At 37.9% G+C, this 72,089-nt stretch overlaps 3 protein-coding genes across 3 annotated transcripts; 1 reads left to right on the top strand and 2 right to left on the bottom strand.

Moving 5' to 3' along the window:
• Positions 1–35,988: 35,988 nt before the first annotated feature.
• Positions 35,989–36,375, bottom strand: LOC149374693 (uncharacterized). Its single transcript, XM_089592340.1, has one exon. It carries the CDS (start codon positions 36,373–36,375, stop codon positions 35,989–35,991), a length of 387 nt encoding a protein of 128 aa, XP_089448466.1.
• Positions 36,376–39,520: 3,145 nt separating this feature from the next.
• On the bottom strand, positions 39,521–40,774 carry LOC149374692 (uncharacterized). The gene is made up of 2 exons (XM_089592339.1): positions 40,511–40,774; positions 39,521–39,895 (listed from the first exon to the last, which is right to left on the bottom strand). The coding sequence occupies exons 1-2, from the start codon at positions 40,772–40,774 to the stop codon at positions 39,521–39,523; spliced, it is 639 nt and encodes a 212-aa protein (XP_089448465.1).
• A 9,788-nt stretch (positions 40,775–50,562) lies between these two features.
• Positions 50,563–51,711, top strand: LOC149374691 (uncharacterized). Its single transcript, XM_089592337.1, has one exon. It carries the CDS (start codon positions 50,563–50,565, stop codon positions 51,709–51,711), a length of 1,149 nt encoding a protein of 382 aa, XP_089448463.1.
• The last annotated feature ends 20,378 nt before the right edge of the window (positions 51,712–72,089 follow it).

Below are 72,089 nucleotides of genomic sequence, written 5' to 3'. Positions count from 1 at the left end.
TACGGAATCTCACGGGAATATTCGTCTGTTACTTTTCCTACGAAATTTTACGGGAATATTCGTCCGTTACTTTTTCTACAAAATCTTACGGGAATATTCGTCCGTTACTTTCCGTACGGAATCTTACGGAAATATCGCCCGTTTGTTTTTGTACGGATTCTTACGGGAATATTCGTCCGTTACTATCCGTACAGAATCTTACGGAAATATTCTTCCGTTACTTTCCGTTTTAAATCTTATGGAAATATTTTTCCGCTACTTTCCGTACGGAATCTTACGGAAATATTCTATCGTAACTTTCCTAACGGAATCTTACGGAAATATTTTTCCGTTACTTTCCGTACGAAATATTACGGAAATATTATTCCTTTACTTTCCATACGGAATCTTACTAGAATATTCGTCCGTTATTTTTCGTACGGAATCCTCCAGGAATATTCGTTCGTTACTTGCTGTACGGAATCTTTTGGAAATATTGCCCGTTTGTTTCCGTACGGAATCTTACGGAAATATTCATCCGTTACTTGCCGTACGGAATCTTTTGGAAATATTGCCCGTTTGTTTCCTTACGGAATCTTACAGGAATATTCGTCCGTTACTTTCCGTACGGAATCTTACGGAAATATTATTCCGTTACTTTTCGTTCGGAATCTTACGGAAATGTTCTTCCGTTACTTTCCGCACGGAATCTTACGGAAATATTCTACCGTTACTTTCCGTACGGAATCTTACAAAAATATTCTTTCGTTACTTCCCGTACGGAATCTTACGGAAATATTCTTCTGTTACTTTACGTACGGAATCTTACGGGAATATTGGTCCGTTACTTTTCGTACGGAATCTTACGGGAATAATCGTCCGTTACTTTCCCTATGGAGCCTTACGGGAATTCTCGTCCGTTACTTTCCGTACGGAATCTTACGGAAATATTGCCCGTTCGTTTTCGTACGGAATCTTACGGGGATATTTGTCCGTTACTTTTCGTTCCGAATTTTAGAGAAATATTCTTCCGTTACTTTCCATACGAAATCTAACGGTAATATTCTTCCGTAACTTTACGTACGAAATCTTACGGAAATATTCTTCCGTTACTTACCGTACGGAATCTTACGAAAATATTCGTCCGTTACTTTTCCTACGAAATCTTACGGGAATATTCGTCCGTTTTTTTTTCTACAAAATCTTACGGAAATATTCGTCCGTTACTTTCCGTACGGAATCTTACAGAAATATTGCCCGTTTGTTTTTGTACGGAATCTTACGGGAATATTCGTCAGTTACTTTCCGTACGGAATTTTTTGGAAATATTGCCCGTTTGTTTCCGTACGGAATCTTACAGGAATATTCGTCCGTTACTTTCCGTACGGAATCTTACGGGAATATTCTTCTGTTACTTTTCGTACGGAATCTTACGAAAATATTCTTCCGTTACTTTCCTTATGGAATCTTACGGATATATTCTTCTGTTACTTTCCTTAGGGAATCTTACGGGAATATTCGTCCGTTACTTTTCCTACGAAATCTTACGGGAATATTTGTCCGTTACTTTCCGTACGTAATCTTACGGAAATATTCTTTCGTTACTTTCCGTACGAAATCTTACGGAAATATTCTTCCGTTACTTTCCTTATGGAATCTTGCGGATATATTCTTCTGTTACTTTCCGTAAGGAATCTTACGGAATTATTCTTTCGTTACTTTCCGTACAAAATCTTACGCAAATATTCTTCCGTTACTTTTCGTACGGAATCTTACGGGAATATTTGTCCGTTACTTTCCGTACGGAATCTTACGGGAATATTCGTCTGTAACTTTTCCTACGAAATCTTACGGGAATATTCGTCCGTTACTTTTCCTACGAAATCTTACGGGAATATTTGGCCGTTACTTTTCGTACGGAATCTTACGGAAATATTGCCCGTTTGTTTGTGTACGGAATCTTACGGGAATATTCGTCCGTTACTTCACGTACGGAATCTTACGGGAATATTCGTCCGTTACTTTTCCTACGGAATCTTACGGAAATATTCTTCCGTTACTTTCCGTACGGAATTTTACGGAAATATTCTTCCGTTACTTTTCTTATGGAATCTTACGGAAATATTCTTCTGTTACTTTACGTACGGAATCTTACGGAAATATTCTTCCGTTACTTTCCGTACAAAATTTTACGCAAATATTCTTCTGTTACTTTCCGTACGGAATCTTACGGGAATATTCGTCCGTTACTTTCCGTACGGAATCTTACGGGAATATTATTACGTTACTCTCTGTACGGAATCTTACGGAAATATTGCTTGTTTTTTTCCGTACGGAATCTTACAGGAATATTCGTCAGTTACTTTCCGTACGGAATCTTTCGGTAATATTGCCCGTTTGTTTCCGTACGGAATCTCACAGGAATATTTGTCCGTTACTTTCCGTACGGAATCTTACAGAAATATTCTTTCGTCACTTTCTGTTCGAAATCTTACGGAAATATTCTTACGCTACTTTCCGTACGGAATCTTACGGAAATATTCTTCCGTTACTTTTCGTACGGAATCATACGAAAATATTCTTCCGTTACTTTCCGTACGGAATCTTACGGAAATATTCTTCCGTTACTTTACGTACGGAATCTTACGGAAATATTCTTCCGTTACTTTCCGTACGGGATCTTACGGAAATATTCTTCCGTTACTTTCCGTACGGAATCTTACGGGAATATTCGTCCGTTACTTTTTGTACGGAATCTTACGGGAATATTATTACGTTACTCTCTGTACGGAATCTTACGGAAATATTGCTTGTTTTCTTCCGTACGGAATCTTACGGAAAAATTCTTCTGTTACTTTCCGTACAAAATCTTACGGAAATATTCTTCCGTTACTTTCCGTATAGAATCTTACTGAAATATTCTTCCGTTACTTGCTGTACGGAATCTTACGGAAATATTCTTCCGTTACTTACCGTACGGAATCTTACGAAAATATTCGTCCGTTACTTTTTCTACGAAATCTTACGGGAATATTCGTCCGTTACTCTCCGTACGGAATCTTACGGAAATATTGCCCGTTTGTTTTTGTACGAAATCTTACGGGAATATTCGTCTGTTACTTCACGTACGGAATCTGACGGGAATATTCGTCCGTTACTTTTCCTACGAAATCTTACGGGAATATTCGTCCGTTACTTTCCGTACGGAATCTCACGGAAATATTCTTCCGTTACTTTTCGTACGGAATCTTATGGGAATATTTGTCCGTTACTTTCCGTACGAAATCTTACGGGAATATTCGTCTGTTACTTTTCCTACGAAATCTTACGGGAATATTCGTCCGTTACTTTTCCTACGGAATCTTACGGAAATATTCTTCCGTTACTTTCCGTACGGAATTTTACGGAAATATTCTTCCGTTACTTTTCTTATGGAATCTTACGGAAATATTCTTCTGTTACTTTACGTACGGAATCTTACGGAAATATTCTTCCGTTACTTTCCGTACAAAATTTTACGCAAATATTCTTCTGTTACTTTCCGTACGGAATCTTACGGGAATATTCGTCCGTTACTTTCCGTACGGAATCTTACGGGAATATTATTACGTTACTCTCTGTACGGAATCTTACGGAAATATTGCTTGTTTTTTTCCGTACGGAATCTTACGGGAATATTCGTCAGTTACTTTCCGTACGGAATCTTTCGGTAATATTGCCCGTTTGTTTCCGTACGGAATCTCACAGGAATATTTGTCCGTTACTTTCCGTACGGAATCTTACAGAAATATTCTTTCGTCACTTTCTGTTCGAAATCTTACGGAAATATTCTTACGCTACTTTCCGTACGGAATCTTACGGAAATATTCTTCCGTTACTTTCCGTACGGGATCTTACGGAAATATTCTTCCGTTACTTTCCGTACGGAATCTTACGGGAATATTCGTCCGTTACTTTTTGTACGGAATCTTACGGGAATATTATTACGTTACTCTCTGTACGGAATCTTACGGAAATATTGCTTGTTTTTTTCCGTACGGAATCTTACGGAAAAATTCTTCTGTTACTTTCCGTACAAAATCTTACGGAAATATTCTTCCGTTACTTTCCGTATAGAATCTTACTGAAATATTCTTCCGTTACTTGCTGTACGGAATCTTACGGAAATATTCTTCCGTTACTTACCGTACGGAATCTTACGAAAATATTCGTCCGTTACTTTTTCTACGAAATCTTACGGGAATATTCGTCCGTTACTCTCCGTACGGAATCTTACGGAAATATTGCCCGTTTGTTTTTGTACGAAATCTTACGGGAATATTCGTCTGTTACTTCACGTACGGAATCTGACGGGAATATTCGTCCGTTACTTTTCCTACGAAATCTTACGGGAATATTCGTCCGTTACTTTCCGTACGGAATCTCACGGAAATATTCTTCCGTTACTTTTCGTACGGAATCTTACGGGAATATTTGTCCGTTACTTTCCGTACGAAATCTTACGGGAATATTCGTCTGTTACTTTTCCTACGAAATCTTACGGGAATATTCGTCCGTTACTTTTCCTACAAAATCTTACGGGAATATTCGTCCGTTACTCTCCGTACGGAATCTTACGGAAATATTCTTCCGTTACTTTTCTTATGGAATCTTACGGATATATATTCGTCTGTTACTTTTCGTAAGGAATCTTACGGAAATATTCTTTCGTTACTTTCCGTACAAAATTTTACGCAAATATTCTTCCGTTACTTTCCGTACGGAATCTTACGGGAATATTCGTCCGTTACTTTCCGTACGGAATCTTACGGGAATATTATTACGTTACTCTCTGTTAGGAATCTTACGGAAATATTGCCCGTTTGTTTCTGTACGAAATCTCACAAGAATATTTGGTTGTTACTTTCCGTACGGAATCTTACAGAAATATTCTTCCATCACTTTCTGTTCGGAATCTTACGGAAATATTCTTACGCTACTTTCCGTACGGAATCTTACGGAAATATTCTTCCGTTACTTTTCGTACGGAATCATACGAAAATATTCTTCCGTTACTTTCCGTACGGAATCTTACTAGAATATTCGTCCGTTATTTTCCGTACGAAATCTTACGGAAATATTATTCCGTTACTTTCCATACGGAATCTTACTAGAATATTCGTTCGTTATTTTCCGTACGAAATCTTACGGAAATATTATTTTGTTACTTTCCATACGGAATCTTACTAGAATATTCGTCCGTTATTTTCCGTACGGAATCTTACGGAAATATTCGTCCGTTACATGCCGTACGGAATCTTTTAGAAATATTGCCCGTTTGTTTCCGTACGGAATCTTACAAGAATATTCGTCCGTCACTTTCCGTACGGAATCTTACGGAAATATTCTTCCGTTACTTTCCGTTCGGAATCTTACGGAAATGTTCTTTCGTTACTTTCCGCACGGAATCTTACGGAAATATTCTTCCGTTACTTTCCGTACGGAATCTTACAAAAATATTCTTTCGTTACTTTCCGTACGGAATCTTACGGAAATATTCTTCTGTTACTTTACGTACGGAATCTTACGGGAATATTGGTCCGTTACTTTTCGTACGGAATCTTACAGGAATAATCGTCCGTTACTTTCCCTACGGAGCCTTACGGGAATATTCGTCCGTTACTTTCCGTACGGAATCTTACGGAAATATTGCCCGTTTGTTTTCGTACGGAATCTTACAGTAATATTCTTCCGTTACTTTCCGTACAGAATCTTACGTAAATATTCTTCCGTTACTTTCCGTATAGAATCTTACTAAAATATTTTTTCGTTACTTGCCGTACGGAATCTTACGGATATATTCTTCTGTTACTTTCCGTACGGAATCTTACGGTAATATTCTTCTGTTAGTTTTCGTACAAAATCTCACGAAAATATTCTTCCGTTACTTTCTGTACAAAATCTTACGAAAATATTCTTCCGTTACTTTTCGTAAGGATTCTCACGGAAATATTTTTCCGTTACTTTCCGTACGGAATCTTACGGGAATATTCGTCCGTTACTTTCCGTACGGAATCTCACGGGAATATTCGTCCGTTACTTTTCCTACGAAATTTTACGGGAATATTCGTCCGTTACTTTTTCTACAAAATCTTACGGGAATATTCGTCCGTTACTTTCCCTACGGAGCCTTACGGGAATATTCGTCCGTTACTTTCCGTACGGAATCTTACGGAAATATTGCCCGTTCGTTTTCGTACGGAATCTTACGGTAATATTCTTCCGTTACTTTCCGTACAGAATCTTACGGAAATATTCTTCCGTTACTTTCCGTATAGAATCTTACTAAAATATTTTTTCGTTACTTGCCGTACGGAATCTTACGGATATATTCTTCTGTTACTTTCCGTACGGAATCTTACGGTAATATTCATCTGTTAGTTTTCGTACAAAATCTCACGAAAATATTCTTCCGTTACTTTCTGTACAAAATCTTACGAAAATATTCTTCCGTTACTTTTCGTAAGGATTCTCACGGAAATATTCTTCCGTTACTTTTCGTAAGGATTCTCACGGAAATATTCTTCCGTTACTTTCCGTACGGAATCTTACGGAAATATTCTATCGTAACTTTTCTAACGGAATCTTACGGAAATATTTTTCCGTTACTTTCCGTACAAAATCTTACGGAAATATTATTCCGTTACTTTCCATACGGAATCTTACTAGAATATTCGTCCGTTATTTTCCGTACGGAATCTTACAGAAATATTCGTTCGTTACTTGCCGTACGGAATCTTTTGGAAATATTGCCCGTTTGTTTCCGTACGAAATCTTACGGAAATATTCTTACGTTACTTTCCGTACAGAATCTTACGGAAATATTCTTCCGTTACTTTCCGTATAGAATCTTACTGAAATATTCTTCCGTTACTTGCCGTACGGAATCTTACGAATATATTCTTCTGTTATTTGCTGTACGGAATCTTACGGTAATATTCTTCTGTTAGTTTTCGTACAAAATCTCACGAAAATATTCTTCCGTTACTTTCTGTACAAAATCTTACGAAAATATTCTTCCGTTACTTTCCGTAAGGATTCTCACGGTAATATTCTTCCGTTTCTTTCCGTACGGAATCTTACGGAAATATTTTATCGTAACTTTCCTAACGGAATCTTACGAAAATATTCTTCCGTTACTTTTCGTATGGATTCTTACGGAAATATTCTTCCGTTACTTTCCGTACGGAATCTTACGGGAATATTCGTCCGTTACTTTCCGTACGGAATCTCACGGGAATATTTGTCCGTTACTTTTCCTACGAAATTTTACGGGAATATTCGTCCGTTACTTTTTCTACAAAATCTTACGGGAATATTCGTCCGTTACTTTCCGTACGGAATCTTACGGAAATATCGCCAGTTTGTTTTTGTACGGATTCTTAAGGGAATATTCGTCCGTTACTATCCGTACGGAATCTTACGGAAATATTCTTCCGTTACTTTCCGTTTTGAATCTTATAAAAATATTTTTTCGTTACTTTCCGTACGGAATCTTACGGAAATATTCTATCGTAACTTTTCTAACGGAATCTTACGGAAATATTTTTCCGTTACTTTCCGTACAAAATCTTACGGAAATATTATTCCGTTACTTTCCATACGGAATCTTACTCGAATATTCGTCCGTTATTTTCCGTACGGAATCTTACAGGAATATTCGTTCGTTACTTGCCGTACGGAATCTTTAGGAAATATTTCCCGTTTGTTTCCGTTCGGAATCTTACGGAAATGTTCTTACGTTACTTTCCGTACAGAATCTTACGGAAATATTCTTCCGTTACTTTCCGTATAGAATCTTACTAAAATATTCTTCCGTTACTTGCCGTACGGAATCTTACGGATATATTCTTCCGTTACTTTCCGTACGAAATCTTACGGAAATATTCTTCCGTTACTTTACGTACGGAATCTTACGGGAATATTGGTCCGTTACTTTTCGTACGGAATCTTACGGGAATAATCGTCCGTTACTTTCCCTACGGAGCCTTACAGGAATATTCGTCCGTTACTTTCCGTACGGAATCTTACGGAAATAATTGCCCGTTCGTTTTCGTTCGGAATCTTACGGTAATATTCTTCCGTTACTTTCCGTACAGAATCTTACGGAAATATTCTTCCGTTACTTTCCGTATAGAATCTTACTGAAATATTCTTCCGTGACTTGCCGTACGGAATCTTACGGATATATTTTTCTGTTACTTTCCGTACGGAATTATACGGTAATATTCTTCTGTTAGTTTTCGTACAAAATCTCACGAAAATATTCTTCCGTTACTTTCTGTACAAAATCTTACGAAAATATTCTTCCGTTACTTTCCGTAAGGATTCTCACGGAAATATTCTTTTGTTACTTTCTGTACGGAATCTTACGGGAATATTCGTCCGTTACTTTCCGTACGGAATCTCACGGGAATATTCGTCCGTTACTTTTCCTACGAAATTTTACGGGAATATTCGTCCGTTACTTTTTCTACAAAATCTTACGGGAACATTCGTCCGTTACTTTCCGTACGGAATCTTACGGAAATATCGCCCGTTTGTTTTTGTACGGATTCTTACGGGAATATTCGTCCGTTACTATCCGTACGGAATCTTACGGAAATATTTTACCGTTACTTTCCGTTTTGAATCTTATGGAAATATTTTATCGTTACTTTCCGTACGGAATCTTACGGAAATATTCTATCGTAACTTTCCTAACGGAATCTTACGGAAATATTTTTTTGTTACTTTCCGTACAAAATCTTACGGAAATATTATTCCGTTACTTTCCATACGGAATCTTACTAGAATATTCGTCCGTTATTTTCCGTACGGAATCTTACAGGAATATTCGTTCGTTACTTGCCGTACGGAATCTTTTGGAAATATTGCCCGTTTGTTTCCGTACGGAATCTTACGGAAATATTCTTACGTTACTTTCCGTACAGAATCTTACGGAAATATTCTTCCGTTACTTTCCGTATAGAATCTTACTGAAATATTCTTCCGTTACTTGCGGTACAGAATCTTACGGATATATTCTTCTGTTATTTTCCGTACGGAATCTTACGGTAATATTCTTCTGTTAGTTTTCGTACAAAATCTCACGAAAATATTCTTCCGTTACTTTCTGTACAAAATCTTACGAATCTATTCTTCCGTTACTTTCCGTAAGGATTCTCACGGAAATATTCTTCCGTTACTTTCCGTACGAAATCTTACGGAAATATTCTATCGTAACTTTCCTAACGGAATCTTACGGAAATATTTTTCCGTTACTTTCTGTACGAAATCTTACGGAAATATTATTCCGTTACTTTCCATACGGAATCTTACTAGAATATTCGTCCGTTATTTTCCGTACGGAATCTTACAGGAATATTCGTTCGTTACTTGCCGTACGGAATCTTTTGGAAATATTGCCCGTTTGTTTCCGTTCGGAATCTTACGGAAATGTTCTTACGTTACTTTCCGTACAGAATCTTACGGAAATATTCTTCCGTTACTTTCCGTAAAGAATCTTACTGAAATATTCTTTCGTTACTTGCCGTACGGAATCTTACGGATATATTCTTCTGTTACTTTCCGTACGGAATCTTACGGTAATATTCTTCTGTTAGTTTTCGTACAAAATCTCACGAAAATATTCTTCCGTTACTTTCTGTACAAAATCTTACGAAAATATTCTTCCGTTACTTTCCGTAAGGATTCTCACGGAAATATTCTTCCGTTACTTTCCGTACGGAATCTTACGGGAATATTCGTCCGTTACTTCCTGTACGGAATCTCACGGGAATATTCGTCCGTTACTTTTCCTACGAAATTTGACGGGAATATTCGTCCGTTACTTTTTCTACAAAATCTTACGGGAATATTCGTCCGTTACTTTTCGTACGGAATCTTACGGAAATATCGCCCGTTTGTTTTTGTACGGATTCTTACGGGAATATTTGTCCGTTACTATCCGTACGGAATCTTACGGAAATATTCTTCCGTTACTTTCCGTTTTAAATCTTATGGAAATATTTTTCCGTTACTTTTTGTACGGAATCTTACGGAAATATTCTATCGTAACTTTCCTAACGGAATCTTACGGAAATATTTTTCCGTTACTTACCGTACGAAATCTTACGGAAATATTATTCCTCTATTTTCCATACGGAATCTTACTAGAATATTCGTCCGTTATTTTCCGTACGGAATCTTACAGGAATATTCGTGCGTTACTTGCCGTACGGAATCTTTTGGAAATATTGCCCGTTTGTTTCCGTACGGAATCTTACGGAAATATTCGTCCGTTACTTGCCGTACGGAATCTTTTGGAAATATTGCCCGTTTGTTTCCGTACGGAATCTTACAGGATTATTCGTCCGTTACTTTCCGTACGGAATCTTACGGAAATATTCTTCCGTTACTTTCCGTTTTAAATCTTATGGAAATATTTTTCTGTTACTTTCCGTACGGAATCTTACGGAAATATTCCATCGTAACTTTCCTAACGGAATCTTACGGAAATATTTTTCCGTTACTTTCCGTACAAAATCTTACGGAAATATTATTAAGTTACTTTCCATACGGAATCTTACTAGAATATTCGTCCGTTATTTTCCGTACGGAATCTTACAGGAATATTCGTTCGTTACTTGCCGTACAGAATCTTTTGGAAATATTGCCCGTTTGTTTCCGTACGGAATCTTACGGAAATATTCTTACGTTACTTTACGTACAGAATCTTACGGAAATATTCTTCCGTTACTTTCCGTATAGAATCTTACTGAAATATTCTTTCGTTACTTGCCGTACGGAATCTTACGGATATATTCTTCTGTTATTTTCCGTACAAAATCTTACAAAAATATTCTTCCGTTACTTTCTGTACAAAATCTTACGAAAATATTCTTCCGTTACTTCCCGTGAGGATTCTCACGGAAATATTCTTTCGTTACTTTCCGTACGAAATCTTACGGAAATATTTTATCGTAACTTTCCTAACGGAATCTTACGGAAATATTTTTCCGTTACTTTCCGTACGAAATCTTACGGAAATATTATTCCGTTACTTTCCATACGGAATCTTACTAGAATATTCGTCCGTTATTTTCCGTACGAAATCTTACAGGAATATTCGTTCGTTACTTGCCGTACGGAATCTTTTGGAAGTATTGCCCGTTTGTTTTCGTTCGGAATCTTACGGAAATGTTCTTACGTTACTTTCCGTACAGAATCTCACGAAAATATTCTTCCGTTACTTTCCGTATAGAATCTTACTGAAATATTCTTCCGTTACTTGCCGTACGGAATCTTACGGATATATTTTTCTGTTACTTTCCGTACGAAATCTTACGGTAATATTCTTCTGTTAGTTTTCGTACAAAATCTTACAAAAATATTCTTCCGTTACTTTCTGTACAAAATCTTACGAAAATATTCTTCCGTTACTTTCCGTACGGAATCTTACAGAAATATTGCCCGTTTGTTTTTGTACGGAATCTTACGGGAATATTCGTCAGTTACTTTCCGTACGGAATTTTTTGGAAATATTGCCCGTTTGTTTCCGTACGGAATCTTACAGGAATATTCGTCCGTTACTTTCCGTACGGAATCTTACGGGAATATTCTTCTGTTACTTTTCGTACGGAATCTTACGGAAATATTCTTCCGTTACTTTCCTTATGGAATCTTACGGATATATTCTTCTGTTACTTTCCTTAGGGAATCTTACGGGAATATTCGTCCGTTACTTTTCCTACGAAATCTTACGGAAATATTCTTCCGTTACTTACAGTACGGAATCTTACGAAAATATTCGTCCGTTACTTTTCCAACGAAATCTTACGGGAATATTCGTCCGTTTTTTTTTCTACAAAATCTTACGGAAATATTCGTCCGTTACTTTCCGTACGGAATCTTACAGAAATATTGCCCGTTTGTTTTTGTACGGAATCTTACGGGAATATTCGTCAGTTACTTTCCGTACGGAATTTTTTGGAAATATTGCCCGTTTGTTTCCGTACGGAATCTTACAGGAATATTCGTCCGTTACTTTCCGTACGGAATCTTACGGGAATATTCTTCTGTTACTTTTCGTACGGAATCTTACGGAAATATTCTTCCGTTACTTTCCTTATGGAATCTTACGGATATATTCTTCTGTTACTTTCCTTAGGGAATCTTACGGGAATATTCGTCCGTTACTTTTCCTACGAAATCTTACAGGAATATTTGTCCGTTACTTTCCGTACGGAATCTTACGGAAATATTCTTTCGTTACTTTCCGTACGAAATCTTACGGAAATATTCTTCCGTTACTTTCCTTATGGAATCTTGCGGATATATTCTTCTGTTACTTTCCGTAAGGAATCTTACGGAAATATTCTTCCGTTACTTTCCGTACAAAATTTTACGCAAATATTCTTCTGTTACTTTCCGTACGGAATCTTACGGGAATATTCGTCCGTTACTTTCCGTACGGAATCTTACGGGAATATTATTACGTTACTCTCTGTACGGAATCTTACGGAAATATTGCTTGTTTTTTTCCGTACGGAATCTTACGGGAATATTCGTCAGTTACTTTCCGTACGGAATCTTTCGGTAATATTGCCCGTTTGTTTCCGTACGGAATCTCACAGGAATATTTGTCCGTTACTTTCCGTACGGAATCTTACAGAAATATTCTTTCGTCACTTTCTGTTCGGAATCTTACGGAAATATTCTTACGCTACTTTCCGTACGGAATCTTACGGAAATATTCTTCCGTTACTTTTCGTACGGAATCATACGAAAATATTCTTCCGTTACTTTCCGTACGGAATCTTACGGAAATATTCTTCCGTTACTTTACGTACGGAATCTTACGGAAATATTCTTCCGTTACTTTCCGTACGGGATCTTACGGAAATATTCTTCCGTTACTTTCCGTACGGAATCTTACGGGAATATTCGTCCGTTTATTTTTCGTACGGAATCTTACGGGAATATTATTACGTTACTTTCTGTACGGAATCTTACGGAAATATTGCTTGTTTTTTTCCGTACGGAATCTTACGGGAATATTCGTCAGTTACTTTCCGTACGAAATCTTTCGGTAATATTGCCCGTTTGTTTCCGTACGGAATCTCACAGGAATATTTGTCCGTTACTTTTCGTACGGAATCTTACAGAAATATTCTTCCGTCACTTTCTGTTCGGAATCTTACGGAAATATTCTTACGCTACTTTCTGTACGGAATCTTACGGAAATATTCTTCCGTTACTTTTCGTACGGAATCATACGAAAATATTCTTCCGTTACTTTACGTACGGAATCTTACGGGAATATTCGTCCGTTACTTTCCCTACGGAATCTTACGGGAATATTTGTCCGTTACTTTTCGTACGGAATCTTACGGAAATATTGCCCGTTCGTTTTCGTACGGAATCTTACGGGAATATTCGTCCATTACTTTCCGTACGGAATCTTACGGGAATATTCGTCCGTTACTTTCCCTACGGAATCTTACGGGAATATTTGTCCGTTACTTTCCGTACGGAATCTTTCGGAAATATTGCCCGTTTGTTTTCGTACGGAATATTACTTGAATATTTGTCCGTTACTTTCCGTACGGAATCTTACGGAAATATTCTTCCGTTACTTTCCGTACAAAATTTTACGCAAATATTCTTCTGTTACTTTCCGTACGGAATCTTACGGGAATATTCGTCCGTTACTTTCCGTGCGGAATCTTACGGGAATATTATTACGTTACTCTCTGTACGGAATCTTACGGAAATATTGCTTGTTTTTTTCCGTACGAAATCTTACGGGAATATTCGTCAGTTACTTTCCGTATGGAAACTTCGGAAATATTGCCATCGGAAATATTCGTATTATTGAAACATCTTTTAACCATTGAATATCAAAGATATTAAGTGCATAGTAATTAATTTTTTATTGGACACAGGTACGTACAAAGATGCAAAATTGAAATTGTCAATTATGAAACTGGGACAAAGAAAGATTCAACATAAAAAACAAGTTCCAAAACGAAATAGTACAAATCTGCTAACTGATAGAAATGTGATATTTTCTGTATCCAAAGAGCAGATCCAATCACAGTTAAGAGAAGTATCACCGATGGAAAAAATTGGTGCAAGTGACATTTTCAGTACTGCTATTTTATTTTGTATTAAAAAATATAATAAATATGCATTTATTTCACTAGTTCTCTATTATTTGATTCTTAGATGATCAAGATTCAACCAGAAAAACCAATGAGAAAGCAGAGCTGCTCAATATTGACAATGGTGACTTGCAGATTGATACTAAGTTTGAACTTACCCAGGGTCATAATTTACAGTAATCTATTCAAAGCAGCGATGATCCCTTGACAAACATCACCAATTTATTAAATCCGGAAGATCAAAGTAAGGAACAAGTTATCCAAATTTTGATTGTAAGAATTGCGATATAAAAAGTAAACAATAATAGTTTGTCTGCTTTTTTAGAGTCTTTGGGGAGCTTGGCAAAAAGTTACAAAAAATTATCTAAAAAAATTTATGTGCTTTAAAAAATGGTTGAGGTCCAATCGCAAAGTTTGGAAGAGCTAAAAACGTTCGTCATAGACCAAAGATCATTGAAAGAAAACACTGAGATAGTAACACTGTCACAATTACAAAATGTGCAATCAATATCTTTACCTTTAAAAACAATGGAAGAGTTTAATTTGTACAATGATAAGTTGAAATCAGATGAGAGTTTTAAGCTTGTTCTTGTAAGTATTTTTTACACACAGTAAAATTTTATCCAAGACTGGGCAATAAAAACATAAACAATTTAAATTTTCAGAAAAAATACTTTCACTCTACCATGAATTCAACCTTGGATATAAAAAAAACAGTAAGACAAGTGTTCCGAAATTTTTTTACCAAACAACTTGCTCTATTATTCACTGCTCAAAAGGCAATGAAAAAAAAAACAGTTTTTAATAACGTGGAATACGGTCAGATTATGAAAGGTTGGTATTGAAATTATTTTATTTTCACCGTGATGCAGTGTATGAATCAATTTTTTTTTTATTTTAGAGTGCACCCTTAATGTTTACAAATCAAACAATGTAACAGAGAATGACTTTCTACTCATTGTTGGTAGTGTCCTTAATAATGTGAAAGATTGGTTCAAACGTGACCGTTTAAGCACTGACAAAGAAGAATAATCAAAAATAAAGATGGTGAACTGATTTCATAAGTATTAAAATTGTGTTCTTATACTGTGTAATATTAGTTATTAAAACGATTTTATTGTATTTTTTATAAAAGTATGTGCATTACTATAAATAATTTTCCATGTGTAACAAAAAATGTACAAATACTTATATTTATAATAAAGATAATAAAATAAAAATCACACATTCAAATTAGATGGTTATAACTTAGATGACAAAGATTCATAGATCAAGCAATGCGCATGTGCGGTCAGAATAAGTAAGGATAAAATCATGCTGTCTGACCAGTACCTGGTCAGATAAGCGTTACAAGCGTGATCAGGACCTGATCACTAAAAAGGATAGCGTGATCAGGGACTGATCAGATCCCTAATTCATTTCCTGCTCGGGAATCGTTGAGGCTGTCGTAACCGTATCCGTTGCTGCACTGACTCCATCCCATATCGTAAGATGCAAAAATTCTCTCTAAACTATTCTCGCATTCATCAAGAGATTATTTTTGAACAATTAGGTAGCCCTTTTGCAAGTCTGTAGATCTAATAAAAATTGAATTATAAAATTTGGTATGAAAAGTGAAATAAAAAAAATAAAATAAAATCGTTAAATATACACGTAAAAATTTTTTTCTTTTTCTTTATTATAAAACCTTTTTTCAAAATGTATACATTTTCTTGTAACATTGAAGGTGCGACGTTACAGTAAGAATTTCAAATCAAAATAATTGGGTTTATAAAAAAATTAATATTACTTGTAAAAATCATATAAGAAAATCAATCACATTTTACGAATATCATCCGAATAATTTTTAAAATTTTCAATAAATCTTGTATATGTAAATATATATATATATATATATATATATATATATATATATATATATATATATATATATATAAGTAATTGAAACGAGTGGAGTAAATATTATGATACAATAACTAGACGTAGGTGTATATAAATATGTATATATATGGGGAAAATTTTTTCAACTGCCGGAGCGCCACCACAGACAGGGCACGAGAGTGCACGAGACGACTTTTTCATCTCGTCGTTTGGGTCTGAGAAAAATGTTTGAAAAATAACAAAAGTATGAATCCCTGTTCAGTTTTGTACCTGAATATTTGCCGACAAACCTTTTCTAAATTCAAATTGCGTCACGTTCGTTATTCTTATATTAAAGTTGAAGTAATTTTCCGATCATACGCCTTTATCATCGCGTACATTTGCAATGCCCAAGAGACCGTTTTACCTTTACTCTTGTACCTTTATTTATCAATGTACTAGAATTTCTACTTTAACTTTTGTCTCTATAAATATTGCTCTGCGAGCATAGTATGTTAGTTAGCGCGCCACGGCGGCAGAGAAAGCTTCTCTCCGCTTGCCTTTACTTGAGCACATTTTCATAATTCAAGCACTGTAAATATATTGTATAAATTTTTATTGCACATTTGCGTTACATTTATTTTGCCATAAACCACTTCCACCTCCACACGACCGAACTGGATTGGGAGCAGCATAAAACCCCTTCCCTCGTGAACAATCCCCATGCACTTTTTTCTCAGCTTTCTAATGGTGCTATCAGTTTTCATAAATTTTCACTTTATAACATATAAGAGTACAAATGTTGGTGAAAATGTGTTAAATCTCATGATGTAAAATTTTTAGGATTTTTTTGATTATCTTGATCGAAAAATGAGACAATTTTACTAAAGTATAGTTAATAAATAAAGAAATAGAAGGATTTGATATTTATTGAACCGATGAATGTATAGGTGCGAGTCACCGCGCGGCACGGGTGGCTGCTACACGCCTGACGCCACTCCTAACGCCGCGCCACCACACACCGCGAGGAATTATTTTTATTTATTTGGAGTGTAAACAAGTACGCCTAACCTAAATATTTTATAAAAAAAGTTTTGCCTTTGTATTGTTTTGATACTCTTTGATTATAATTATCAGGACATTTTTATTTTCTGCCATAAGTTGCTTTTTTCAATTCCTTCTTTTCAGAAAGTGATTTGCCTATGATACGTATTATTATTAGTATAGTAAGCTAAAACAGAGCTATGGTTAAGCATCCTTGAATGCCAGCTATTTAATTGTTGTATTTCATTTTTTACAATCAGTATTTAAGATGGCTGTCTACTGTAATCCCTTGAATAAAGAAAATCATTACGTTAACAAAAGTTTAGTTAAATTTTTGCAAAAAAGAAAAGAAAAATAAAGTAAATATGCTGAAGAGTACGGAAAAAATAGTTAAATCTTATTTTTATTAATGCAAACAAATCATAATGGATCTCTATTTTTAGTCTATCATTACTTATTGATTGTTAATATTAGAATATTATGTTGTTACTTACACGTCTACTAATTACTAAATTTCCATCTACATTTATTGATTGTTATTCATATCATCAAAAACTAAATAAATAAAAGTGTCTCGTGGTGTGTGGTAGCGTTAGGAGCGGCAACGGGCGCATAGCAGCCGCCCGTGCCGCGCGGTGACCCACACCTATACATTCATTGGTCCAATACATAAAAATATCAAAAAACCCCTCTTTTTTATTGTTTATGCAGTAAAATTGTCTCATCTTTCAATCTAGATGGTCAAAAAAATTCTAAAAATTGTACATCATGAGATTTAAAGCATTTTTACCAACACTTGCATTTTTATAGGTTATAAAGTGAAAATTTGTAAAAACTAATAGCACCATCAGAAAGTTGAGAAAAAAGTGTATGGAAGTTGATGCTTTTGTGATTTTTAAAAAATTTTTCTCAGGCCCAAACGATGAGATGAAAAATTCGTCTGTTGCGCTCACACGGCTTTTCTGTGGTGGAGCTGGGGCATGGCAGTTGAGAAAATTCTCTCCATATGTGTAAGTCCATTTACATATATGCATATATAAATACATGGAAAATGAAGTAATTCATTACAGGACTGACAATAATTTTTTAAAGATTCTACATTGTCGATAGTTAAAATTCCAGCATGTAAGACTTCTAAAAAAAGAATTATACAATTGAATTCAAAACATTCTCGACTTTTTGAAATAAATGTGAAAAATAAGTTTTTTTATTCAAGACAAATATTTAGTAATTGGATTTATCTTCACCTCACTACTTTTACAGCATTCGTAAGTAAACAATGTCAACAGCTGATGTAGAAAATTGAAGCCAGGCCTTTCATAGTTTTCTTAGTTACGTCTTGCAACAGCAGTTTTTTTTTACAAAAAAGGCAAAACATATATTTAGCCACGTATACGACATCGATTATTCGATTTCCCTAGACAGGGACAGCAGGAAAATCCACTTCGCTTCCTTTTACTTTGTCATCCACTACGTAGCTGTTTTTATTAACCTTTCCAGCCTCCGAGTGCTTCAACATCTAATTGTGATCTTTTTTGGAAATAAATTTTCCTTTCCAACGAGATCTTTATGGAGGCATCGTGTTGAGATTTTGTTTTGATTTTTGGTTAGATTACCAACGAACGACTGCCGACTGCAGAGTGTAGACGACAACAAACCAACAGTATATACTGTTATTTACTATCAATTTATAAATACACCAATGTATTGATTACAACGTTGCCACATTTACTTTACAATGTTATCGTTTTATTTTAGTAGTAATAACATGAGAAATAAGCAAAAATGATAATTTTTCAACTATAGACATTACCATAATTATACCTATTAATTATAGCTATAATTAGAGCTACAACTACCTATAAAACAGCTATAATAATGTATAAAATTCAGGTATAAATATAGCTATAAATTACAGCTGTAATCTTTTCACAAATTTTGAATAAAAATTAGTTTACAATCAGATTTTTTCAACACATATTGATCAGTGTTGACGGTATCATCCGTGTGATAACAGTAAAACTGAGGGCCTAAAGTATTTTTAAACAATTTGAAATTGTATATGATTTCTTGCTTTTTTTCTACTTATTCAAAAATACTTCAGGCCCCCAGTTTTACTGTTATCATACGGATGATACCTTCTTAACTGATCGATAAATGTTGAAAAAATCTGATTTTAAACTAATTTTTATTCATTATTTGTGAAAAATTTACAGCTGTAGTTTATAGCTATATTTATAGCTGAACTTTATACATTATTATAGCTGTTTTATAGGTAGTTATAGCTATAATTATAGCTATAAATTATAGGCATATTAATAGCTATAAGTTTTTCCGACGCAGTCCTACTGCTTGAAGGACGTTGAGGCTCAGGACTTGTTCGGTTCGGGGGGAAGCGCGCCCATTTTTTGTCACCCTCTCTGGCCTGCACCGCTTTACAACCTTCTGCTAAAGGCCTGATAGGCTCAGCGTCGCCTCAATTATCTACCTCTGGTGGTTCGCAATCTGCAGATCTTCATGCGTCCGAGTCACACGGTAGACCTTGTGCCCATTACATCGGAGGCGGACCTTGCTCGCCTGTCACCGCAGGCCCCTCAGGTGAGACAGTGACTAGCTCCCACACACTAGCCCGTCCTCAGTAGTCAAAACTCAAACTCCGTCCGCATCATCCATTTTAACATAAACCGGCTAAACCATGCTCACCACACACAACTAGAGCTTTTAGCCACAGACAGATCACCTGACGTTATAGCTACTACAGAAACCTCTCTTACATCAGATATCCCGGATGCGGTTGTTGGCCTTGAGGGCTATTCTTTGTTTCGCGTTGACAGGGAGGGGAGGGAGGGGGGAGGCGTTGGTGCCTACATTCGTGACGCATTCAAGACTACCGTCCTTGCAAGCTCAGATCCAGACCTTGACAATACACCAGAATTTCTCATACTCGAATAATCCATAGCTGCCCACAAAAATCTATTAGCCATAGTTCCCGTCACCCTTCAGCTGCTTTACCACACCAGTTCTTCAACACACTCTCTGATCATCTGCCTGCCTACACAAACATTGTCATCACAGGGGACTTCAATATTAACATGCTCACGTCATCCTTCTCATCCCAGTTTTTAACCACAAAGATCGCTGAAGCTCACTTTATCTCGTTCCATCCAATCCGACACACCACGCCTTTTATCGTAATAACGCATCTCATACCTGGATAGATCTCTTCATCATTAAAGACCCCTCTGCACTTATTCACCATCAACAGTCCACATCACCTTTCATCGCCAGTCATGACTGGATCGAAGTCGCCCTCCATTATATTCAGATCCCGCCCATCTCAAAAATCATTTCAGCGCATAATTTCAAACATGTTAATACCGAAGCACTCTCATCTCGTATCACCGCCTCCATACCCTCTCTGACCACACTTATAAGCTGCCTAAGTCCTGACTCGCTAGATGACATCACGGAGCGCTTTTAAGCGGCAGTTCTTGGAGCGTTTGACGGTCTTGCACCAATAAGGAGGATCACCCTCTCGTCGCGAAGAAAACCATGGGTTACTCCGCAGATAAAAAACATGATGTTGGCAAGAGATCGCGCCTACCGTAACGCCCGGCGCACGGGGTTGCCGTCCGAAATAGAGATTTATCGCCGTCTCCGCAGCGGGGTCTCAAACACCCTCTTCACAGCTAAAAACTCTTACTTTGCCCATCTCATCAACTCATCTTCAAATCCGAAAGAGAAATGGTCCGCTCTTCGTAAACTTAACTTCAATAGCCCTATCCTACCTACGCCTACCCAGATCTTTTCCCCAGACACACTCATCTCCACATACACTTCGGCAACAGCTTCAACAACACCGCTCACCCAAAATGATTTATATGATCTGCTTGCCGATGCCCTGTCATCAGAACCCGTTGCACCCCCTTTTAGTTTCAAGCCCACATCGTCAGAAGAAATTCATCAATCAATCACCTCATCCTCGTCAAAGGCAATAGGTCATGATGGTCTATCTAATAAAATGCTACGTCTCTCCTTCATAGTCATCCTACCATTTCTTACCCTTTTATTCAATAGTCTCATCCTGCTCTCGCATTTTCCCTCTCTGTGGAAGAGGGCCCTCCTCCTCCCTCTGGCTAAGACGCGTCAACTTATCTCTCCCTCAGACACCCACCCCATAGCTTCCCTCTGTGAAATCTCCAAGGCCTTCGAACGTATCTTATTTCGACAGCTTTCTGACCATATCTCGGAAACAAACGCATTAAACCCTCGTCAGTCCGGCTTCAGGAGGGGACATAGTACTCAGTTCGCCCTCCTTGGCGTGACTGAGGATATAAGAGAGGCGATAAATCGTCAGGAGATCACGATCTTGGTCCTACTTGATTTCTCAAAAGCCGTCGACACCGTTCCCCATCTGAAGCTTTTAAATAAACTTAAAAGTTACAACCTCTCCAGCAGGGCCTTAATACAAATTCATAGTTGCCTTCTTAACCTCACCAGGCCATTCAGGGGGGGGGGGAGGGGGGCGCTGTCTCTGGTGGGTGCTCTGCTCCTGTGGGCGTACCTCAGGGCAGCGTCCTTGACCCTCTCCTTTTTTCACTTTACATAAATGACCTCCCGGACTCCCTATCCTACACAAACCACATGATCTATGCCGATGACACCCAAATTTATCTTCACTGTCCATTCGCCTCCGTTAATCAGGGCATTGCTTGCCTGAATCGTGATCTTGAATCGGTAATATCTTGGGCCCACCAAAACGGCCTTCAACTCAACCCATTAAAATCTAGGGCCATGATTCTGGGCAGCTTTGCCTACATCACTCGTCTCGACCTATCATCTCTCATCCCCATCCACATCCATGGTGTACAGATCCCCGTTGTGGAGAGGGCTACGAATCTGGGGGTCGTTTTCACTCCAACACTACACTGGACTTCTCAAATAAAAAGGATCAATCAGAGAGTGCATCAAACACTGCGATCGCTCAGATTTTATAGACACGCCCTGTCACGTGGCCTCAGAGAGTCGCTCGTTGAGACCCTCGTCTTTCCCCATCTAGACTATGCCTCGTCTGTATTCTTGAACCTTGACACAACTCGGAATCTAAAAATGCAACGGGCTATTAACGCTTGTGTCTGCTTTGTTGAGGGCTCGTTACCGAGAATTGCACACGTCACACCTTGGAGACTACAGTTGGGCTGGCTCTCGGCGCGACGCAGACGGGATTATCATCTGGGGTGTCTGACCTTCAACATCATTCGTCATCAATGCCCCGCATACCTCGCAAATCGTTTTCGCCCTGCATCTCAAATAGCCTCATCTCAACGCAACCTACGTCGCCCTCATCCCATTTTTATAGTCCCATTGTTCCACACACCCGCACCAGAGCACGAGATGATGCCTTTTACATTCAAGCCTCAGACTTTTAAAGCTCACTTGCACCCATCAACCTTGATGACTACACCTACTAGACCTGCAAAGCCATGGTACAGGACACCCTTCTGCGGCGCAATCAGAACGAGTGGAACGAGCGCGTGGAGCGTGAGTGCATAGTCCTGCAAGCCCAGCCTGTCGGGTCTTCTGATAGTGCGGGCAGCCCGATGGTGTAGTCAGCCTTCCACTGCACTCATACATTTCACAAACAGATACCTCGAGCCCTACGTTACTCACCCGCTTTGTTACGCGCTATTATTATTTCAACACCCACTTGCACCTCACCAAACGTCATTTCAAGCAATTTGTTATTTCGTACCAACTCTGTCACACGACATTTTCATCCCATAAACATCCTCATTATACAATCGCCTTCCACACAATACGCACTCACCAGCCTTTCTCTCGCCACTACAAACTAATCATCCTGCCTTCTCCAGCCATCTCAATTAAACTTGCATTGCCCTCCATTCGAATCATTCCATCGCGCTAAAGACTTCTTTCATCACTTCTTTCGTCCTTCTTATCTGCCTCATTACCTTCCTAAGCTATCAAAATCATTCACCCAGCCTTACCTATGCCTGCTATTTTTTGAATTATGTAAATTAGCTTCAGTGTTACCATTAGTATTTAATCTTAAGTGAACATTTGCTATAAACCTTAGTCTTTAAGTTTTCCGTTATAATTTGCTTTACTTTGTAATTCAATTTGGCCAGATGGGGATCTTTCCCTAGGCGTAATAAACTTCTAAATACTCTAAACACTCTCCAGGTCAGTCAGCTGAGTACGACAGTCCTCAACAACCACAGTGATAACAGCAGATAACAGCCTCGGCAACGCTAACGCTCTAGGTACAGGTCGAAATTCAAAGCCGACTAGTTGCAACCCGCCAGCGCCAAAGGCCTCTGTTGGTTCCACCAAAGGTTCGGCACAGAAAGCCAGGAACTGTAAGCCACTCTGCACCTTCGTTGCGGCCCAGGGAAACTGAGCAGCCCACTTTTGAAGCAGACGGCAGAGGTGGTGCAATCTGCTCCAGACTCCAAGCGCCTGCACGTCTTCGACAGCCTTTCAAAGACACTCTTTCTCATCGACTCGGGATCCAAGGTGTCTATCATCCAGAAGATAGGCTTCAAGTAGCTCAGAACGTGGCATGACGCAGCGGACATTGCATGCAGAAAATCCATCACCTATTGCGACCTATGACACATACTCCCTAATGGTCAGTCTTGGCCTCCGCCAGGCCTTCAGCTGACTATTCATCGTGGCCAATGTTTCCACTGCATTCATAGGAGCGGGCTTCCTTCACGAGGCCAGCCTACTCGTCGACGTCAAGGGCAAGAAACTTCTTGACCATCTCACTGGCCTTCCCGCCCCGAGTCATCTACGCAAAGCCGATTTCCACAGCGTCCAAGCTGTGCTTAACGGAGTAGTTTCTGGCCCTCACAGTGGGGCCTACGACGCTCTTCTGCACGAGTTCAAAGACATCACAGTAAGCAAAAACACTGCTGTCTTTCTACCAGGTCTGCTATTAAAGCACTTCATCGTCACAACAGGCCCACCAGTCCACAAACAACTGAGGCGTCTCGTTGGCCCCCACCGTGAGGCAGTCAAACGAAAGCTCCGCGCACTTCTCAACCAAGGCGTCGTGAGGATCTCCCCCAGTCAGTGGGCCACCGGTGACTATCGCAAGCTGAACGCCACGACCTCGCTAGTCCGTTATCCTTTGCCAATCATGGAAGCCCTTCTCCAAGAAGTCTCTGGCCTGGTGTTTCCAGTGGTCGACTCTAAGGCATTCTACCCAATCCCGATCACAGAGGATAACATTCCAAAAACAGCTATCGCAACACTGTTTAGCCAGTTCGGATTTACCAGGTTGTCGCTGGGCAATGACGCCCAGTCGTTACAGCGCATTGTAGACTCACTGCTACGAGACCTACCCTTCGTGAAGGCCTACTTGGACGACTTATTGATATTCTCCCTGGATCATGAATAGCATCTGCAGCACCTTAGGATTCTGTTCACCACCCTGCGCAAGGCCAAAGTGCGCGTAAACCCCGAGAAATAGACTCTTGGGAAAGATAAGGTGATCTTTCTGGGCTACTCTGTCACGGGACAAGGTTTTACCCTTCCTCTGGCTAAAGTCCAAACAGTTCAGGGCTTTTCGAGGCCCGACCATCTATTATAACTTTGCAGCTTTCTGGGGATGTTGAACTGCTACCAGAGATGCATCTCCTGCGCTGCCAACATCCTCGCTTCGCTGAACAATCTGCTTAAGGGCCATCCAAAGAAGCAAAAAATATTCATTCTTCAGTAAGCATCGGAAGCCGAAGCCGTCTTGACAAAAGCCGTCTTCAGCGCTCGCTAACGCAGCCTCCACGGCTTTCCTCCGTTCCAACGCCACATTTGCTCTCAGAACCGACGGATACCATTTGGGTTCTTCTCGAGAAAACTATCACCAGCCAACAAGGCCTCGCCAAGGCAAGCACACCACCTTGATTATGTCTTGTAGCACAACACAAGACTCGTATACGTAAAGGGTGAGGAGAACATCGTTGTGGACGCGCTCACGAGGACAGAGGCCATCTGCATGTCCAGCTTCCTCGACCCAGCTTCTATTATAGGGGCCCAGAGTACTAACTAAGAACTCCAGCATATATCAGCAAACTCGTTTTCTACTCTATAGGTCCTGGACATCGAGGGACACAGAAAATACTTAGACGTTTTATTAGGTAACGTCTTGACCTTACGTTTCGTCTTCTCTCCACCACACTGCGTTCGAGATCGTCCACAATATGTGGCAACCCAACATCAGGACCACCAGAAAAGTAGTAGCTCAGAAATACTACTGACCATCAATGCCGAAGGATGTGGCCCGGTGGGCCTAATAATGTATACCATGTCAGAAGGCTAAGGTGTGCCTTCGCAACCAAGCAGCCCTTGGCACCTTCGACGCCTCGTTGGCCCGTTCCGACTACGTACACCTTGAACTTGTGAAGCTACCCATGTCACAAGACACATAATATTACTAACAGTCATCCCTGTGCCAGACCAGTAGGCCTCAACAGTACCCAAGGGCTTCATCGAGGGCTGGGGCTGGGCCGCCCACTACGACATCCCCCTCACTATCACTACAGACAAAGGCACTCGATTAGAGTCAGCCCCTATTACAGTCCTCAAACTACCTGGGCACGCATCACATATGCATTCCTGATTGTTTCATTTATTACTAAGTAACAGAATAAATTATGAGAGTGAGCGAACATTTACTTCTGCGCAGTTTATTCTCTTCTTCTTAGTGGTGCTACTTATTCTGGAAGTGGAAAAAAAGTACATCAAAATACTTCTTGATAAATGGTTTTTCCTTTTTATTCACTAAACTAGTGCCCTTTTCTGTAGGTTAAAAATAAGATAAATCAAAATAAATAGCACCATTGGAAAGAGGAGAAAAACTGCGCAGAAATAAGTGTTCACGCACTTTCATTTATCTATTGTTAATAAGTAATTAACTAGAAAATTAGGAATCTTTGGCAGCAGAGCGCACGCATACTTCGACGTTTCTCCTGCGGCTTTGAGTAGCTTCGAGCACCATCAGCGCGCTCGGATCATGGTGGGCTGCTGCACGCCAAAGTGCACTAACTTGATTATTGATTTGTGACGAGACGGTTGCTTTAATTGATTTGGTAAAAAAATTTAATGATTAATAAGCATTGAAGAAGACGCTGGGCGTGGTTTGAAGTCGAAAAAGTAAATATAAAAGCCACTTCAAGCAAAAAAGTAAAAATAGCGTATTTCGGCTTCCAGTAAAAATTAAATAATTTTTTTTTTTCAATTCATGAAAAAACTAGCGCAATCAAATGCAATTACTTTCAGAATACCAAAATAAATATTAATATAAGACGTCCAATTAGAGTTGGTTAATAATTAAAATAATGTCAAATGGTGGTACTGTCAAATTTTTTATTTATTTAAAAAACAAAACGACGTTTCGGCCGTTTGGACAATGTCCTGGCCCTCATCAGGTACAAAAATGTATAAGTAATAAAAAAAATTCTTTACAAATACAATTTTTGGTAAATACAATAAACGCAAATTAAGTAAAGTGTAGAATATACCTCTGACTCTTACGAAGGGGATGTAAAATCGTAATGTGGTTATAGTTTCAAGTTTCATTGCTTTTATATCCTGCACATATACAAATGACACAGTATACTTACATAATACAATTAAATAAGAATCGCAAGCAGTTCCTTGTGAGACACACGTAAACAGATCATGTTTTCCTCATACCATAAATGAAAGAAGCCCTCAAATCATGTATATTAAGCTAGCCTCCTTTCTTAATTGGCTTAACGAGAGACTTGTAACAATTTTTCAATTTTTCTGTATCTTGTTGTCTATTAATATTATTATTAAAATAATGTATATTTAACATTTCAAAAAACAGGTGCTTTTTATAATTTTGTTCTGTGTCTAAAATTTTTATTTTATCAAAATTGAAGTTGTGTGTAAATTCAATGCTATGTTGTGATAGTACAGATGTATCTTTTTTTTTCTCTATGTCTCTTTTATGTTCTGCCATTGCTAATTTTTTAGCTCTTTTGTTGAATGATAATTTTTAAATCTAAGAAACTACTGTTCTTGTTGTTGCGTGTCTCAACAGAGAATTGTAATTCTGGACAATAGCTATTAAAAATGTTTTTAGTTTAGTTGATATATTTAGTAAGCACACATACCGCACATACAATGGAACATCAAAACATAACTTCTCCAAGCATGAAATTTCAAGCAAATGCATTACAAGATCACACAGTACTGGACTCCAGGGACTGTCCATTGGAGAGCCAAAAACTTGTTCATAAAATTTGTTGTTGAAATGGAAAAAAGTTGAATTAAAAATAAAAGATACACCTGTGAAAAATTCATTTAGAGAAACATTGATTTTACCATTTAAGAATTTCCAAAAATATCTTATTGCATTCATGATTAAGGCTTCACTAGTATTAGTAAATAAACTAACAACATCTAGACTAATACGAGCGTAACCAGGTAAAATGATATCTTTTAATTTATTTTTAAAGTCATAACTATTTTTTACGTGTAGTTCTGCCAGCGGAATACTCTTTGTCAGAAAATCAGAAAAAAATAGAATTATTTATAGCATATAAAATAATGAAAAAAGAGCTAGTCCCCACACAACCCGGCATGATAACTAGTAGCTTCCATTATTGACGATGTAAATATAATAACGCAAAAGCCTAATTCTACATAATCCAGGACCCTTCCTAGTCACTTTAAATATATATATAATATATAAAATAATAAAACAAAAGCCAATACCTACAAAACCCGAGTTACTGACTGGTCGCTTTAATTATTTATAATCAATAAAACAATAGTTCAAGCGTGAGTCCCTGCACAACTTGGGGCGCTTACTGGTCTCTTTAAGTATTGATGGTAAATATTACAATAAATAAGCACCTATCACAACACATATCGGGGCGCTGACTGGTTGTTTCCATTATTTATAGTAAATAAAAAAAAAAAATAAGTTCTAGTTCCTATACAACCCGGATTGCTTACTGATCCCTTTATTTATTTACAATATATATAACAATGAAACAAGCTCCAGTTTCCACATAATCCAGGGCGCTTACTGTTTTTTTTAAATTATTTATAGTATATAAAATAAAAAAACAAGAGCCAATTTCCACACAATCTAGGACCTTTACTGACTTCTCTAAGTATGAATAATAAATAAAAAATCAACACAAGCGCCTATCCCCACACATCCTGGGTCACGTACTAGATGATTTTATTATTTATAAAATAAATACAATTACTTAAAAGCCTATCCTCACATAACCTTGGTTGTTTACTTGTTTTTAAAATTAAAAATATTACATATATCAATAAAACCAGAGCTGTAAGTATTTATGACAGATAAAATAATATGACAAGCGCCTACTTTAACACAATCCGCGGCACTTGCTGGTCGCATAAATTTTTTATGATAAATAAAATAACCAAATAAGCGCCTCTTCCCACACAACACAGGGCTCTTATTAGCTGCTTTAAGTATTTCCAATGAATCGAATAACAACACAAGCGCCTATCCCTGCAGAACCTAGGGCGTTTACGGGTCGCTCGTATTATTTATAATTTATAAAATTATAAAAAAAGAGCCTATTCCCACATGACCTGGTGTGCTTATACTGGCTGCTTTATTCATTTGTAATTAATGGAATAATATTACATGTGTTAATCTACGCACAACCCGGGGCGCTTACTAGTCTCTTTAAGAATTTATGAAAAATATTACAAAAAAAAGCAAATATCACAACACAACCTAGGGCGCTGACTGGTTGTTTCCATTATTTATAGTAAATAAAATAATAAAATAAGGCCTAATTCCCGTAAATCCCAGGTTGCTTACGGGTCTCTTTATTTACTTATGATATTTAAAACAATAAAACAAGCGTTAGTTTCCACAGAACCCAGGGAGCTTACTGTTTTTTTTAAATTATTTATAGTATATAGAATAAAAAAACAAGTGCCAATTTCCACGCATCCCGGGGCCCTTACTGGCTTCTATAAGTATGAATAATAAATAAAAAATCAACACAAGTGCCCCTCCCCACACAACCCAGGGCTCTTATTGGCTGCTTTAAGTATTTCCAATGAATAGAAAAACAACAGAAGCGGTTTCCTAAATAATTTATATTATATAACATAACAAAACAAGCACCAATGCCTACAGGACCCGGGCCTCTTACTAGCTACTTCAAGTTTTTATAATAAATACAATAATGAAACAAGAGCCAGTTTCCACTACTCGGAGTGCTTACTAGTCGCTTCAATTATTTATAATAAATAAAACTATAAATCAAGGGCGATACCAACACAAACTAAGGTGCTTATTAGCTGATTTCAGTATTTAAAATAAATAAAAAAATAACTCAAGTGCCTATCACAACGCAATCCAAGGAGCTTACTGATCGCTTTCATTGTTTATAATACGAGTATATAAATATAATAATGCAAAAGCTTATCTTAACATGATACAAAGCGCTTTTTGGGTGCTTTAGTCATTTGTTATGAGTAAAATGATGACACAAACACAAATTTCCCTACAATCAAGAACGCTTACTGGTCACTTTAAATATTTACAATAAATAAAATAATAGAACAAGCGCCAATTCTAACACAATCTGGGCCCCTTAATGCATGCTCTGAATGTTCATAATAAATAAATTAATAAAATATACGCCAATCCCCACACAACCCGGGGGTGCTTACTGGCTGCTTTAAGAATTATTAATACATAAAATAACAGTACTAGCGACTATCCCTGCTCAACATAGGGCGTGAACTGGTTGCTTTAATTATTTATAATGAGTACAGTTACGCAAGAGCGTGTCTTCATACAACCCAGGGCTCATACAGGTCCCTTTAATTATTTATGATATATTATACTATAAAACAAGCGCCAATCCCCACACAACCTGGGGCGCTTACTGGTCTCTTTAAATATTTATGATATTTATGAAATATCAAATGAATAGATTTTCGAGCGGTCTGCAACTTTACTTTTGACATTGTGATTTGTTGATCTATATTTTTGTTAGAAACTTTTTTACAATTGCTACATTTACTCTTTTATAAAAAACTTTTAGCCGTGTAACCACTTGAGTAGGTAATAGTATATCTCTCATGCAAGCCTTTGTTTTCAAAGTCTACTATTTCCACTGAATCTGTAGGTGAAAATGTTTCCATCTTTTCAGCTGCCTGTAAAAACTCTTCTATTTCTTGCATTTTCGCTGATTCAAATGCATCAGGTAAATTTTTTGCAGTGTTAGCCAATGAATCCGCAATTTCATTATGTGAGGCATTCTTATTCGAATTGACTAAGGAATGGGCTTTTTCTATTTTAACGTTACCTCTTGACGCGTATCAATAAAATCAGTAAAAATAATGTGTCTGAAAGTAAGACGGTACATTCAACAAGTTGGATTTGGATTCAAGCCACCCCTTCCTCGACATCTTGAATTAGTATGCTCGACACTATCTTCGTTGCAAAGACCAGTGGCTAATTCAAAGTCTGGATCATTCAATTCATTTTTAATGTCAGCTAACAGTTGTAATAAACAATTGGTAGTCAAAGACAAACCAATAAAACACGGTGGTCTAATCTCTCGCTCCAATTTTCCGCATTTACTCGCACGTACCATATGTACTGTCCATTTTCTAAACCATGCCACAAAATTTTCTAAGCTTTCTTGAATTTCTGGGTTACATCGTGACAGTGGCCGCTTTTGTTTCTCAACATTACGTAGTTTGTATGAATTACAAGCATCAATTACAGTGTCCATTTTTCGAAGAGACTCAGCTGATTGCTCCCACGTATCAGATATCAACCCATTTTTATCTCCTTTTTTAGCAGCTTCACCAGCCATTTTAATAGCCGCAGCCATTCGTCGAGTCAAAAGTTGGAAAGCTAAACTAACTTTCATACATTCAAAGTTATTCGGATTAAAGTAAGTATCACTTGAAAATGTTAATAAATTTTATGTATGATTAGTATTATCATACTTGATAGGTTTGTAATAAGTCACCGTAAGACATTATGACTTTGTTGTGTATGAAAATGTATCTATGCGTTCTCAACTGATAAAGCAATCGTTTGATGAGATGAGGCCAATTAAAGGCGGCAAATTTTTTTTTTTTTCCCTTATGCTCAAAAAATGGACTGTCGATGCTAACTTTTAAAAATTCATTAAACAATGTCTGATTATTAGAGTCTTGCTCACAAACAATAGTTTTAACAATTTCCCCTATTTTATATAAAGCAGCTAATATTTCAAGTAAAAGTTGATGCAATTGTTCTGCACTACGTCCATTTTCGTTATACCCAAAACAAAGAAGTTGACTCCAGGGATTTTTGGCATTACTGCTATCTACACAAAATAAAAGGGCATGTTTTGCAATGTTAGAATTTCTAAAACTAACACCCATATCTTTAAGACCTCCAATTTATTCAAATTTCATTGCACATATACGCTCATTCATAGGCAGTTTACTTAAATTTTGTCTGATTTTTTCAGGAACATTTTGATTTAATCCTGGCTTAACATATAAGTGGGCTATCCAACTTCTAACAGTCGATTCCCCAGCTAATCTAATCCCTAATTTTGTTAATTGATTGTACCCCGCAGTCAACTGATAATACATAATTTTACATAAATTTTGCTCTACGAGTGTGAACTTTTGTCGATTCTTTAGTTTGAATTGCATTAATACTCAAGTTTTCACCTTTTTCCACTCACCCTACAACTTCATAATTAAATGTTTGCAACCTACTTGAGTGTGTAATCCATACATCATGACGTTCTTTTCGTGTGTTTCTATTTGGAAATTGGAAAAGCTGAGCACCAGACAGCTTTGATTCTGTACAGCCTCGGTATTGACAGAAATCGTAAGTCCTAGTCGCCGCCATTTTTATTTATAAGCATACGAAAATTAAATACACGCATAGTATATTGGACGATGAAATTTGCATATCCTAACGAAAATAAGCGCAACTTGACAGGTTTTGTTGAATACGATTTAAATTGACCTCGTTCAGACCATTTTTTTTTTCGTAATGGAAATTACCCAGTACAAGTAATTAATAATCATGCCAATTTTTTTAATAACCACGATATTTTCTTAACACACTATTATTATTTTGAAAATAATCTTGTAACCATACAACCATGTAAGTTTTCATGTAACTTCGATAATAAGTAACCTCTTAAGTAATATTACATGCATTTTTCACCAACTAACCCATTTCACTTACTTTCCAATTTATTGATTATGAAAAAATAACAAAAAAAACATCGGATAAATTAATGTTGTTATTCACTACTTTGTTTATAAATAAAGCAATAATTAGTAACTTAAGCACCTTTCACTGTAACTCAGGACCATTACTTTTGCCTTGCGATACATATAAAAAGTAATAGATATGAACAAAAGTGCCTGAAACTAGGTAACTACTTGCACATACTTCACATATTATTGAGGTGGCTTGCGCAATTTTTATTATCTTGATTAAAACCTCTGAATTGGCGCTTGTTATATTATTTTATTTATTGTAAATAATTAAAGTGACCAGTAAGCGTTCTGGATTGTGTGGAAATTTGTGCGTGTGTCATCATTTTACTCATAACAAATGACTAAAGCACCCAAAAAGCGCTTTGTATCATGTGAAGATAAGCTTTTGCATTATTATATTGATATATTATAAACAATGAAAGCGATCAGTAAGCTCCTTGGGTTGCGTTGTGATAGGCACTTGCATTATTTTTTAGTTTATTTTAAATACTTAAAGCAGCTAATAAGCACCCCTGTTGTTGCGGTCCAATAAAAACCAATAAAATTTTACAATGGGATTTTTCTATTAGTTTCTTATCGGTATTTGCACCCGTAAATCCAAATAAAATCCGAAATGGTTAAAAATAGATTTTCTATATCATTTATTATAACTAGGACATGATTGAACAAAAATAAATTGACAAATTTATGTCATACCATCCGGATGGTAACACCAAAACGGGGGGACTAAAGTATTTTTTACAAAATTCTAATAAAAATTAATAACTAACTTTTCTTTCAATTTACATATAAAATACTCTAATCCCCCCGTTTTAATGTTACCATCCGGATGGTATGACATAAATTTGTCAATTTATTTTTGTTCAATCATGTCCTAGTTATAATAAATGATATAGAAAATCTATTTTTAACCATTTCGGATTTTATTTGGATTTACGGGTGCAAATACCGATAACAAACCAATAGAAAAATCCTATGGTAAAATCAATGAATTTCTTATTGGTTTTTATTGGACCGCAACAATAGGGACCTTAGGTTGTGTTGGTATGGCCCTAGATTTATAGTTTTATTTATTATAAATAATTGAAGCGACTAGTAAGCACTCCAAGTAGTGGAAATGGGCTCTTGTTTCATTATTGTATTTATTATAAAAACTTGAAGTAGCTAGTAAGAGGCCCGGGTCCTGTAGGCATTGGTGCTTGTTTTGTTATGTTATATAATATAAATTATTTAGGAAACCGATAAGTGCCCCAGGTATTGTGTGGATAGGCTCTTGCGTTACTATACTCATTATAAATAATTAAAGAGACTAGTAAGCGCCCCGGGTTGTGCGTAGATTAACACATGTAATATTATTCCATTAATTACAAATGAATAAAGCAGCCAGTAAGCACACCAGGTCATGTGGGAATAGGCTCTTTTGTTATAATTTTATAAATTATAAATAATACGAGCGACCCGTAAACGCCCTAGGTTGTGCGGGGATAGGCGCTTCTGTTGTTTTTCTATTCATTGGAAATACTTAAAGCAGCCAATAAGAGCCCTGGGTTGTGTGGGGAGGGGCACTTGTGTTGATTTTTTATTTATTATTCATACTTATAGAAGCCAGTAAGGGCCCCGGGATGCGTGGAAATTGGCACTTGTTTTTTTTATTCTATATACTATAAATAATTTAAAAAAAACAGTAAGCTCCCTGGGTTCTGTGGAAACTAACGCTTGTTTTATTGTTTTAAATATCATAAGTAAATAAAGAGACCCGTAAGCAACCTGGGATTTACGGGAATTAGGCCTTATTCTATTATTTTATTTACTATAAATAATGGAAACAACCAGTCAGCGCCCTAGGTTGTGTTGTGATATTTGCTTTTTTTTGTAATATTTCTCATAAATTTTTAAAGAGACTAGTAAGCGCCTCAAGTTGTGCGGGGATTAGCGCTTGTTTCATTGTTTTAAATATCATAAATATTTAAAGAGACCAGTAAGCGCTTTGGGTTGTGTGGGAATTGGCGCTTGTTTTGTTGTTTTCTACATGATAAAGAATTAAGAAAACTATTAAGTGCCCTGAGTCAAGAGGAAATATGCTCTTGCGTTATTATACTCATTATAAATAATTTATGCGACCAGTTAGCACCGTGGGTTGTGTTAAAATAGTAGCTTGTAATGTGATGGAAATTATTATAATTATTTAAAACAGCCAGTGTAGGCCCCAAGTTGTGTAGGGATTGGCACTAGTGTTATTATTTTATATATTATAAATAATTAAAGAGACCAGTAAGCACCCTGGAATACAAGGGGATGGGCATTTGTGTTATTAATTTATTTTATTAACAACTTAAGCAGCCAGTAAACGCTTTGCGTGCAGTGGAGTGAGGGGTCTACTGTTAAGCTCAACGAGCTCAACACTGGCCAGAACCGTGGAGAATTCCTCGTACGTCAGGTGTTTCGAGCCAACAGTTCGTGTAAGGTGGCCCTTGGCTGACTTTACCCCTGCTTCTCAAAGCCCTCCAAAGTGGGAAGCTCGCGGGGGAATGAACTTCCAGGCTATTCCTTGTTCGGCCAGGCTGTCTGAGACGAGATTCCACTGCATCTCATCATTCTGTAGCGCCTCACGTAATTCTCTGTCAGCGCCCCGAAATCATGGGCCGTTATCACTCCATATCTCAAAAGGTCGCCCACGTCGGCTGCAGAATCGGGTCAGAGATCCAAGAAATGAGTTAGTCGTGAGATCTTCCACGAGCTCCAAATGAATAGCTTTCGTACTCATGCGTACAAATACGGCTATGTAACCTTCGCTGGTTCAGATACCACGTCCTTTGGCTGACAACACAGTAAAGGGGCTAGCGTAGTCGACGCCTACGCGATAGAAGGCTCGGGCTGGGGTAATTCTGGCAGCAGGTAAGGGAGCCATAAGCTGAGTGGCTCCTCGTGCATTCAATCTTGCACAGGTCGTGCAATGATGCAAATGGCCCTTGACGAGGCGGGAACCACCAATAATCCAAGCTCTTTTGGCTATGTAGGCACTAGTGACTCGGGCTCCTCCATGCAGCGAGCGTTCGTGTGCCCATGCTATAACGAGGCGGGCGAGGGGGCACGTATGGCTCAAAATTGGTGGATGTTGCTCGTTTTAGCTCAGCACTGACCGCTGCAGACGTCCTCCCACCTGAAGAATTCCGTCGTTCGAGACAAATGGAGCCAATGGCATCAGTGGATGCTTGGCCGGAAGCCGGTGCCCCAATTGCAGCAACTCAATCTCGGTCCGAAACGACTGGCTCTGGCTGAGGTGGAGGCAGGTGGTATAAGATTCTTAAAAATCTGACGCTGTCAATGGGAAAAGGATCTGAGTATTATAATCTCGACCGAGACGTCGTCATACTCACCGATGTAAGCGAGCGAGGAAGCGGAGGAGTCAATCCAAGTTTAAGAATTTCTCTAAGATTGAGTGAGACGTACGCTGCGTAGTGCAGCAAATCTGAATTGTCGGTGGAGAGGGTGGCTCGCTGGAAGTTGAAGAGTCAGGGGCATCCTGAGGCCAGTCCTCTGGCGGGTGGCTTAACCAATGAGGTCCTGTCCACCATGTGGGCTGGAGTTTCAACGTCGGAAAGTCAATCCCTCATGAAGCCACATCTGCTGGATTAGACTCAGTAGGAACGTATCTCCAAATGCGAGGCGGAAGGAGTTCTTGGATATGAGCGACGTAATTATTGACCAAGGCGTTGTTTACGGGTTCAGCCGATCGAATCCAATGTAGCACAATTTGGAAGTCGCTCCATGCGTAGCAATTATCGATCGGCATGGAAAGTTCCTGGGCGGTTGAACAGAGTAGTCGAGTAGCGAGCAGAGCTGCTCTCAGCTCTAAACGCGGGATCGTCATATGAGCTGTTGGGGTTGAAGCCAGCTGAAGACTTCTGATCGAGTACAACTTCGTTCTTGCAAGGAGAAGGGAGACGCAAACTTCTCCCGTAGCGCTTTGAACTCTCGAATAAACTACGGCTGCCATGGCACGTCGACTGGTATCTGCGAATGCGTGCAGTTGCAGTTCAAAAGATGGTTGGTTCGAAATCCAGCGTGGTATCGTTGCATCCTGGACCTCTTGGAGATTAGATAAAAAGAGCGACCATCTGCGGGCCATCGAGGCTGGTATGGGGGCATCCCAGTCCAAACGAGCTCGCCAAAGATCCTGGATTAGCAGCTTGGCGATAAAAATCGTGGGAGCGAACCAGCCACATGGGTCGAATAGACGTGCTAGTCCTGCAAGGACGGTTCGTTTAGTGACTGGCTGATTGGGGAGGGAAGGTGGCGTCAGTTGGAAGTGATTGGTGACTCAGTCCCAGCTAAGTCCGAGTTCACTGATAAGCCCGTCGGTGCTGAGCTGCCGCCAAGTGCGCCGCAAAAGCCAGTCCTCGGAAAGATCATTCAGGAGCTCCGGGGTGTTGGCCTCCCATTTACGTGGAGGAAGTCCGCCATACTGCAATAGGCCTATGACATGATCGCGCCGAAGTCGAGCAGCCGCAAGATCATCTGCACTGGAAAGAATGTCATCAGCATAACGATCCTTCATGATGATTGGAATAGCTTGGGGCCAGGATGGACCTTCATCTTCACACAGTTGTTGAATGGTGCGGAGCAACAGATACGGTGCACGTGACGTTCCGTAGGTGACAGTCAACAGGCGGTAGTGTTGGGGTGGGCAAGATCCGTCAGGGCTCGATACGATCCGCTGAAGGTTGGCATCTCTTTCATCAATCCAGATTTGACGAAACATCATACAGATGTCCGTGCAGAAAGCAAATCGATGCATACGCCTTCGCAGGATGACGTTAGGTAGTGATGCCTGTAACTTGGGACCAGCGTATAGCGCATGATTGAGGCTGCGGCCAGAGGAAGTTGGGTGGGATGCATTGAAAACAATACGAAGTTTCTTCCGTTGGTCCTCAGTCTGCCATATGCCATGATGCGGGATATAATTGACCGGGTATAAGGCGTTTTGGATCTCCTCATCGGTCAATAGGCGCATATGTCCACAGGTTAAGTATTCCTCCATCAAACGCTTGTATTCAGCTGCCATCTTGGGATCACGTTCCAAACGTCGGTGCAAATGGCAAAGTGAGGCCGTTGCGCCTGACAAGCTGTTTCCTAGCATTGATAGGCCGTCACGCTTAAGGAGGCTTGGGCATTTGGTGTCGTATCTATTGAGGGGCCCCTGTGGGGTACTTGTCATACAAATGATTTTTTGTAATATTTTTTGTATAATCATTTTGATTATACACATGTGTGAACAAAATAGCAATATTACGTGGAAAAGTCATTGGAAAAATCGATGTTAAAAAATTTATTAGTTTTCCCGAGGTACTTTGTGTAAAGATGACGGCCCTGACATGATAAAGCTGACAACACTGTACTCTCTTGCTCTCATCTGCTATTATATACCTATACTTGTGTTAGACTTAAATTTTCATGCTTGTATGTTTAGGAATGTACAGCGCATGCGCACTTACAGTACCTGAACAAAACAATTCTCATGTTTGATGTTTTCCTCGCTATTTTCTCAAAATTTAACGTGTTGATTCTATTCTTTTTTTTAAATGATAGATTCTTTATACTTTTAAGTACATGTACCAATTTAATGTGTGGGCCCACAGCTTTTTATTGCGGTACGGTAGTCTATTGAATTTCGGGTTCCGTAAGGTTGCGTGTTAAAATGACGAATTTTCACAAGCGATTTTCTCGAAAATAAATGTGTTGACCTACCTATTTTGTTTCCCTAAAAAAATCTAGCAAACTTTATCTATATAATCTCTGAATTTCAGACCTAGGCAGCATTTAATTCAAAATCGCCCAAGCCTTCTTAAGAGGGAGCCAAAGGACGTACCGACCGTCCGTGTTACGATGGTATTGGGCGAAGACTTTCTCGCACTCCTCGGTCTCCGGAAATGTACGGAGAGTCTGGGGTATGTCCTTAAGTTCCCAAAATCGTTGGAGCAGAGATATCAATTGATAATGCCAGGATGGGACTGGCTCCTCTTGAGTCACTAGACTCAGCGACGACGAGATGGGCGCGCTTGTCCCGTAAATATCCAACCGAGGATCGTGGACTGAGCTACAAGCTCTCCCAGTTTGATGAGTCTGGGTTGAAGCAGGTGGGGATTTACATTAGCACCGAGCAAGATGTCAACCTGACCTGGAGTGCTGAACGATGTGTCCGTGGCATGGTTGATATCGAGGCAACGTCGGACGAGGATTGGCTCGACGGCGACAGAAGGAGTTTGTAATTCGAGAGAGGGCACACAGAGTGCCGTCAATGGTGTAGAGAAGACCCAATCGAGGGACCAAAGGCGTAATGTTGTCTGGGTGGTAGATTGTGTTGCGCAGGTGCCGCCTACTGCAGTAATGTTCGACATCGCCGGTACGAACGGAGAACTAAGCCTGTGCGCTAGTTTAATGGACGTGTGGGTGACCTCAGAACAGGCATCGATCAGAGCTCGTGCTGTGATTGTCCGTCCACGGGGGCCTTCGAGGCGCACTAAGGCTGTGGGGCAAGCAGTGAATCATGACTGCGTGGGCTTGGCCTTGTCGTCCTCTTTTGTGGCTGAGTCCCAATGGGCCCGTTTGGCCAGAGTGAAATCAGTAGTGGGCTCTGATTCGCGCTTTTTATTCTCGTGCAGCATACTGTGGTGACGAACCTGGCATGATGAGCAGGCGTTACTCGAAGGGCAGGACCGTGCGGGATGGTCTGGCTTGAGGCAATTAAAACATAACCTGGCTCTCGTGACGAGCTCTCTCCGATCTGCCGTGGTCATTTCTCGAAACTGATCACAGTGGCCAACGTAGTGTTGTATGTAGCAGATGGGACAAGTCAAGTTGTTCACATGGGTCATCAGTGACCGGTAATGCCGACCTGCCGAGGTTGGTGTTAGGGCTGGAGCTGAATCGCGCGTGGCTTGACTGGCAGGACGAGAAGAGGTGGCCGTTGATGAAAGAGAGTGGCAGCGTCGCTGCAGAAAGTTTGACAGTACCTCGAAGCTGGCCACATCAGTACCGGGGACAGACTGAGCGACTTCCAGACTTTCAAGTTCGTCTTCCCATGCTCTTCTAGATAGAGAGTCCATGCCCACGGCTGCAAATGCAATGATCCATGCGTCCCATTAATCCACGGGTTGCTGCAGAGCCCGAAGTTGGTCTCTGTGTTTCTGAAGAGAATCTAATAATCCTTGCAGACCATCAGCTGTTTCGCTCTGCAATGGCTTAATATTTCTAATCACCATGATGTGATCCTGCACCAGGAGTCGCTTGTGCTCAAATCGAGTCTCTAAGAGCTTCCAGGCAGTTGAGTAGTTAAAGCTGACTATCTGGATGGTGTCGAGAGCTGCTTTGGCATCTCCTTGTACTAACGATTTAAGGTAATAGAGTCTTTCCACATCACTGAGATGTTGATCATCATATGTCAACGCTCTGAAGAGGTCCCTGGATGACTCCCAGTTTTCTTGGCGCCCTAAAAAAGCGGGTATGTCAATACTAGGCTGGCGAATGCGACGTCTTGATGTATTAGTCGAGATCTGGGATCATTCAGGGTCTGAGGAATTGCAGTGGAGGAGTTCCTTAGCATCAAGAAGACGCGTAAGGGCATCGAGATATGCTTTCTCCCCACTTGCGTACAACTCGTTTCGCTCCTTGGCTTCGCTCTCGGATACTTATCGGAGCAGCTCTAGGTGATTGGCTTGAAAAGTTGCCCAGTCATTGTCGAGCAATCCCATTCAAGCTTTGACAAGACTGCTTGTCCACTGCTTTGATGCTTCAACTGAATGAGCGAGACGTTCAATCATCGCCTGTAGGGACTTCTGGGTTGTGAGAGTGGTGCTCTGGCTCTCGTTCACCCTGAAACATCCGCAGTCAACATTGGATTTTGGCATAGGCGGGATCCATCATCATTTGGTCGGCAGAGGGGTAGCCAGCCCGAGAGTGAGGAGTGTATCGCGTGTCAGGTCAAGCCCCTTTACCCGTCAGGAAAGCCGTAATGGTGAGATGCGAGCTCGGGTGATAAGCATCGTGCCGGCTTTTGTGGCTCCAAGACTCTGAGGGACTCAGGTGTGCGCGCGAGAGAGAGGGCCTTTCGGACAAGTGTAAACTTGACAAACGTCGTGTCTGGATCCAATTCGCACGCCGTTCACAATATGCGACTGTGTGCACGACCATGATCCACCTCCAAGTAATGAGCGTTTCTCGTGCTGAGTTTGCACAGTGAGGTGCTCTCCAACAATGCTCGCAGCGTGGCGAGCCTTACTACTTGCATACCATAGCTGATCCATCTCGCAGCTCGGCGAGCCATCCCCATCACATACAAAGCCCCGCACCGTGAAAGTACCCCTGATCGAATCTATATGTCGCAACAGTCTACACATGGCGAGCACATAACCTCACTCACGGCTTGGCGAGTCCTCCCCAGGTATACTCTTATCAGTAGTCAAAACTTCACTTACATTTTGGATTTGTATCCGGTTCAAAGGGCCAATGTTAAAGAAATCCCTTTTACTTGGTACACAGTGCGAGATGAAAATTACACCAGGCTTTTTTTTACACAAGGCAGTAAATAGATACAAGGCTTGCTTGCTTTTTTTAAGACGCACACTGCGAGTCCACCGAAGTCAAAAACAACAGACAGGCACTTTCTTGATCCGCCAAGCAGCGACTTTCTCGGTGACTCCAAGAGGCTTAGGACACAACGGGCGGCGAATTCAAACAAGCGAACAGATTAAATATATTTAAAGCGACTAGTAAGCGTGCTTGGTTATGTAGGATGAGGCTTTTGCGTTATTATATTTACTTTATCAATAATTAAAGCGACTAGTCATCATCCTGGGTTGTGTGGGGACTGGCACTTGTTTTGTTATTTTATATACTACTAACAGCTCCCCGTCTAGGCTTCGCCCAAGACTTACTAAATAAAACACCGTAGTGTGTTGACATGTAATGTGAAACGTTTTTAGTTAGAAATTTTACACATATTCCTGACACATCTCAGAACAAAAATCTTCTTATTAAAAACATATTTTTCCGGAATCCATATAGTTTATTTGGTCAAAAATCGGTGGCCATAAGGAGCAGTTGATTTGCAGTTTCTCCCGCGTTATTCACGAAAAGGGCTATTTTTTAAAGGTGTTAAGACTTTAAACTCCCAAAAAATTTATATTAAAAAAAAATTTTTTTTCTCTTATCTCACAACTTTATTACCAGAGCAACAAAGTCCTGGACCTTAAGCCCTACATTTTGTATTGCTACAAAAACACAAATACATTTTCTACTTATTTGAAAATCTGAAGTAGGATCTTTAAAGATTTTAGAGATTGCTGTGAGGGTACAATAAAAAGCTGATCTCTCACGTAATGGATTCTTTATTTGTCGATTTTGACGCTGCTGTTCCAATCTCGATAAATTTTCTGGGTCAGTTTCTTGACGCCTAAGTAAAATTGTATTTATTAGATACATTTGAAGTTTTTCTTTCAATTCACCCTCTTGCGACTTTTGGCATGCTTAAAATTTTTGTGACCCCTAAAGGCTGTTTTCTGTCAACTTTCTTAAGTTCTAATATATTTGTTGGCAAGGTAGTTTGACGTCCGATGGCCCTAAAAAAGACGTGTGAGCTTCTTAAGTTAACTCTTTCTTGACTTCAGTTAACAGCAATTGTGACTGCCTGGATACCTCAGGGTGATCTTCTCTGGCTTGCTGTTGAAGACCCAGACTGATCGGGAGAAAAATTACAAAGTCTGAAGCTTTGGAGCTAGTTGTAGTGCTCTTTCCCAACGTCTCCCGATATAACGTCCAAGACGTAAGTGTCTAAAGCACCTTTTTTATTTGCAGATTCAGTTGTTTTGGTGATCTTAGATGGGGAGATTGGTTACTGATACTTGTCCAGTGAAGGCTGTCCCGTTGGCTCAAGTTTTTTTTCCTTCAAAGCTGTTATAGGTTTGCCCAGCGCAGATCTTGGAGAGGATCAGTGATTCCTGGTTGAATGCTTAGAGTCGAGAGGGTAATATAGGAACGTTGGTCACCGGGTTTTCCAGCCTTGCGAAGAACAACTCCGCAGGTTACGTCTGCCAGTGAATGACTGACTTGGTTTAATAGTGCCCGTCTTCAGTTAATATAGTCTTTTAGTCAACGAATCGCTTCCGGAAATGGTAGTAAAAATATATTTGTTAGCAAGTTAGTTTACACTTAGGTGTCCCCTAAAAAGAACCGATGAAATTGATGGTGAAGTAGGGAACGTAAATACTTATAATGGCCCTAAAAAGCGCCAGTGGTGAAACTTCCAGGCTATTCTTTATTATTATTCCTGATGATGAAGAGCTGGCTACGGATAGCTTGATTCTTACTCTGGGAGTCTCTATGTACAGGGATTGTGATGGAGGGAGGTTCGCCGCTGACCAAAGAATATCTCGTCTTCGAGTCGTTCCCCGGATAACCAACCACTCATCGTTAGATGGGGACATGTGGGTAAGCGCGTTGGGGACGCGATGACTAAGAAGGTAGCCGTTGTGGCTGCCCGTGCCCATCAGAGCTGTTTTTCCTGGCTTACATTTGTAGCCATAAATTCTCTGACTGCACCAGGCGGGATAGTGGAACTGCCACACAACTCTGAAGGGTTGGAGCAGGTCGTGCTCTGGGTAGATATGTCTTCTGGTATTTCGCCAGAGACGTCATCAGCTAAAATAATTTTTTATTGGTGGCACTCGTGGAGATTTAGGGTGAATGTAGACCTAGGTCATTTTCCCCTTAGAGAAGAGTGTCGTCCGTAACCAAGATATCCAGCTGCACGACTATCATCTACATTCTCCATGCAGCTCGTTGAACTGCCAAAGTACGATTTCATCAGTTACCGAGATGCTCTGGCGTATTATAACCACACTTATTTAATTCTGTTGCAGGTAGCCTCAATTTTATGTCGATGCCACCTAGTGGATTTTACTGAACTAAAGTGAAAAGCTGGCGTATTTTTGCAAAAATTTGAGTTCATTTATTGCTATTATTATTATTAAATTTTTTAAGATAAAAACTATACTAAAATTATCTAGGAAGCATCATAAATCAGTGTGCAAAATTTTAGCAAAATCGGTTCAGTAGTTTTCGTGGTTAGCGATTACAACGGTTTTAGCGACTTTGCTTTATATATTAGTATGATAAATAATTAAAAAAACTAGTAAGCACCCTGGGTTATGTGGGGGTAGGCTTTTGCGTTATTATACTTATTATAAATATTTAAAGGAGCAAGTAAGAGCCCCAGGTAATGTTGAGATAGAATGTTGCGTTATTATTTTATGTATAAAAAAATTACAATCGAATAGTTAGTACCTTAAGTTGTGTGTAGATGAGCCCTTGTGTTACTGTATCATTATTTACCTGTGATTAAAGCAGCCAGTAAGCTCCCCGGGTGATGTAAAGATAGGCTCTTGCATTATTATACTTATTATAAATAATAAAAGCGACCAACAAATTCCCCAGGTTGTGTTTTGAAAGGCGCTTGTGTTATTATTTTGTTTATTATAATTAATGCAACTAACCAGTAAGCGCCCCAAATTTTGTGGGGATTTGCGCTTGTGTTACTATTTTATTTATTGTAAATACTTAAAGCAGCCACTAAGAAGTCCGGTTTGTGTAAGGATTGGCGCTTGATTTACTATTTTATATATTTTAAATAATAAAAAAAACCGGTAAGCTCCCTTGGTTATGTGAGAATAGGCTCGTGCGTCATTATAAATATTTTATTAATAATTCAAGTTGCCAGTAAGTGCCCTGAGTTGAGTGGAAATAAGCGCTTGTTGTATTGTTTTATTTATTATAAATAATCAAAGTGAACATTGAGCAACCAAAGTTGTGTAGGAATCGTTGCTTTGTTTATGTTTTTAAATATTATAAGTAACTAAACTGACAAGTAAGAGCGCTGGATTATGTGGGGACTCGAAACAGTGTTATTAATTTATTTATTATGATCATTTAACACTGACAGTAAGCGCCTTGGATTGTGTTGAAATAGGCGCTGATATTATTTTAATTATTATAAATATTTAAAATAGTTAAGGCCCCAGGTTGTGTACAGATTGGAGCTAGTTTTATTATTTTATATATCATTAACAATTAAAGAGACAAGTAAGCGCCCTAGAATATGTGGGTATTGGCATTTGTGTTATTATTTTATTTTATTAATACATCAAGCATTTAGTAAGCATCCTGTGATGTGTAGGGATTGGCGCTTATTTATTATAGATACTTGAAGCAGCCAGTAAGCGACCCGTTTTGTGTGGAAATTGGCGCTTGTTACACTATTTAATTTCTTATGAATTAATAAAACGACCAGTGGGTGCCCTGGGTTCTGTGGGAATTGGCGCTTGTTTCATTATTTTATGTACTATAATTAGAGAAACCAGTAAGCACTCTGGGTAACGTGAAGATAAGCTCTTGCGTCATGATATTTACTTTATCTATAAGTAAAGCAGCCAGTAAGCGCCCTGGGTTGTGTGGGGATTGAGGCTTATGTTATTAATTTGTTTATTATAAATAATGGAAGCGAACAGTAAGAATCCCTGATTTTGTGGGGATTGGCTCTTGTCTTTTTTACTTTATTCATTGTAAATACTTGAAGCAGAAAGTAAGCGTCCCCGGTTTTGTGGGTATGTGGCTTGTTTTATTGTTTTATTTATTATAAATAATTAAAGCGACCAGAAAGCACCCTCAATTGTAAAGGGATTTGCGCTTGTGTCATTCTTTTATTAATCACAAATGATTAAAGCAGCTAGTAAGTGCCTTTAAATAAGTGGGAATAGGCTCTTGCGTTATTATAATTAATATAAATAATTAAAGCGACCAGTAATCGCCCCTGGTTGTGTTGTGATAGGCGCTTGTGTTATCATTCTATTTATTATAAATACTGAAAAAAGCCAGTAAAAGCCCCTGGTTGTGTGGGGATTAGGGTTTGTGCTATTTTATTATTAATTACAAATACTTAAAGCAGCCAGTGAGCTCTCCGATTTGTGTTTGGATTGGCGTTTATTTTATTATTTTATTTATTACAAATAATTTTAGTGACAAGATACGGCCTAGGATTTTGTGAGGATTGGCGTTTGTGTTATTATGTTATTTATACTTATATTATTATTTTGAATTATATTATTTATAGAATAAATATAATGATGACGAGCCTACCTCCACATAACCCAGTGTGCTTACTGGTTTCTTCGAAGATTTCTTCTAAATACACGTATAAAACAAGCACCTAACTGAACACAACCTAGGGTGCTTACTGGTTTCTTTAATTATTTAAAGTATATAAAATAATAAAACAAGCGCTGGTCCCTACACAACCCGGTATAATGACTAGTAGCTTTAATTATTGATAAAGTAAATATAATAACGCAAGAGCCTAATCCTACATAACCCAGCACCCTTACTAGTCACTTTAAATATATATAATATATAAAACAATAAAACAAAAGCCAATTTCTACAAAATCCAGATTGCTGACTGGTCGCTTTTATTATTCATAGTAAATAAAACAATGAATCAAGCGCAAATCCCTGCACAACTTCGGGCGCTGGTCTCTTGAAGTATTCATGATCAATAATACAATAAATAAGCACCTATCCCAACACAAACTAGGGTGCTGACTGGTTGTTTCTATTATTTATAGTTGATAAAATAACAAAATAAGTTCTAATTTCCATACAACCCTGATTGCTTACTGGTCCCTTTATTTATTTATAATATATATAACAATGAAAATAGCGCCAGTTCCCACATAATCTAAGGCGCTTACTGTTTTTTTTTAATTATTGATAGTATAGAATGAAAAAACAAGTGACAATTTCCACACAACCCCGGGCACGTTGTAGCTGTTTTTATTATTAATAAAATAAATACAATGACTTGGGAGCCTATTCTCACATAACCTTGCTTGTTTACTGGTTTTCAAAATTATATACATTATATATGTCAGTAAAACCAGAGCTGTAAGTATTTATAATAGATAAAATAACATCACAAGCGCCTAGTTTAACACAATCCGTGTCACTTACTGGTCGCTTTAATTTTTTGAAATACATAAAATAACTACGTAAGTGCCTGTTTCCACATAACTCAGGGCCCTTAGTAGCTGCTTTGAGTATTTTCAATGAATAGAATAACAACACAAGCGCCTATCCCCACACAACTTAGGGAGTTTACCGGGTGCTCGTATTATTTATAATCCATAAAATAATAACGAAACAGCCTATCCACACATAACCTGGTGTGCTTACTGACTGCTTTAATGATTTGTGATTAATAAAAAAATATAACATGCGCCAATCTACGCACAACAACAGGCGCTTACTAGTCCTTTTAATTACTTATAATGAGTATGATAACGCAAGAGCCTATTCACACACTACCGGGGGCGCTTATTTGTTTCGTAAATAATTTATATTATATAACATGATCAAACAAGCGCCAATGTTTACAGGAACCAGGCCCCTTACTAGCTACTTTAAGTTTTTATAATAAATACAATAATGAAACAAGCGCCAATTTCCACTTCTCGGAGCGCTTACTAGTCGCTTCAATTATTAATAATGATTAAAAATATAAATCAAGAGCTATACCAACACTTTAAGTATTTATAATAAATAAAATAATAACGCAAGTGCCTATCACAACACAACCTAAGGAGCTTACTAATCGCTCTCATTGTTTATAATAAATATAATTATGCAAAAGCTTATCTTTACGTGATACAAAGCACTTTTTGGGTAGTTTAGTCATTTGTTATTAATAAAAAAATGATGACACAAGCACAAATTTCCTTACAATCTGGAATGCTTACTGGTTGCTTTAATTATTTACAATAAATAAAATAATAGAACAAGCGCCAATTCTAACACAACCTGGGCCCCTTACTGCTTACTTTGAGTGTTAATAATAGATAAATTAATAAAATATATGCCAATCCCCACACAACTCGTGGGTGCTTACTGGCTGCTTTAAGTATTATTAATACATAAAATAACAGTACAAGCGCCTATCCCTGCTCAACATAGGGCGTGAACTGGTTGCTTAAATTATTTATAATAAGTACAGTAACGCAAGAGCCTATTCCCACACAACCCATGGCTCATACAGGTCCCTTAAGTTATTTATGATGTATTAAACAATAAAACAAGCGCCAATCCTCACACAACCCGGGGTGATTACTGGTCTCATTGAATATTTATGATGTATAAAACAACGAAACAAGATCCAATCCCCACACAACTTGGGGCGCTTACTGGTTGTTTTTGTTATTATAGTAAATAAAATAACAAAATAAGGTCTAATTTCTATACAACCTGGGTTGCTCACTTTTCTCTTTATTTATTTATGATAAATAAAACAATGAAACAAGCGCCAGTTCCCACATAACCCAGGGCGCTTATTCGTTTATTAATTATTTATTATATAAACAATAAAAATACAAGTGCCAATTTTTACACAACCCTCACTGGCTTCTCTAAATATAAATAATAAATAAAAAATCAACACAAGCGCCTATCCCCACACATTCTAGGGCACGTCCTTGCTGTTTTAATTGAAAATAAAATAAATACAACAACGTAGGAGCCTATTCTTACGTTACCTTGTGTTGTAACATGGTAATTTTTTATTGTTTGTTAACGTTCGTTTTTTTTTGTTGTTAATTATTATTTAACAGTGTAAAGGCGTGTCAACATAGCGAGTATTCAATACAGCTTTGAGATCGTGTTATGGTCGGTCACATAAGGGCTGATTGGGAGCACCTATCTTTTCTCACACGATTACTTCAGAAATCGGTAAAGTGAGAAGAGCCACGTAGCGAGAGATTTCGTATCCCTCACAGGCGTTCGGTCACGGCGCGATTTTATTCTGTGAAACGACGATCGTTTCCTTGACAACTAGTTCTTTATATTTTTTGTTTATATAGTAACTTCAAGCGAGCGTGCTAGTTTTTTTCTAAAAATAGTCTCTGTCAAGTCGTCGTAGAGACAACACGTATCAATAAATCAGTTTAAGAAAAATAAATGTTGCACGGTTTTATTTCGTAAAACAAGTCGGTAACATTTTTTGGTGCATCGGCCGGGAAACAAACTTTAAGTGAATATTCCCAAAAAAAAAAGAAAAATCCTTTTCGTTCTGTCTCCGTCGCGCTTCGGAATATGCGGAGAAATCAAAGCCCGTCTGAAGGTGGACCACCAGCTCGACGGCAACGACTTTTCGAGGAGGAAAATGACAGCGTTCTCTCGGAAATGGATTTAGAAGAGTTTCCAAGGCTGAATTGGTTTTGGGAAGCACCGGGAGGCAGAGAACCACCCATCAACTTCAGAGGTTTGCAGCTGAATGGCAATGACGTACAAACGGTGCGAGGAGCAGCAGCGGCAAATCTCCCTCCCGCTCATGATGATGATGAGGCGGAAATAGCACCAGCTCTGATCACACCGGCTCCAGCCTTAGCCCGCGGTCGAGCGCAGCATCGTCACGCTGATAAGGTCGGCGCCCCAGCGGCACCTTACCTCGAGGCGATTCCTATCGCCCCAGTCTCTTTTTCAGCCCTAGCCCGCGGTTGAGCGCAGCATCGTCACGTCGATGAGGTCGGCGTTCCAGCGCACGAGCACCACGTTACTACGTTGATCCTGACGTTGACCTTGCGGTGGATCCGGTCGTCCCTCCAGCTGCAGGACACGCACGTTTCGTATTTCACCGTGTCGATCCTGATGAAGCTCTTGCAGCTCGACACCACCGACAACAGCAACGACGTACACCATCACCACGTCCCAAGGTTGATCTGAATCAATCAGTATACGAAGAAGATGACCTGCTTGGCAGTGAGAGCGATTTTGACGAAACGTCAGGTAGTGAAGAGAGCTTAAATCGTGATTTTTCGAGCAGAAATTTTAATACTTAAATACATAGTACAAAAAATCAAACAGATTTAGGCGAGGTCCTAAGTAGGTTGGCAAAGGCTATTGAGAGTTCTTTGACGGCCAATCAACAAGCTAGTTTTCAGACTAATAATTCTGCATTATTGAACAGAATAACATCTAAATCTTTGCCAACGTTTACTGGAGATCCACTTGATTGGAAAAAATTTAAGCAAGCATATGAATTGTCAACCGCAAAAAATGGCTATACAAGCCAGGAGAATCTACTCAGACTTTCCGAATCGTTAAGGGGTGATGCTCGCGATGCTACCAACGCTTTTTTTGTAGCCAGAAACAGTACGAATGAAATAATAAAGACGCTGGAAATGAGATTCGGAAACAATAATGTGATTTTACAAAAGATTTTGAACGACGTGCAAAGTTTACCGCGAATTGACGCGCAAAAAAGTAACTTAGTTGAAGTCGCGACTCGATTAAAAAATTCCGTAGCAGCTATAAAATCTTTAAGCAAACAAGGCTACTTGTTCAGTTCCAACCTGTTGAGCGAGACGATAAAAAAAATGCCTGATTCAATGATTGACCGCTACATTCGATATGCTGCTTTCGAGGGACACAGAAAGCCTGATCTAGAGAAATTATCCGATTTTTTGTTCGAAGAAGCCGAGATTATTTTAGTTTCCGGTGTAAACGTGTTACCTTCCCATTCTGAAGTAAAAAGCGCATTCGAACGTGTGAATCGGAATGCTCGAAATGAACGAAGTGTATTTTTAACTAAAATCGATAAAAGCTCTGATGTAAATATTATCGAGAGTGATTTAAAATGCACAATTTGTAAACTCGAAAATCACAGCATAAGTAACTGTAAAGAATTTTTGAAATCAACTCTTGTCAATCGTTGGAAATTCGTTAAATTGCGAAAATTATGTTTCAATTGCTTGCAATCAGATCACCTTAAGAAAGACTGTAAAAAAGATCTGTGCAAAAGATGTAATCGAAGACATCATGAGCTTTTGCATCGAGATCGTACAGCAACGTCAAAATCTCACGGAGAATCGTCATCAGGAAAGGCGTTGTGACTAGGTAAAGAAAATTTTAAAGTGTGTTTTCAAACACAAAATTTTAATCCGCGCATCATATTAACAGAATTTTAATTAAAAATTATTGGCCCTAATGGTTCGGAAGAAATTAACGCCTTTGTTGATGACGGTTCTGCCGCGACGCTAATTAATTCTGAAATAGTAAAAAAAATAGGAGCTAAATATACAAAATTAAGTATGTCTTTGAAAAGCCTCGCTGGAATTACGTTCGTCAGTAAAAAGGTAGATGTAGTGGTGAGGAGTGAAAGCGCAGTTTTCAATATAAAAAACGTTTTAGTAGTTGATGATTTTCTCTTGTCGTCGCAAAGTATAGATAAAAATATCGTGTCCATGTGCGAAAGAATTACTGGAATCCGAGTAAACACCTTGAATGCGCCTCCAAAGATGTTAATAGGACAAGATCACATCGACCTTATTATGACGCATGAATTCAGAGAGATTAAAAAAGATTCTTTACTTGTCAGTCGTTGTTTATTGGGATGGACAATACATGGCTATTTTGATGAACAATTTGAAGATGAAGCACATGTTAGTATTATCGAACAAAAATCTGAAAAAAATTCGAGTGATGAAAATTGTTTGATTGAACTCGATAAATTAGTTCGGTTTTATTTCAATATAGAATCACTCGGAATTAAGCACGATAGATCTGGTAGTATCGAAAACGACAGAGCTCTCGGAATATTAGAAAAAACAAGTCGTTATGTAAATGGCTCTTGGGAAGTCGGGCTTTTGTGGAAATCAGACAACAAATGTTTTCCTAGCGGTCGGGGTCCTGCACTTCGCAGACTTACGTATCTGGAAAAGAAATTCGATCGCGACCCTGTTTATGCTCAGCTATATGAAAAAGAAATGACGTGTTTATTTGAAAACGGTTTTGCGATTAAAGTAGAAAAAGCAACTCCAAAAGAAAAAATCATTCGCTACTTACCTCATTTCGGCGTACAAAACGTTAATAAGCCAAGAAGAGTTAGATTGGTTTTTGATGCCACAGCAAAAGTAGATTCGAAAAGTTTTAATGATTTGCTGTTAGCTGGACCTGACTTTTTACGTCCTCTTTCTGGTGTAATAATGCGTTTCCGTCAATTTACCTATGCTATAAAATCTGATATGCGCGATATGTTTCTAAAAATAAAGATTCGGGACAAGGATCGTGACGCGCAACGTTTTCTTTGGCGGGGAGGAAATCGGGATACTCCTCCTCAAGAATTTTTAATGAGTTCGATGTTGTTTGGCGCAAAATCATCCCCTTGTACCGCATTATTTATCAAAGACAAAAACGCCGATTTATTTTCATCAAAGTATCCGAAGAGCGTAAAAAGTTAAAAAAACAATTGTTACATGGACGATTTCTTAGATAGCTGTGAATCGCGCCTTGAAGCTTTAGATCGCGTTTATCAAGTGTCAGAAATTAATAAACACGCTAATTGGGAGATGCACAGCTGGTCAAGTAACGATTTATCGATTTTCTATGGCAAAGATAAAAACAATTCATTTATACGGTCATTAAATTCAATCGAGGTTAACGAAGAGAAAATCTTAGGATTACAATGGGACAATCATTTTGATAAACTTGGATTTAATACGAATTTCAAAAAAATAAATAATGAATTAATCACCGGAAATAAGATACCTACAAAAACTGAATTTTTAGCGATTATTATGTCGATTTTCAATCCTCTTGGATTTTTAGCTCCTTACACTATTCACTCAAAAATTTTAATGCAGGAAGTTTGGAAATCGGAAGTTGCTTGGGAAAAAGAAATGAAAGAAAAGGAATTTTTAAAATGGAAGGAATGGATTAAAGATTTAGAGCTTGTAAAGTCATGCAAGATCGATAGATGTTACCAGTTACGCGAATTTCAATTACGTGAAACCGAATTACACGTTTTTTGTGACGCTAGTTCGATAGCATACGCAGCCGTAGCTTACTGGCGTTTCTTTTTAAGCAATGATAAATTCTATACTTTATTTATAGCTGCAAAAAGTAGAGTAATACCCACAAAAGGATCAACAATTCCGCGACTCGAGCTTAAAGCCGCGCTTTTGGCTACTCGCCTTGCATCTATGATAATTAAAGAATACAACTTTAAAGTAAATAAATGTGTTTATTGGTCAGATTTAGTTACGGTTTTATGTTGGATGAAAAAAGATCCAAAGCTATTTAAAGTTTTTGTAGCAAATCGACTTAATGAAATTCGAAAAAATTCCTAGGGGTGTGAATGGCGATGGGTACCGACAAAGGAGAATCCGGCTGATGACGCCACGCGTTTCACTCCTGGAGCGTTAAAAGAACAAAGCCGATGGTTTCTCGGACCGTCGTTTTTTAAGGGAAACAAAATCGAACTGGCCAAATCAACCTTTCGTGCGATTAAATCAAAATTTAGAATGCAAAGAAGAATTTAAAAAAGAGATTTATTTAAATATCGTAAAAGAAAATTTAATAGATTTTACGCGGTTTTTTTCGTTCTGCGAGTACTGTCAGTTGTTAATAAAATGAAAAAGAAAAAAATCTCGTTGATCGATCTGCGAATAAAAGCAGAAGAGCTATGTGTTAAAATGTCGCAACAAACTTCTTTCTTTAATGAAATAACGGCATTAAACAAAAAAGAACAAATTTCAAAAGATAGCAAGCTTTTGGGTCTAGATCCATTTTTAGACGAAAAAGGAATAATGCGGATTAGTGGACGTCTAGCAAATGTCGAGGAAAGCAGCGATAAATTGAAGTATGAACCGATCGTTTTAAATAGCAAAGAGAATTTTACAAAGTTATTAATAAAACATTATCACGAAAAATTTTTACATGGCAGTCACGAAACCGTTTTCAACGAAATACGTCAAGATTATTGGATTATCGGACTTGGTCATTCACTAAGAAGTTTAGTTTTCAAATGCTTGCAATGTAAAATGCTTAACGCTAAGCCTGCAGAGCCTAAGATGGCAGCACTTCCAAAAGCACGGATAGCCTTTAAAATGAAACCATTCTCTCATTGTGGAGTTGATTATTTCGGGCCAATGTTTGTACAAGTTAAACGAACACGTGAAAAGAGATGGGGGGTTTTATTTACGTGTATGACTACAAGAGCCGTTCATTTGGAAATTGCGTATAAACTTAATACCGACTCTGTAATTTTAGCTTTTAAAAGGTTTATCGCGCGTAGAGGTGATGTTCTGGTTGTTTACTCGGATAATGGGACAAATTTTAAAGGTATGTGTTCGGAATTAAGAGAATCAATTGAAATATTACATTCACATTCACAAAAATTAGAAGAATTTGCGACAAAAAAGAAATTTTATTGGTATTTTAATCCTCCAGCCGCCCCTCATATGGGGGGAGCGTGGGAACGATTAATTCGTTCCGTGAAAACTGCGATTTCATTATCCTTACGAGAGCAACATCCGAAAGACGAAACATTACTAACAATCTTTGCAGAAGTAGAACATACGGTGAATTCTAGCCCGTTAACGTGTGTATCATTAGATCCGCGAGACAGAGAAGCACTTACTCCGCATCACTTTCTGTTAGGAAGTTCCTCAGGTTCGACAAAGTTTATGGAAAACGAAATTCCATCTCCATGTACGCGTAAACAATGGAAAATAAGCCAGAGAACAGTAGACTTATTTTGGAAAAGATGGTTGTGCGAATATTTTCCTTCATTGATATCTAGGGAAAAATGGCGAGAAAAAGAGACTCCATTAAAAGAGGGAGATATCGTTCTAATTCTAGATAACAATATACCTCGAAATCAATGGAGCAAGGGATTAGTAGTTAAAGTATTTCCGGGAACTGATAATCAGGTTCGAGTAGCAGAAGTAAGAACGGCGTTCGGAAATTTCTTGCGACCAAGTAGAAAACTAATTAAGTTTGCAGAAGTACAAAATTAAAATTTTGTACGGGGGGAGAATGTTGTAACATGGTAATTTTTTATTGTTTGTTAACGTTCGTTTGTTTTTGTTATTAATTATTATTTAACAGTGTAAAGGCGTGTCAACATAGCGGGTATTCAATACAGCTTTGAGATCGTGTTATGGTCGGTCGCATAAGGGCTGATTGGGAGCACCTATCTTTTCTCACACGATTACTTCAGAAATCGGTAAAGTGAGAAGAGCCACGTAGCGAGAGATTTCGTATCCCTCACAGGCGTTCGGTCACGGCGCGATTTTATTCTGTGAAACGACGGTCGTTTCCTTGACAACTAGTTCTTTATATTTTTTGTTTATATAGTAACTTCAAGCGAGCGTGCTAGTTTTTTTCTAAAAATAGTCTCTGTCAAGTCGTCGTAGAGACAACACGTATCAATAAATCAGTTTAAGAAAAATAAATGTTGCACGGTTTTATTTCGTAAAACAAGTCGGTAACACCTTGACTGCTTACTGGTTTTTTTGGTTATATATATTATGTATAATAATAAAACCAGCGCTATAAGTATTCATAATAGATAAAATAATATCACAAGCGCCTACTTCAACTCAACCTGCGGCGCTTACTGGTCGCTTTGATTTTTTATAATAAATATAATAACTACGTAAGCTTCTTCCACCACACATCTCAGGGCCCTTATTAGCTGTTTTAAGTATTTTAAATGGATGAATTAACAACGTAAGTGCCCATTCTACCAAAACCTAGGGTGTTTACTGGTTGCTCGTATTATTTACAATCCATAAAATAATTGTAAAAGAGCTTATCCACACATAACCTGGTATGCTTACTGGCTGCTGTAATAATTTACAAAAACCAAAATAATAAAACAAGAGATCTCCACACAACTCAGGGCGCTTACTAGCTTTTTTACTTATTGATAAAATAAATATAATGACGAAAGTGCTTATTTTCACATATCCTAATGTGCTTACGGGTTTTTTTAAGTTTTAATAGTATATAGAATAATAAAACAAGTGCCAATTTCCACACAACCCGGGTTGCTCACTAGTCGCTTTGATTATTTATGAGAGATTAAATAATATAACAAGCGTTATTTTCCCCACAACACAGGGCCCTTACTGAATGCTTCAAGTATCTATAATAAACATAATAATGACACAAGTGGTAATCCATACCCAACCCAGGGTGCTAATTAGTCACTTCAATTATTGATCAAAAAAATAATAGAACAAGTGCCAATCGCTACACATCTTAGGGGGCTTACTGGCTTCTTTCGATATTTTTAATAAATGAAATAATAACGCAAGACCTTATTCCAACACAACCTAGGGTGCTTACTGGCTGCTTTAATTATTAATAAAAGAAATCAATAACACAAATGCTCATCCTCACATATTGTAGGGCGCTTACTGGTCTCTTTGGTTATTTATTATATATAAAATAATAAAACTAGCGCTTATTCAAACTCAACCCGGGGCCTTTATTAGCTGCTATAAATAATTATAATAATTATAATAAAAATACAAGCCCCTATTTTAACACAACCCGGGGTATCTACTGGTCGCTTCAATTATTTATAATAAGTACAATAACGCAAGAGTATATCCCTACATAATCAGGTGCACCTACTCGCTGCTGTAATGATTTGTGATTAATACAATAATACCTTATGCGCCAATCCACACACATCCCAGGGCACTAAATTGTCGTTTAAATTATATATAATGTATAAAATAATAAAACAAGCGCCAATATAAACACAACCCAGAGTACTTACTGGCTGCTCTACTTATTGATGTAATCAACATGTAAAGATGCAAAAGCCTCTATCTCCTCATATTCCAGGGTGCTTACTGATCTCTTTAATTATTTATAATATATGAAATAATAAAACTAGCGCCAATTCCTACACAGCATGGGGTCTATACTGGCTGATTTAAATAGTCATAACAAATACATTAAAAACGTAAGCGCCTATTTCAACACAATCCGGGGCGCTTACTGGTCGCTTTAATTATTTATAATGAGTATCATAACGCAAGAGCCTATCCACACATATACCAGGCGCTCGCTGGTTTCTTTAACTATTCATATTAGATAAAATATTAAGACAAGCACCAATCCCTACCCAACCCGGGCCCCTTACTGGCTGCTTTAAGTTTTTATTATCAATACAGTAATATCACAAGCACCTATTTTAACACAACCCGGGTCGCTTATTGGTCGCTTTAATTATTAATAATAAGTATAATAACGCAAGTCGTTGTTGCAACACTTTAGCTTGTCACAACAAACCTTAAACACCTACGTAGGAGCTCACCATGATGTGCTAAGACGAGACATGCGGGTCAGGGGTCATGATCCCATTATGGTTAGTGCCCCTCCAAGCTTTAAGCGTGGAGAGAGGTCTTTTGCACTTTTGAGTTACTAGAGAGGTTAAAAATTCTTTCTTTTGTTTAGTATGGATATTTTTTTTATAATATTAGTAGCTTTCTCCAATACCAGGGGTCCTTAATATTTTTTAATTTTTTTATGACATCAAAATAAAACATGATTTTTAAGAATATTGTCTTAATTTTAGGTAAGTAACATTAAAGGTACATACGTTTATTAATTTATTTTATAATTCAAAGCCTTTTCAAGTTCAATTGTATGAAATGACGCAATATTGTATATAAAATCGCATACACCCTTTTTTGTTAAATATTCGCATTTCGTCGCATCTGTAGTCACGACTTTTTCATACACACTCTTTAAATCTGAATCTTTTATATCTCTTACAATTTTCTTTACAATTTAGGGTCTATAATAATCGATTTGCGCTTTATACATATAACTACCATTTTCTGAAGTATAATCTTTAAATTTCTGCGCAACAGTAGGCATCAAATCCGACAAATCACTCAATACACGTAAATTAAAATCAACACATTTGAAAATAAATTCGCTTAAATGATCAACGGTCACCTCTTTTAAAACTAACTACGACGATATTGCTTCGCGACACTACCACTCACACCTTGTTTTCTTCCTTCTTCAAGCTCAATAGCCTTGTCGTTATAACTTACAGTAAACTTTAGAGACCAGTTGAAGCCATAAACTTTGATGTCTTGCAAGTTGCTGTCGTCCGTGGTAAAATAGTTCTTAATGTCTGTATACGCTAATTTGAATTCGTTCCAATCCGAAATTTTAAGAGGAATCCTTTCGAAATCTGTGCCTATTAGACGAACTACAGTTCCCAATCGTTGTCAAGTAATTTTTTATATTCCAAACCAACTACGACTTTTTTGCCAAATGATTTATTTAACCTATAAAGCTTGCAAAAAATCTGTGGAGCTGACAGTTGATACTGTTCTGCGCTTGAGAGATCGATTGCTACAGACGCCCCAACCCTCTTTTCTGGAATTCCATTTTTCTGTTTAATTGTATTGACATATGACAAGCAGGCAGAGACTAACGACTAATCCGACTTTTTTATACTAGTTGTAGCTCGAAAGATACAGAGTGAAAAACGTTTAGAGGTGATAAGTCACTTTTCAGCATGAAAAATTGCGTTGACAGCACATTCAGGATAACGATAATTAAAACAAGTATGGTCGTATATCGCGTACGGATAAAAAAACGCTGCGTATGAAATTTCTTACAAACTATAAATATTTAGAGGTAGGATCGCAAAACGCTGACATCGTTTATTTTTAGAATTCATAATAATGTAACATTAGTATCTGTCACTTCATGTTCAAGAATGTGCAAACTACAAGAATATTCATGGATAAACTTATATCAAAGACATTTTACTGCAACTTTTTTGTAAACATTTTACCAGACAACCGCTGCCACCCGACACCGAGCCTCTCAAATTTTTTTTGCTACATCTCAATGACATAAAACGTCTGGCGATTACGTCATTCTTTTTTAAATCAGCGGAAAAATTGTCGAGAAATTTTTGAAAATCTAAACTGTTGCTCATGTAAAATAAAAGCATCAAATAAAACTGACCACATACGTTAGAAGATATGCTTTGTAACTATTTGACATTCCAACGCAGTTTCTTACAATTTTTGCGAAATCGAAATGTGCTGCGGTACATAAGGTTGAATACCATAGCTATAAAAATATAAGCCATTGGAATGTGCATCAACATATATAGCAACCCAATGCATACCTGGTTTTGTGTGATCGTCAGTGTTAATGACGAGTGCAGTAGGTTTTGTCCATACCCGTGGGTTCTGATCGGTTAGGAACATACCGGTGGAACGCGTTGTGATTTGCGACAGGATCTGCAGTATCTGTAGGCTGTCCATTACGTTTGCAAAGCCAAGATTTCAGTTTATGAGCGTTATTTAAGGCACACCGATATTTTTGACGATATGGTTTTAATGCTTGATGCATACAATACACTACCGATGATAAATCTTTTAAAGGTGGACAGTCAATATCGTAGTCTAAATTTATTACTTGGCAAAGAGCTATTTTATGTAAAACATACCACTTTTCGCAACCTCTGTTGTAAATTTTTCTCGCACTTTTTTGAATATCATTCAAAATTTAAAAAAATTGCTTTTAATGGTACTTCACCCTTAAAGAAATCAAGTCCATGATGATGTTGGGATACCCAAATATTTTGTCGTTGCGCCTCCTTACTCAATTTTTGCAAACGACTAGGAGGTGTCACTACCCAATGTGTGGAAAAGTCATTGTTCAAAGCAACGATAGCAACTTCTTTCGGCACCGTTACGTCTTTTTTCACTTTAAAATACTGAATGTCAACTACGAGCTCCATTGCGATTTATACATGATTGAGTGTACCAGCAGTAACTAACCCAAGAGATGATTGGCGTGTCCGAGTAGTGAGTGTAAGTATAATATATGTAGTTAGTGGCGCCATCTAACCGCTAAAGTTGACCATGATTTGACGTGACGCATCGATTTCGAGAATATTCTGGTACTCGGCATACACTATACAATTAACAGTCGAAGTTACAGCGTCGGCAAATCAAACGTCTAATCTAACACTGCCGTGTTTAATTAGGTTCCAATGAGAACATTCGTTGGCTGATAAATCTGGTGTTGAATCAAAAGCAAAGAGACAGTAACCGTTGAGACAAGATTCGTGATCAATTTGGTTTCCTTCATTAAGAAAGTGAATGCCCTTGCCCGAAAACAAGGTATGATAAGCATCTACTTATAAATTATTCGGTTTGAAGTCTGGCTGTTATGGTTTAGAAGGAACTTAAACACCGTTAATGAACAAACAAAGAAAATTTATATCAAAATGATGAATTAAACGGGTTCATAGTACGATCACCATTATAAGCTTGATTTTTTACGAAACCTACAATTATCCACTTAGATAACTGGCCCAAAATAATATTATCTCAAGTTTCGCCATAAATACCACTATGCATCGTCACAGTTTTCACTTCGACACGCGTGAGCGGATATTTTGCTGTACTTTTTGACAGCTTTAGTATGGGCTAATAAAACAGACGGGCTTATTTTAACGCGTCTCACTAAAAGATTTGCTTTTTTGATACGAACGGAAACCAAGTTTAAAGTGTCTATGAGACAAAATGCATCGCGAGATCTTACTAATCGCATTCTCACCTCGAAGCCTTTAATGAGTAATTAAAACCTGATTGCATACATCGCAATGAAGATGACCAATCAGATCAGTCGATTTTTTTGCTGGTAGTAGTATACGTCGCTTGACGAGGCCCGCGTTGGCATCCAACACATCCTCCAGCTTTGTCACCGTATCATCGCACCATAATGCACTCATTGAATGGGATGATTTCACCGCAGGACTGTAATTCCATAAAGTTTCCAAATACGCTCTGTAAGCGTACGTGTTGTTAGGAGGTGATACAGGTTTCTATTGACAAGTACATCGACTTGATTGAACAACGAATGCATAAAATTATTGATTGGTCCCGTCTTTAAGATTTTAGATGCTACGTCAGTATTTAATTCTTCATCTTCATTGACGGCCAACTTGACACGAAGACTGAGCATCGTGTGTGCGAGATCAATGTATTCATCACCATTACCTGGTAAGACAAATTCGATCGGTGAATCATCTGTAAGCGATGATATCGGCTTGTATTGAATCCTGTGTAATTCCTCGATAGTTGTTTGAGTCGGTGGAGTATCAAACAAAAGAAGGTCAGACCTTAAGCACTCGCACGAGTGACTGTAAAAAAGCTATTTTTAAAAAGTTTAACTTTCAAAAAATATCTCTTGCAGTTCTCTGTCCCTTCTTCTTTTTTCTTTTTATTGTTATCTTTTTCTTCTTTTTATCTTGCTTACACGTTTTCCTAGGTTTTTTCTTTTTACTCTTACGCCAACCACGCCTTGACTGCACAGTTCTACGAAGCAATTGCAACTGAAATGGTTCGTCGAGTGGTCCAAGTTTATATCCCGAACCTTCCATAAGCTTGTCTAATTTTTCCTCGGCTTTTCTCTTCAGCGTATTACCAGACTCCATCACACGAGTGTGGAATGTCTCTTGGAAAGGTATATTTTTAGCAGTGACGTCAGACATAATGTTTATACCTGCACGCACAGCTTCTTTGCCAATAGCTTTGGCACCTCGTTTAATGAGTGGTTAAATACGTCGAAATACTCCAGCAAGAAACGATCCGATACCTCCGTACCCTCATTGATAGGGGTCCCAACGTAAATGCGCCCAACACCTCCTCCACTGTTTCCATAAATTGTGGTCAGACTTTCACGACCACCACCACTTTGTGCAATAAAGTAGTCTACGTAGGGATCCATAATTTTTAATCGATTCATTTAAAGTGAAGCGTTACCATCGAAGAATTACCATCGAATAGTATGGGGGCACCAATCGGGTCCCTTATATCGATTTCGATGTTGTGAAAGGAGTTTAACAATAATGGTATATACATAGGTGGTTAGAAAATTTTATTTTTGACACAACCGTACGCGTAACCTTGAAGATCCAACGACACCGCCCGCAACAAACGCGATTGAACGTCTCCTACAATGTATGGTTCACAGATGTCGCTGTAAATCATGAGCATTGACGGTAAAGCATTGGCGAGATTTTCTGGATGGATGGATTGAATTTGATTATTTTCCAAGAAAAGACTCGTTGCACTTTCAAAGCCCAAGATTTTACGTAATTTTTTGAACAATAGTAAATAGCGATACATGTATTCACTGCGTGCTGTTTTGGAACAGACTAACTTAGCCACTACGTAACCGCATCTTTCCAAACTTAAAACCACGTGATCTCGTGTGGTATCGAAACTTTTGATATTTGAATCATTTCTTCGATATTTGTGTATAGAACGGGTCTTATGTAATTATCTACATGAATCACAGGACGTTCTGTGTGTACATTATTGTGAAGTCGTGGTTTACATTTTACGGTAATTTTTCTTTTGTCATCTTTTACAGCATGTTGAAACGTCAATGGTAATTGAATCTCTGTTATACCAACACTTCATTGACTTTGCAAACTAATAGGCAACACAACGTGAAATTCGTCCTTCTTATCATATCTTTAAAATAATTACCTTTCACCCATTAATTAAATTTTTCAGGATATCCCTTCCAGCTGACGAAAAATTCTTCAGAGCGTCTTTTACCTCGACTTTTCAATATCTTGTCAACCTCGGAGAAGCTCTCACTTAATTCCTTTCGCACTCTGCTCAACTCTTCCTTGTAAAAGAAACCGTCAATGACTTCGTCAGCCAAATCTCTGAGAAAATAAGCTGGAGGTTGTCGCGTGCAAGAGATACGTACAATTCTAAACAACTCTAAACTCTAACCGCTTTCGTAACCTTTCGCAAAGACACTTCTCGTCTTACTGATGCAAATTAAATCTCCAACGTTGTACTTTAGATTTTTATAAATGTGCCTATCATATCGTTGCTTTATATTTTCTCGTGCTCGTGCAACATTGTGCAAAGTCATGTCAGCTGGCGCCATCTTTGTTGACGAATGCTTTGTGCGGTTGTATGACTCTATTATACTTGGAAGAATGTCTACGAAGCGTTGATTGTTTGTGTGCGTAAAATATCGCCACATTCTTTCTTTGATAGTTCTTATAAAACGTTCGGCTATTGCAGCCTTTGTATGTGGGCTACGTGCTACTCTGTATTTAATTTCATTTTCTAGTAAAATGGATTGCATTTCACGACCTACAAATTCTTTACCTTTATTTGTTTGGAGACACATTGGTGTACGATCGTCACTTCTTGATAAAATATGTTAAAATGCTTTGGCGACGTTTTTCGATGTTTTATCCTTGATAGGTACCGCCCAAGCATATTTGCTGACGACATCGGTGACAACGAGAACATAAGCGTAGCCATTATTGTAAGTTTTTAAGGTTCTCAAGTCCATTATATCAGCTTTCCACACATCGTCAAAGTTACGCACGTTATAGCTTTTTCTGGGAAAGCGATTTCATATAGGCCTATGTAAATTATAGGTATCTTGACTCTCTAGTCAACTAATAACGTTCGATTGCAAAAATATCTTTCTCACAGTACTTACAAGTTTGTTACCACCGGCGTATGCAATTTGTCACGCTGCTTCGTAGTAAAGTTTTTGCAAAGTCTTATGCATTACTCTTTTTTTTCTTCTTCTTTTTAGACTTCGATCCAATGGCTCTCTTGATGCGCGAAAAAAACTTCTCAAATGTAATCTTGCTACACATGCAGCATGCTGTCAATAAAGTGACTGTTCGCTCATCCGGCGGTGTTTCTCCGGCAAGCATACGCAAATAAGCAAATTCAGCCAACGCCCGATCGGCTTTTAGACGTTGACCCTTCTTCTCAGTAGCGTAGGCAAGATCGTGCTGACGACATGCTTTGTCCAAGGGATTTATACCCACATCACCGTGCTCAATACGCTTTGATAACTTCGTTCCAGGACCGCAAATTTTGTATCCAGGTATCTCAAACGGTAGCACGTTGATTAAAGCGTTGAGAGCACTGTTTTCCTTCTCCTTCTTGAGTTTTACTTCTGTTCTTCGCCTTGGTTACTTTTCCGCTGAATCGACGCCATGTTTGTACTTGATTCGACGAAGATCACAACTTTTGAAAATTTTTTTCTACTGTTTAGTGACGTCATTGATTTAGTACCACTTTTATCAAGAAAACTTCTACTATTCGACGTAGATCTTGGACTCTTATTTGGCAATTTTGATTTATCGTCGTCGTCGTCCTCGTCGTCAATCAGTAATTTTAATACTTAAGCGTTTCCAACACATTCTTGCGGAATGTTTGCCATATGAAGTGCCACTGCAAACTGATCACGGCCCATCGGTGTGCGTTTTTTCCTGTTCCTCAAGGGATCGTTTACCAGATCGACAATGTTCAACTGTGGTATGCGAACGCCACCTATGATGACGGTATGTTCATTGGTCCACTCAAAGTTACCAGTAGCGCGCAGACGTCGTATGATAAGTGCAGCTTTTTGACGAAACTTTTTCGGTACGCTTTCGATAACCTTGGTATCCTGATTTTCCTTCTCTTTACGCTTCTTTTTGTCCTCGTCGACTTTGTCGTCAGAGGGATCGTTATCTTGCGATACCTTGGTGTTCTCCGTGATTGTGTCAGTATGTCGTTTTCTTTCATTGTCCAATATTCTAAGGTGCAGATATCGTTGTAAAATTTGTTGGTATTTCTTCAATTTTTTTCGCTCATCGATAAACGGTAAATTCAAGATGTCGTTCATTTCTGCGTCGAGTCAACTAATTACTGTGCCCGGCGTTTGCACAGACTTCAGACCATCGTTGAGAAATACGCTTCGCAATTGATCCACGCTTTCTTGAGGCAGGAGAATCATTTTTTTTGCGTGCTCCATATTTGTTACAGCATTGACAACACTGTTCCGAGGAGCGGACCCAACAAAGCAGGTAAGAAACTTCCTCCCTGTTATACGATGATTTTTTCTTTGACGACGGATGGATTTTTGCGTTCGCGAGCTTTCTGAGAACGCTGGCGTGTCGACGCAAGCGTTTTTTGTGTGCCGCAGTTAGTGAAACGTTTCCTTCGAACATGTTCAATGCACACTCGCAAATGAGCTTGATTAGCGTCTTATCTGCTTTGCCCAACAAAGCTCTCTATTGTTCGGTGTCGAGATGATAAAGAGCTCTTAAAATGGCGACGTGTTTTTGAGTAAATGGGGAACGTGACTTTAGTTCCATTACAACGATACGATGGGAACATAGTTCGCCGTGTCGCTTTCTTTTATCTGTTTCTTAGCCACGCATACGTACAAATACTCGTCATCCGGAAAAATACAAGTTTAAAATCGACAATTGTCCGGTGTATTTTCCTTGAGATCCAAATTAACCAAATGGTCGGGAAGTAGCGTCCCAATACGCTTCTTGCAAAAGCTGAGGATTTCTCGGACACACTTGTCTCGAAAGATGTTGTATTTACGCGCGATCTGGTAAATTTCTAAAGATGACAATGCATTGCGAGTTTAGCGATATATTGCGTTGACCCTTACCTTGATGAAATATATTTTGCGTGATAAAAATTACGCTAAAATTGTTACGATGACTACCTTTAGTAAATAAGTCGACGATACCACTACTACATGATGATTCGCGCATCAAATCGTCAAGAATAACCATTTTAATTTATGATCGCCCGCCCACTCGCTATTTTGTTGTAAACCCTAGTGAAACTTAATATCACTCTCGAGATCACGGTAACCAGGCTGGTACTCACCGTAACAAAAAATGACCCGCTCGATTTGAGTATCACTGATGCGGTCAATGTGTCGTAAAAACCGTCTGACAAACACGGTTTTACCGCAACATGTGAGTCCACTCCGTGTACACGTCCACGAGTGTTGCCATCGCGTATCCATATAGAAAAATACAACCATCCGATTAGTTTGAAACATATATTCTCGGATGCTGCAACGATCGCAGCTCATCAAAATATCTTGTACGTTGGGTTAGGTTTTTTTAAAAAAAAATTAGGTTTTTTGCTGTTCCCACGTTAACACATATCACTCACGGTTTTTATTCGACAATGTAAAACAAGAAAATACAATTTTTTGAGTAAAATATAATGATCGATTAATATATTGATCGATAATGATTGAAAATTACTACTCCAGGCGCTACCATACATAGTACGAATGTGTGGTTCATGAACGAGTGCTACGCGTAGAAAACATCTAAGCACGCTTATCAACTGAGCTTTCGTAATATGTTCCATTGTTAATGTTGAAACGATACTAAGGGCTGAACGTCTTTCTTCTGCTATTAATATTATATTTTTGCAAGAAATTGTGATTGGTCGACTTTTTACCCCGTGAGTCGTTGCTTTACTTTAAGGAATGTGCTTACTCTTGTATATAATAAGCCAAACACTTCGTTTTTAAAAACATAAAACAAAAGTTATCCTATATTACATAATATTCAGTCGCCTCCTTATTTTTTTAGAAATATGCTGATTATTTTGTATAGAGTATCCATCACCTTGATTTCTCGAGAATTTGAGAAGAACAGTTATAAAACAATCGTTACTTTATATTACATAGTAGGTATTCGACGTCTTACTTTCACAAATGTGCTGACTTTTGTTCATAGAGTGTCGATGTGCTATGTCGACGCGTGGCTCGCTAAAAAATGATCTCATTACTCGCGCAATCTACCTCTAATCTCATTTGTATGTATTATTATTTTCATACCTAGTGTTTTTGCACATGTCTGTAATGGGAGGAAGGGATGTATGGTAAAAAGATTCAGCAACATTACGTAAAAAATGATTTACGGACTTACGAACTTAAAAAAAAAAAGTCAGTTACTAAAATGCTTCCAACTTAATTGACGGATTTCTTTAAAAATGTAACTGTGAGTGATGATCAAGATCAGGAGGCAATTCAAGATGCGTACATACCACCATCTGTGTGGGAGTTTTTTCACTTACAGCATTTACAACGATTACGGCAATACCCGTTTACCAGACCATCAGTGATTGATGTGTTAATGAAAGTAATAGTGTATAAAAATCAATACCGCTATTACCAGGGGTACGTCGTTTTGTTTCCCGATTTGTAAGCAATGTAGCCGTGAGAAATAATATACGAAAATCTTATGTGGAACACGTACAACTATGCTGTGGAAGTACCCTGGAATAACCCGCATATAATATTTGTGTATTTTGAAGAAAACCGGTGGACGAGTATACACACTGCGAGGTTGGACTATAACGAGAACATTATCGGTAATAGATTAGAGCTGTAGTCATCAATAAAGAAAGTGATTAATAATTTTGAGGACAACCCATACAGTGTTACGTGTAAAAATTATAATAGAAACTGTGAAGTATTATGTAAATTTTTAATGTACATTGAATATGATTATGTGTTATAACAAATGATACTTAATATATAATATATGTGAGAGAATAAAAACTGTGTAGGATTATTCTTGTAACCGACAATGTTTGGTAATAAATTGTAGATATACAAATTTCAAAAATTTTTATAAAATTTAAAATACCCGGTATGACTTCATTCATTTTCACTAAATTGATACAAAGAGATGAATTGCGAGATCAATTTGGGCGCGTCAAAGCAATATACCTCGTATGTAATAAAATACTTATTATATTACAAATCATCGCTCTCCACGTCTCCAAGATCTCATATGTCTGTCTCTCTCACTCCACATCTCTCTCTCTCTCTCATTCTTTCTTTACGCGGCGTTAAGATATCGCTTAATCTCCCCTCCGCTCGACAGTTTTTCATACCCCACCTCACAAATACTAACATGCAACACTTTGGCTTCGTCAAAGCAGACCCCTGTCGGAGTGGTGGGGGTTTGTTTTGACAGGCCGAAGTGTTACAATAACTACTAACGCAAAAGCCTACCCCTACATAACCCAGGGCCCTTACCGGCTGCTTGAATAAGTTGTGATTAATAAAATAATAACACAGATGCCAAATTACACACAACGTCGGGCGCTAAATGGTCGCTTAAATTATTTAAAATAAATAAAATAACAAAACAAACACCAGTTACCACACAACCCAGAGCGCTTATTTGTCGCTTTAGAAATTTAAAATAAATAAAACAATAAAACAAGCGCCATACCCACACAACTCAGGGCACTCACTGGTTATTTTTATTATTTATAATAAGTAAAATAATGCAAAAGTCTATCTCCACAAAATACAAAGCACTTACTTAGTGTTTAGTCATTTGTAATTAATAAAATAATAACACAAATACAAATTCCCACCCAATCCGGGGTGCTTACTGATCGCTTTTAATATTTACAATAAATAAAAAAAAAAACAAATGCCAATCCCCACACAAACCGGGGCCCTTACTGCCTGCTTTAAGTAGTCATAATAAATAAATTAATAACCCAAGCCCCAATCTCCACACAACCCAGAGCGCTTTCTGGCTGCTTGAATTATTGATAAAACAAATGTAATAACGCAAGAGCTTATCCCCTCATGACTCAGCGAGCTTACTGGTCGCTTTAATTATTTATAATAAATAAAATAACAAAATGAGCGCAAATTCCCACACAACCCGTGAACGCTTACTGGCTGCTTTAAGTATTTATAATAATTAGAAAAATAATACAAGCGCCTATCCCCACGGAACCCAGGGCGCTTACTGAAGTCACTCATTATCTATGGTACATGAAATGATAAAACAAGCGCCAATCCCCACACAACCGGAGGCTCTTACTAGCTGCTTTAAGTATTTTTAATAAATACAATAAAAACACAAGTGCCTATCCCCGGACAATCTAGGGCATTTACTGGTTGCTTTAATCATTCATAATAGATATAATAACGCAAAAGCCTATCTCAACATAACCTGGCGCACTTACTGGCTGCTTATATTATTTACAAAAAATAAAACAATGAAACAAGTTTCAATCTTCGAATAATCCAGCTTGCTTAATGGCTGCTTAAATTATTTGTAATTAATAAAATGATAACACAAGCTCCTATCCTAACACAATACCGGAGAGCTTAATGGTCACTCTAAGTATTTTTAATAAGTATAATAACGCAAGAGCCTATCCCACATAACCCAGCGCAATTACTGGTCACTTTAATTATTAATAATAAATAAAATAATAACACAAGCGCAAATCTCACTCATTCCAAAGTGCTTACTGCCCACTTCAAGTATTTTAAATTAATAAAATAACAACACAAGTGCCAATTCCAACGTAACCCTGAGTGCTTATTGGTCCCTTTAATTACTTACAAAAAATGAAATGATTAAAACAATCGCCAATCCTCACACATTTTTCGGCACTTACAGGCTGCTTTAAATATTTTTAATAAATAAAATTAAAAGACAAGCCCTAATGCACACACAACCCAGGGTGCTTACTGGCTACTCTAACTATTAATAAAGTAAAAATAATGACGCAAGAGCCTATATCCGCATAACCCAGGGTGCTTACTGGTTTCGTAAATCATTTATAGTATTCAAAATGATAAAACAATTGCCAAGCCCCACGCTTCCACGGGCCCTTACTGCCTGCTTTAAGTATTTGAAATTTATAAAATAATAACACAAGTACCTATTTCAACACGACCAGGGGCGCTTACTGGTCGCTTTGATTTTTTATAATACACAAAATAATAAAACAAGCGCCATTCTTCCCACAACCAAGGGCATTAACTGGCTCTTGCAGTATTATAATCGATAAAATAACAAAACATGCGCCTATCACAACAAAACCCGGGTTGCTTACTGGTCGATTTAATTATTTATATTAAGTATAACAACGCAAGAGCCTATCCCCACATAACTCAAAGATCTTACTGCCTGCTGTTATGATTTGTTATTAATAAAATAAATATACAATCGCCAATCTTTACACAAAACGAGGCAGTTACTGGCTGTTTAGTATTTATGATGAATACATTTATAACACAAGCTCCCATTTTAACACAACCTGGGGTACTGACTGGTCGCTTCAATTATTTATAACATATAAAGTAATTAAACAAGTGCCAATTTTGACACAACCTGAGGCCCTTACTGGATGCTTGAATATTAAAATAATTAAAATAGTCACACAATCGCCTATTTCCACGGATCTTGGGGTGCTCACTGGCTGCTTTAATTATTAATGAAATAAATATAATAACGATAGAGCCCTTATTCACATAAACCAAAGCGCTCACAAGGTTCTTTTATTATTTATAATATATAAAATAATAAAACAAGTGCCAATCCCTACACAACTTGAGGCGATTACTGGCTGCTTTAAATTATTTATAATGTATAAAATAATATAAGAACTCTTAATTCCTACATAACCTCAGCGCTTACTGGTCGCTTTAATTATTTATAATATATGTAAGAAAATAAAACAAGCGCCGATTTCTATACAACCCATCAGGTTGCTTACTGATTGGTTTAAGTATTTATAATAAAGAAAATCATAACACAAGCGCCTATCACAACACACCTTGGGTTGCTTGCTGGTTGTTCTTATTATTCATAATAGATAAAATAATAATATAAGTGCTGATTCTCACTTAACCCAGGGGCGCTTACTGGCTGTTCTAAGAATTCACAATATTTAAAATAATAACAGAAGCGCCTATCCCAACTCAACCCAGAGTGCTTACTGGCTGCTTTAATTATTAAAAAAATAAATATAACAACGCGAGACCCTATCCACACACAACCTATCGCGCTTACTGGCTGCTTTGTTATTTACAAAAAAAAAAAAAATATTTAAACAAGCGCAAAGCTCCACCGATCCTGGGGCACTTACTGCTTGCTTAGAGAATTTATAATAAATAAATTATTAACACAAGTGCCAATTTTAACTTAACTCAGGGCACTTTCTGGTCGCTTTGATTATTAATAAAAATTAAATAATAAAACAAGCGCCAATCTCAGCACATTCTGGACTGCTTACGATCTGCTTTGAGTATTTTTAATGAATAACAAAATAATACAAGACTTAATCCACTCACAACCTAGGGTGCTTACTGGCTGTTTTTATTATTTATAAGAGATTAAATAATATAGCAATTGCAAATCTCCACACAAAACGAGGTGGTTACTGGCTGTTTAGTATTCATAATAAATACAATAATAATACAAGCGCCTATTTTAACACAACCTAGGGTGCTGACTGGTCGCATTAATTATTCAGATAAAATAAAATAATTAATCAAGTGCCGTACCCACACAACCTTGGTCACCTTCTTTCTGCTTTCACTATCTTTAATAAATAAAATAATAACACAAGTGCCTTTAACAACACAACCCGAGGTACTTACTGGTCGCTTCAATATTTTATTATAAGTATAAAAACGCAGATGCCTATTCCTACGTAATTCAAATTGCTTACTGGCATCTTTAATCATTTATGATTATCAAAATAAGGATATAAGCGCAAATCCCCTCTTAATCTGGGGCGTTTACTGGTCAATTTCATTATTTTTAATGAATAAAATAGTAAAACATGTGCCAATTCTCACACTTTTCGAAGTGACTACTGCCTGCTTTAATTATTGATGAAATAAATGTAATAACGCAAAAGCCTATCCCCAAATCATTCAGCGTGCCTATTAGTCTTTTTAATTATTTATTAAACGTAGAATAATAAAAAAAGTGCCAGTCTTCACACAACTCAAGTTTCTTACAGGACGCTTTAATTATTTATAATTAATTAAACAATAAAACAAGTGGCAATACCCTTACAACCACGGGAGCTTACTGCCTAATTAAAGTGATTATAATAAATAAATTATTAACAGAAGGGCCAATCTCCATACAACCTAGGGCCCTTACTAGCTAGTTTAAGTACTTAAAGTTGATAAAATAATAACACAAGTGCCTATTTCAACACAACCTGGGGCGCTTACTTTTTGCTTTAATTATTTATAATAAGTAAATTTTAAATTATTAATACAAGCGCTAATCCTCACACAACATAGGCGCTTACTGCCTGCTTAGAGTATTTCTCAATATATAAATTAATAACGAAAGGGCCAATCTACACACAACCCGGGGTGCTTACTAGTCGCTTTAATTTTTTATTATAAGTATAATAACGCAAAAGCCTTTCCCAACATAATCCAAAGCGCTTACTGGTTGCTTTAATTATTTTTGATTAATAAAATTATGACACAAGCGCAAAAAACCACACAAACCGGAACGCGTACTGGTTGCTTTAATTATTTATAATAGATAAAATAATAAATAAGCGCTTACTCTCATGCAACCCAGGAGTGCTTACTGGGTGCTTCAATCATTGATAAATAACCCAGGGTGCTTTTTGGCTGCTTTAATTATTTACAAAAAATAAAATAATCGAACAAGGGCAAATCCCCACAGATTCTGGGGTGCTTACAGGCTCCTTAGAGGATACAAAATAAATGAATTAGTAACACAAGACTCAATTCCCACACAACCCGTGGCGCTTACTGCCTGATTTTATGGCGCTTACTGTATGATGAATAAATTAAAAACAGAAGGGCAAATCTACCCACAGTCTAGGGTGCTAACTGGTCGCTTTAAGTATTTATAATACATGAAATAATTTTACAAGCGCCCATCTCCACACAACTCAAGCGCCTATCCACGCATAACGTGGGTCACTTACTGGCTCCTTTAAGGTGGCTCCAGCGCCTAGTGCCGTATCAAAATGGGGAGACTAAAAATTAATCATTATTTTCTTTAAAATATGGTATAAAATTATCGTAGAGACTGTTGTAAGCCATATTCTACATTTTATCTGTTACTTTACGGAGTTAATATAAAAAAACAAAAAAGTTTTATGGTGCCCTAATTGATAAACTGTTACGGTAC

The sequence above is a fragment of the Copidosoma floridanum genome, unplaced genomic scaffold, assembly GCF_036245765.1.
Source record: "Copidosoma floridanum isolate Cflo_tuat_1 unplaced genomic scaffold, Cflo_Japanese_pri ptg000016l, whole genome shotgun sequence".
Taxonomy (NCBI): Eukaryota; Metazoa; Arthropoda; class Insecta; order Hymenoptera; family Encyrtidae; genus Copidosoma; species Copidosoma floridanum.
Note: the sequence above shows the minus strand (reverse complement) of the source record. Positions and strands in the feature narration are given on the sequence as shown.

Bases quoted from the DNA above. Each gene is read 5' to 3' on its own strand.
- LOC149374691 (XM_089592337.1), top strand. From the start codon at position 50,563: ATGTCTTTGAAAAGCCTCGCTGGAATTACGTTCGTCAGTAAAAAGGTA.
- LOC149374693 (XM_089592340.1), bottom strand. From the start codon at position 36,375: ATGGCAGCCGTAGTTTATTCGAGAGTTCAAAGCGCTACGGGAGAAGTT.
- LOC149374692 (XM_089592339.1), bottom strand. From the start codon at position 40,774: ATGTGTAGACTGTTGCGACATATAGATTCGATCAGGGGTACTTTCACG. The intron at 39,896-40,510 runs GTTTGTCAAGTT...CGCATTCGCCAG, and splicing joins GAATTGGATCCAGACACGAC to CCTAGTATTGACATACCCGC.